The following is a 71,278-nucleotide window of genomic DNA, read 5'->3' as shown; positions in this document are numbered from 1 at the left end:
CCAGCGACCCCGCCTCTCCCCCACGCCCCCTCCGGGCGGGATAGTGAATGAATGAGCTGTGGTTCTGCAGCCAGGAATTCAGGGGTGAGGTGGCGGCTTTAATACTTGCCGTGTTCAGGCCGAAGTTTATAAAGCAGAGCTTAGACGCGGTCAGTACTGAGCACTGGTTTTGGTCGAATGTCACATGCTTGTTGCTATTTCTATTTTCAGCCTACTGAAAATCACACTCTTCTCCATCTTCCGCCCCTTCCGCAAACGTTGGACAGCGTGGAGTCAAGAACACAGGTCAGGCTGAATGGAACTCTTTCTCTCTCGTGAGAAAACAGCAAACATCGTGGTGACCCAAATAATTCGAACAGCCTGGGGCCCGTGTCCCGTTAACCACAGCATCAGGAGCCTCTGGCTGTGGCAGTTGGCGAGAAGCCGAGCGTTAGAAGCGAGGGCTCTGCATTGAGGACCTGAGCTCAGATTCTCGCTCTGCCTTTTACTTGGTATTTGAGTCCGTAACCCTCTTGCGCAAGCTTTTCCTCATTTGGGAAGCGGGAGGAGGGCAGTAATCCTACTTCCTCCACAGAATTGTTGTGAGAAAATCAAATGATCAGCTGGAACGATGCCTGCCTGGCCCCAAATCAGCGTTCAGTAAGCGTGGATTGCGATTAGTAGGGCCTTTTTGGTATGCGCTGCACTTCAAGGCTCATGCCTGCATTTAGTTGTAACTGAAACGTTCTTTCCACCTATTTTTCCTGAGCATCTTAACCACGGGTGAATGTTTTCTAATAACTTAACCATCTGGATCAATGTATCCGCTTATATTTTTTCTTTATGGTTCTTGGTAATTGTTTCTGTCTCCCGGGGTGCCTGGTAGATGTTGATCCAGTGCCAGACATCGTGGTTCAAAATGTCTAGAGGCTTTGGGATGAAATCTTCCTCCTCCGCCAGGGGGCTGGTCACCCCAATCCCGTCGGAGATGGAGCAACTGTAGGTGGATTGCAGGGTTTTTATTGTTTTTTATTTTATTTACTTATTTTAAAAATTGATTTCAGAGAAGAAGGGAGAGAGAAGAATAGAAACATCAATGATGAGAGAGGATCATTGATGGGCTGCCTCCTGCACGCCCCCTACTGGGAATGAAGCCCACAACCCAGGCATGTGCCCTGACCAGGAATCAAACTGTGACCTCCTGGTTCCTAGGTTGACCCTCAACCACTGAGCCACGCTGGCCGGGCTGATTGCAGGGCTTTTGTTTTTTCTTTATTTTTTTAGAGCAGCTTGAAGTTCACAGAAACAGTGAGCAGGAAGTACAGAGTCCCGTGTGCCCCCTGCCTCGCCCACCACATCCCCCCTCCTCTTCAACAGCCCCCCCACCCCCCGCACCAGAGGGGACTTTTGCTTTTAACCAAGAGCGACTGCACGTTGGCACCTCATCACCACAGTCCACGTGCACAGCAGGGCTCCCTCTGGGCTGCGCACTCAGCTGTGGTGCCATGACCCCCAGTGGGAGCATCTGGCAGACATGCCGCACCCCGTGGTCCCCCCCCCCCCCCCCCCACCAGTCCCAGCCACACGGACCTTACTGTCCCAGGGCCCTGCCTGTCCGCGGTGCACGCAGTCTTCTTGAGGCCGTTTCTGTCGGACACTCCCCGTTCCAAGGGGGTAGCCTTCCATTCCGACTAGATGCTTATGTTCCCCCCAAATTCACCCTTTGAAACCCTGCCCCCTGGCGTGAGGTATGCAGAGGTGGGGCCCCTGGGAGGTGCAGGGTCAGGAGAGCGGATCAGCGCTAGGATAACAGAGGCCCCCAGCTCCCTCCCCCTCCCATCAGGTGGGGACACAGCAGGGACACGGCCACCCAGGACCAGGGAGCACCCTCCCAGGCCCGGGCCTCACGCTGACCTTGGACTCCCAGCCTCCCAGGACAGCCTACGCCCCTCCCTCCAGGGGAGTCTGAGCCCCAAACTCCCAGCTCCCCCGTGCAGACCCCCTCCTCCCTCAGCCTCTAACACCCTGCTCAGCAGCCCCAGGACTGGGGAGAATGGGTCTGGGTGGGGGTGGGCGGCAGATGCAGGTTTGCATCCCCCTCCCTGGCGGCCCAGCCTCACAGATTCCACTTTTCCTCTCCAGCTCCTTAAACTGCCCGAATTCTGCTGCCTCTGCCCCCAGTGACCTCCTGCCCAGATCTGCAGCCTGGAGTCCGGGCTCCCGCCCAGGACTCGGATGGCCAGAGCCCCAGGGAGAAGTCCCTGCAGAGCCCCCGCCCCCCGCAGTGCTCCCCCCAGGCCTGTTGCTCAATCCCCTTCCAGCAGCCTCATGCTGTTTTGTGCACTTCATTCGGCTTCTCCAGGCGTCAGTGAGGGCCTGGCCTTCGCCTCCACCAAGACAGGTCCTGCCAGGCGCTCCGGACACGTGTTTCTCGTTTTCCTCGTTTGTTCTGCTGAGATGAGCAAATGGTGCCGTCAGCCAAGCGCCCACCTGCTGCCTCTCCACGGGCCCGGCTGTTTCCATGCATCAGCACCGTGAGCACACGGGCATCTGCCGTAAAAGCTTAGGAAGCCCTTAGAAGATTTAACATCACTATCTGCTCATACAATCTGCTTTACGTGATTTTCAACCAGCCAACCGAGGCATTGGGGAAATGTAATTTTATTTGTTTTTTACAATATATTTTATTGAATTCAGAGAGGAAGGAGAGGGGCAGGGAGAGGGAGAGGGAGATAGAAACATCAATGATGAGAGAGAATCATGGATCGGCTGCCTCCTGCACGCCCCACACTGGGGATGGAGCCCGCAACCTGGGCATGTGCCCTGACCGGGAATCGAACCGTGACCTCCTGGTTCATAGGTTGATGCTCAACCACTGAGCCACACCAGCCCGGCTGATTTTATTTTTTTATAACTCACCTTAACTTCAATCTTCAGCTCCCCTTTACTTAAGTGGCAGAAACTTAAGCTCAGCCAGTCTGGGGGTCTCCTGAGAGTTGTGTGTAAGCAACGAGGGGCTTACCCGGTGCGAAGCGTCAGGGTGGGGAGGGATCGAACGCTCAATGTTTCTTGTCTGTGATGCCCCCGCCGACGGGGCTTCGTGCTGTCGCCCACCCGGGGCCCAGCCTGGCATCTCCTGACCTTCATTCTTACCCTCAAGGTCACGTTAGACCCACCGTTCTCTCCATGTACCACATCCCCATTCTTGAATGCAAAGGAGGCTTTCAGGTGCTTCCTAGCCATCCCTGCGGTTGAAATGGTCCCACGCGCCGGGACACATTCTCTAGCCTATATAATAAAGAGGGAATATGCAAATTGACCGGCACTTCACCACAAAGATGGCTGCACCCACAGCAGAGGCCAAGTTCCCGTAACAAGCCTTAACTGCAATCAGCAGGGACCTGAGGCTGTGTCCCTCCCAACCCTCCCCCCTCTCCATGGGGCTTGACAGTGGACCTCAGCTTCCCCCCCACCTGGCAGGGCTTGATGGGGGGCCTCAGGCCATGCCCCCCACCCGGTGCCAGGCCAGGGGACCTGAGGTTTGCAACCCCGCCCAGCAGGACTTGACAAAGGTGGGACCAGCCGGGTCTGGATCTAGCCCAGTGATGGCGAACCTTTTGAGCTCGGCATGTCAGCATTTTGAAAAACCCTAACTTAACTCTGGTGCCGTGTCACATATAGAAATTTTTTGATCTTTGCAACCATAGTAAAACAAAGACTTATGTTTTTGATATTTATTTTATATATTTAAATGCCATTTAACAAAGAAAAATCAACCAAAACAATGAGTTTGCCTGTCACCTCTGACACGCATGTCATAGGTTCGCCATCACTGATCTAGCCCAATGGGGGTGGGGCTGTCCGGGTCAGGGTGTCGTGCAATTTCGAGGTGCACGTGGGTGGGTGGGTGGGGACTTGACTCTGGGTCCCATGGTGCACCCCAGACTCTGACAGGAGGAAGATTTTCATATACATTTTACTAATTTTCTTTCATCTCCGACACTTCTATTATAGAGAAAGGGCAATTAGCAATATTAAAATATTTCCTCTAATTAATCCCCTTTTAATGTGCACAAATTTCATGCACTGGGCCACTAGTTCTTCTCTGAAACGTTGCTGCCTCCCTGAGCTGAGCTCTAATTCTCCAGGGTCAGCCGTCCGGGTTCGGGGGGAGCAGATGTAGGCGTCAGTGCTTCTGCCCCGATATTCTGCTCATGCCGCAAGCCCTGTCAATGTTACTAAAGAAGTAAGATTCTGAAGCAAAATCCTGGCGTCGTTTGCTTCCTGTTGTCCCAGGCGTCCCCTGAAGCAGTGGTCGCAGGTTAGCCTCGCGAAAAGGGGAGGTGAAACGCTGGAGGGAAACACGAAGCAAAACACTGACAGTATTTCACAAAATGACCGTCTTCGTGTGAGCATCCATTCGAAACCCCTCGCTGACGGATTAGCCCCGCGTGTGTGCCAGGCAGCGTGCGAGGCCCCGACACTCACCCCAGGGGCCGTCCATCCTCCCCTCGCCGCCTCCGGAGCGACAGGGAGCACACGCAGAGGCGAGGCTGAGCTTCTGTTAAATAGGGCAGAGCGAACACGCCGGGTAGCCTCCCTCCCAAACTACATCCAAGTGGCAGCGAAGGGTTTTTTCAGGGGAAACAATAGGATACTCATGAGTAGAGGCGGTGGCAGCCCCAGAATGTTGGGAACTGGGAGGCGGGTGACCGGCAGCCAAACCGACTTCACAGCAGAACCAGCACGGGCACCGGGGGCTGCGGCAGGGCCGGGCGAGCCATGGTCTGGGAGATATTTAGAAACACCAGGGGCGGGTGGTGCAGTAGCCGCAGGCCTGTAAGGAGAGGAGAGGCCGACAAACGTTCGCTCCCAGGCGAGTGTGGCGGAGGCCTCCCCTGTGGGGAGCTGGCTAAAAGCAGAAGCAAGGAAACAGGAAACAGCGGAACAACCGGCCAGACGCCCGAGGGCAGCAGGATCTCAGTAATTAGTCCGTGTGCGACATGAGTTGGAAATCGCTGCCCTGCAGGCACGTGTGCCCATCTGTCCCAGCCACTTTTTAAATTGCTTTCTTTTAAAATATGAGCCAAGGGTTGCCAGCCGTTAATGAGAGAGCCTGTGCCAGGACAGACAGAGGCAAATCTAGCCAACAGTTGGCGGCTAGAAGGACCTACGGAGGGAGCAGAAGGAAACTTGCAGATAAACCCACCCTGGGGTCAGTGTCCTCACGCGTAAGAAGAGACCCACCTGGGAAAGGACGCGTGAAGGCTGCAGAGCGGAACATTCAGAGAGCCAGGTTACGTGCAACAGAGAGATCCCCAAGCCAGTGGGGAGATATCGGAGGAATTCTCCCAGAAAGCCAATAAAAAATAAAGGACCATGTTAGCGTGCAGGAGGCCCAACACCCTCATAAGCCGGAGCTCCAGAACCGGGGAAGGCAGGCAGAGAGGCACCGGATTTCTGAGGAATGGTTTCCCTGAGCAGCAGGAGCGCCTCTATCATGGAGAGCTCGCTCAGCGCCCTGCACATGCCTGCAGAGAGAAACTGCCCCAGGGCATGCGTGTGGCGTGTCAGAGCCTCGGGGATGAAGGTCCCGCACTCCCAGAGGTCAGGGCCTGAGCTCCAGGCCAGAGGCACCAGGCTTCTCACCCTGCAGCCCCACGGGAGCTGGAGGCCGCAGTCCCTTAGACGTTCAGATGGAGAATGATTTCAGACCTGGATCTCGGTTCTCTGTCACATTTCCTGACAAGTGTGAAAGCCGATCAAAGACACGCCCGACACACAATTAAAAATGCCCTCACCCCCTTTTCAGGAAAACACTGGAGAATGGGATCCACAAAATACGGAAATAAACCAAGAAAAAAGAGGACCCAGGAAATGGGACCTAAAACAGGAACGAGGCGAAGGGCGCCCCGGTGGGCGGACCAGTCGTTCCAGTCCGCCTGGGCCCGCAGGGCCAGAGGTGGGGCTGTCAGCGTTGCAGCTGGGCCCACCCCTGGCAAGTGGGATGAATCGGTCGCCCTATGACCAGGATGGCAGCGAGGGGACTCCCACGTGGAGAGCTGGCCGCAGATATAGAACAACTGGACCAGACAGGGAGAGAGAGTGTGCCGGAAGGGAGGCCTGGGAAATCCGTCCAGGGGAAAACACACACACAAGTCTGTGTGTGTGTGTGTGTTTCCTGGTGAGTTTTTGGGGGAGAGTTTCAAGACAAAGAGTTGTAGGCACACAGTTGATGAAACCAGTGAGGGTAGTGGAACAACAGGGGGAGCCAAGCCATAGAGGAGAGTGAGGTCAGAGCACAGTGACCCCACATGGCCCTTCGTGAGTGACTGTCCATGTGCTTGTCATGTGAGCACGGAGCATTGCTCCACACAGAAATGAGAGCAGCTGACATGGGGAGAGGGAGCCTGTGAAGAAAGCTCACAGGCCATTATCATGAGTCATTTCTCCCAAGGGATGGAGGCCATAGGTGCTATCCTAACGAGAAAAAAAAGAGGATGATGTTTGAAAACGTGGACGCCAATTCCAGAAAAAAAAAAAGTTTAAAATGTTGAGAAAGTCACCCAGCCAGTGGGGTTTAGTAGTTGAGTGTTGACCTGTGAACCAGGAGGTCACAGTTCCATTCCTGGTCAGGACACATGTCCGGATTTCGGGCTCGATCCCCAGTGTGGGGCGTGCAAGAGGTGGCCGATCAATGATTCTCTCTCATCATTGATTTTTTTTTTTCTCTCTCTCTCCCTTCCTCTGAAATCAATAAAAAATATTTTTTAAAAAGTTGAGAAAATCTACCTGGAGAATGGAAATTAATACCGGAACCAAGTAAGACAAGAGACTTTTTATTTATTTATTTTTTATAATTTAAATTTTTTATATTTATATTTAATTTTAAATATATTTTTATTGATTTTAGAGAGGAAGGGAGAGGGAGAGAGAGACAGAAACATCAATGATGAGAGAGAATCATTGATCAGCTGCCTCCTGCACGTCCCCTCCTGGGGATCGAGCCCACAACCCAGGCATGTGCTCTTGACCAGAATCGAACCCAGGACCCTTCAGTCCACAGGTGGATGCTCTATCCACTGAGCCAAACCAGCCAGGGCGACAAGAGACGTTTAAAATTGAAAACATGTTAGAAAAACTTGACTTTTAAAATTGTGAACAAGAACATCTTTGAAAGAATGATCTCTCTATATAAAAGCCCAGGGACTGTTATGGCGGAACCACCGGAACGACCGGTCGCTATGATGCGTACTGACCACGAGGGGGCAGACGCTCAATGCAGGAGCTGCCCCCTGGTGGTCAGTGCGCTCCCACAGGGGGAGTGCCGCTCAGCCAGAAGCTGGGCCCACAGCTTGCTAGCGCAGTGGCGGTGGTGGCAGCCTCTCCTGCCTCCACGGCAGCACTAAGGAGTAGCGAGCCAAGTGGTAGGGAGCAAGGGGTCCCAAATTTCGAGAGGGATGTCCAACTGCCGGTTTAGGCTAAACCGGCAGTCGGACATCCCCCGAGGGGTCTCAGATTACAAGATGGCACAGGCTGGGCTGAGGGACACCCCCCCCCCTCCACCCATGCACAAATTTCATGCATCGGGCCTCTAGTCCTGTATGCAAATCAACTGAATGGCGGGCCTAAGCTGGCAGGTGGACATCGTTCGAGGGATCCTGGACTGCGAGAGGGCTCAGGCCGGGCTGAGGGACCCTCCCCCAGTGCACGAATGTTGTGCACTGGGCATCTAGTATATTTTGAAAAGAAGTAATTACAGTCCTGGCCAGTGTGGCTCAGTTGGTTGGGGTGTCATCTGTTACCAAAGGGTCACAGGTTCAGTTCCCCGTCAGGGCACATACCTAGGTTGTGGGTTCAATCTCAATTGGGGGTTGTACAGGAGGCAGCTGATCGATGTTTCCCTCACATCAATGTTTCTCTTTCCCCCTACTCTCTTTAAAATCAATGAAAAAAAAAGATGAACTACAGTCAGCAGCTTGTATTTCAGCTTCATTTATATAATATTTTATCATCATAACCTTTTAATTTTAATGTAGTCAAATGTGTTAGTGATCTTAATATCCTCATTAATATAGCACCAAAACACAATGTAGAGTGAAAGAATTGCTAAAGAGCCTGAATAGTACATCACTAATTATATGAAATTTGAAACATACCACGCAATGCTGTATCTATTGCTTTTTATTAGATACATAAATAACTTATTAAGGAGGAATAATGATAATACTATTCTGTGTCTGAAACATTCTATCTATTTATTTTAAAATCTGTTTAATGAGGTATTAATTATAAGAAGACTTAATTGGTAACAAAATATCTTTTTCACTTTTCTCTAGTTTAAGATGTTCCTCAGTCAAAAGGAAAATCAACAGGCAGCCGCAAACACGAAGGGAAGGCTTGCCCAGAGGAAGGTGCGTGGTCCTGGGGACCCGTGGAAAGCCCCTGACAGAGGGCGGTGCGCCCGGAAAGGCAATGGCATCCCGGCGACACCCCGAGGGACCCTTGGCGGGGGCGGCTGCGGGCGGCCAGGGTGTGGAGCTGAATTTCCCCGAGAAAGGACTGCTGATGTGTGCTGGGGAAATATTGAACCCTACACACCGTGTCCCTCCCGTCTGGGCCTCAGTGTCTGTATTTAATTGGTAGCAGCTTGAATTCTGTACGTAAGAGGTTTCTCCCCACAGGATGCCTTGGCCTCGAGCCACAGCTTTCCCCTTTCTGCCTTCCCTGCGCGGTGGGAGCGCCTGCGGTTACCTGCTGTAGGGCCAAACCTCTGCCCCCTTGGTCCTCGGCCCCGTGCGCCCTGGCTCACAGCTGTGAGCCTTGTCAAGTTTTCCCCTTTCCTCTTCTTTCTATGCTCAACCCCTCCTCCGCCGCCCCGTGGGATTCCCGGACCCTGAGTCACGGAGCCCTCTGCCCTCTGCCCTGGACTCCTCGCCTGCTGCCTGGCCTCTCCCTGTGTGTGTGTGTGTGTGTGGAGGGGGGGGGGGGGGCAGGGGGCAGTTGAATGTGGTTCCCCCCCCAACAAGTCCAGATGGAGAGAGGGCGCTGCTTGTGCTAAGAATCAGAGGGTAATGATCGTGCTCAGGGGCCAAGTGGCACTTTCTGAAGTTCTTGGAAAATATTGGGAAATACTGTTTCACTTGTGTGATGTGAAAGCTCTTCTGGTTTGGTGTCCTGAATCCCCTGTTACACCTTCTAAAGGGTGTCCCCAAATTCACGCAAGAAGTAATTTTGATAGAAAACACAGGTTTATAATTAAAAATTGTGAATTTTTTATTGATTCATAAAGTATACAGTATAGGGTTATGTATGGAATAGCATATCAGGTAAATGGCCTCCACAGCTTTGCTGGCACATACGCACTCTTTTGTTGAAATTTTCCGTGACCGTTTTTGCATAAATGTGGCTGAATTTCGATGAGGCTCATTTTCATCTTGATGGCTTGGTTAATCGACAAAATTGTCGCATTTGGGGCTCAGAAAATCCACGAGTGATTGTTGAGAAACAAATGCATCCACAACGTGTCACTGTTTGGTGCAGATTTTGGGCTGGAGGCATCATCGGACTATTCTTCTTTGAAAATGCGGCTGCTCACGCAATAACAAAGCCATGGAGGCCACTTACCCGATATGCTATTTCATACATAACCCTATACTGTATACTTTATGAATCAATAAAAAATTTACAATTTTTAATTATAAACCTGTGTTTTCTATCAAAATTACTTCTTGCGCGAATTTTGGGACACCCTTTAAAAGGGAGTTATCCATCCTTCCAAGCGGGAAACCTAGCTTGGTTTTGGCAGCATGCACTATTTTTTTAAGTGTCTTTTTTAGATTGAGCTGAACATACAAATCTATTGATTATAAGCACAGAGTAACACAATCAGGTGTGAAGATAAGTTAGAGGGAGGAGGAATGAAGAGTCTGGTGGGAGAGGTGCTTGGCAGGTGGCCAGGCGGGGGCCTGTGCAAGGCAGGAGCCCGTTGTTAGAATTTGCCACCTTCCCCTTCCACGTGGTGGGCGGGGCTGCGAGGGAAACCGAGGGATCCAGGGACTGCAGGGACTGCAGGAGCCACGCATGGATCATGATGCTTAACCAGGATGGTGATGTGGGAGACAAAGTCACTCTGCAGCCCACACTCAAGGGATAAGGGGTTGTGCTCCACCTCCTGTGCCCCAGTGTGAGTTAATGTTGTGAAATGTGTGAGTCTGTGTCCAATTATAGTCATTCATCCTTTGCATATGGATGTCCAATGGTTAGAGCTGGTCTTGGCGCCCAAACGATGGGCAGGCTGGGCACGCCGGGTGCAGCTGGCTGTGGGTGTCCTGGCTGAGACCTGAGCAGTGGGGCGGGAGATGTGTGAGCCTGGGTCTGAGTGGAGGGGAAGTGGAGTGTCCTTTGCGATGGCCAGGCCCGCTGCAGGCTGGGTGACCCTGTGACACTGGAGCTGGAGCTGTGACTCCACGAGGAATCCTATCTAATAATAGACAAACATGGTAATTAACCGTACCTCCGACACGCTTCCCATTGGCTAATCAGGGTGATATGCAAATTAACTGCCAACCAAGATGGCGGCCGGCAGCCAGGCAGCTGAAGCGAACAGGAGGCTTGCTTGCTCCAGTGATGGAGGAAGCCAAGGTTCCCCACCTGCCACTGCCAGCCTCTGAGCTGCACTCTAAGAAACAATGTTGCAATTATAGGAGCTAAACAAACCCCAGAAACCTGCTTTCAGCCAGCTGGGCCTCAGAGCTGGAGCTGCAACAGTGTTTCAATTATAGAAGCCAAACAAACCCAGATACCTGCTTTCAGCAGCCGAGGTCTCAGAGCTGGAGCTGGTTCTCAGTTCCAGCGACAGCCATAGAAGGTAAATAAATCCCAGAATTAAAAAAAAGAAAAAAAGGAGAGGTTGGGAGCTTCAGTCGTCTGCTGGCCTGAAAACGGCCCTCAGCCCCTCACCCAGACTGGCCAGGCACCCCAGTGGGGACCCCCACCCTGAAGGGATGTGACCAGCTGCAGACAGCCATCATCCCCTCATCCAGGCTGGCCAGGCACCCAAGCGGGACCCCCACCCTGATCCGGGTCACCCTTCAGGGCAAACCAGCCTGCCCCCACCCATGCACCAGGCCTCTATCCTATATAGTAAAAGGGTAATATGCAAACTGACCCTAACAGCAGAAGGACTGGGAATGACTGGTCACTATGACACACACTGACCACCAGGGGGCAGACACTCAATGCAGGAGCTGCCCTCTGGTGGTCAGGGCACTCTCACATGGGAGGAGCTCTGCTCAGCCACAAGCCAGGCTGATGGCTGCCAGTACAGTGGTGGTGGTGGGAGCCTCTCTTGCCTCCTCAGCAGCGCTAAGGATGTCCGACTGCAGCTTAGGCCTGCTCCCCGCTGGCAAGTAGACATCCCCCGAGGGCTGCCTGGGCTGCCAGAGGGATGTCTGATTGACATCTTAGGCCCAATTCCCCGGGGAGAGGGTCTAAGCCAGCAGGTGGTCATCCCCTGAGGGGTCCCAGACTGCGAGAGGGCACAGGCCGGGCTGAGGGACCCCCTTCCCCGCCAAGTGCACAAATTTTTGTGCACCGGGCCTCTAGTCCTATATAATAAAAGCCTAATATGCTAAGTGTCTGGTCATCCGGTCGTCCATTCAACCAATCAAAGCGTAATATGCTAGTGATATGCTAAGGCCGCTCAACCACTCGCTATGATGTGCACTGACCACCATGGAGCAGACGCTCAATGCAGGAGCTGCCCCCTGGTGGTCAGCGCGCTTCCACAGGGGGAGTGCCACTCAGCCAGAAGCCAGGCTGACGTCTGGTGAGCGCAGTGGTGGTGGCGGAAGCCTCTCCCACCTCTGTGGCAGTGCTAAGAATGTCTGACTGTCAGCTCCTGTACTGCGAGAGGGTGCAGGCCGGGCTGAGGGACACCCCCCCCCATGGCCCCCCCCCCCCCCCCCCCCCCCGCCAGAGCACAAATTTTGTGCACTGGGCCTCTAGTCCTTAACATAAATTCCCAGGACTCCGCTGTCACCCACTGAGTCTGCAGGCTGGGTGCCCTCCTGGGCAGAGTCTTGCACCTTTTTTATTTTGTGTCCTCAGTGCCTGTTACAGGTCTGACGCAATAAAGCTGTTGAGTGACTGCAGAAGTGCCAGGTTATGAAGCAGTGCTCAGAGGACCATGCCTGGCCCCGGGGAGGAGTGGGCTGGGAGGCAGGGCTGGGAAGCTGGCCTGCGGCATGGCCCCTGGGTCACAGAGCCTGCTTTCTGGTGTCTGAGCGGGTGGGTGGGGCTGAATCCTCAGCATGGAAATGAGGGTGGGGTTGGTGGTGAGAGTGTTTGGACGGGGAAATTATCGGGGATGAGCAATTGAGGCCAGCCTTGCTGTTATTTCTAGGCATGAAACAAGCGAGCTCATCCAGTCCCCACCACCACCCGGAGCAGGAAAAGTCCAGGCCGCAGGCTGGCCAGACCATAAAGCAAACTTTATTCCCCCAGAATGAATCCTCTCCAGCATGAGGCCCTGTCTGCGCACGCGTGTCTGTCCCTCTGGTGCCATGCTTCCCACAAGGCTTCCTTTGGACCCGCTCGCGTATCTTCCTCAGCGTTCTCAGGATCAGTGGTCTGCAGGTAACAGCAGCCACTGTTCAAAATAAAAACCGCACACCAAGCCCAGTGGATGCGTTCACCCGTCGCTCTTCCACTTAAAACACTCAGGGGGCAGGGACACGGCCTCAGCGCCAGGTGGGCAGGGGAGGCAGCCACAGGCCAGACCCACCCGTCCGTCCCAGGGCTGAGGACTTCCGTGGCTCCTTCCACTCACAGCCCCGAGAATCTTCATCAGGCTCAGAACATTCCGCCCTGAAGAGCCCTGTGAGAATCTTTCTTCCTGATTATTTACCCAAGACCCACAGTCCGGCCGCCCGCTAGGGAGGATGACTCATGTTTCACTGGATAAATGCAAATATTTTGAACAGAAACAAGGGAAGGGCATCTAAAGCTAAAACCCGAGGAGCCTGCTTTTAGGTAATTTCTGGTGAGCACAGGGGTCCCCAGAAGTTGCCTCCTTGTAGTTCAGCACTGTTGGCGCAGGAGGAGGTTCTGAACTAAATCTGGACCCATTTCCGGGCCTAAGGGCTCTGTAGCCACTTAAATCTAACGAGCAGGTAGGACGCCGCTCCCTCCCGGGACTTGAAGGACACGCAGCAGGAGGCAGAGGCCGGGCGGTGAGAAGAGGCCCGGCGGGAACTGGGGAGGCGACCTGGGCGGGGTGCGAGCCGCCGGCCCACACGCTGCGCTGCTCGGCTTGCCTCCCTCCTCGCGGCTCCCCGGTCAGGGCCTCCTGGAACCTGTGCTCACACGCGCGAGCAAACGAGAACTTGCAGGCGAAGGGCCACACCAGTTCTCCATCCAAGATGACAAATCCCTTCCGTATCCCCCCAAGCAGAGTCTTGTCTCTGACCCGCAGCGTCCCCTGACCACAGGGCATCCGTCTCGTCGCCCCTAGTGGCCTTGCAGGCTTCTGTCCGGGGCGCGTGGCCACACCCTGTGCCTCCCCCGCACCGGAGCCTGAGTTGGCGCTGTCTCCCCAGCTCTGCCTTCTACCCCGGCCTCGCCTCCCACGGCAACCCCTGGCCTCTGTCTCATCTGTGCCCACATGGCATGTTGAGTTCATGGGGGACGACCATCAAGTTTAAATGATGTTACAGTCGTCGGCTGGTTCTGGAAAGGAAACGGGCCCCGCAGAGGTTTTGAAATTTCCCTCCTAAGCCACCGAAGGCTCTCCATTTAAGAGCGGGCTACTGGCACTTAGAAAAAGAAAAAAAGACTCATAACTTAAAAACAAGTTGGGAAGCGGCCCCCCAAGCTTCACGCTTTGTCTATTCCAAGGTCAAAGTGTCCCTGGCGCAGTGACCGGCTGTCCCTGCAGAGACACCCACGCGCCGCGCCGCCCGAGCAGCCGGCTGGGGCCCCGGTTCCGCGGCCGCGGAGGCCAGGGAGTCCGGGACGGCTCCCCACGCCCGTCCCGCCCTCGGGGAGCGGCGCCCCACCTGGGTGCCACCGCAGCCGCAGCCGCAGCCGCAGCCCCAGCCCCACCCGCTGCCTGGCCGCGCCGCACGCAGGCGCACGGAGGCCGGGGGCGGGCGGGCCGGGGCGGGGCACGGGGGGGCGGGGCGGGCCGGTCGGGCGTTTCCGTTGCCTGGAGCTGGAGCAGCGGTCCGAGCGCCCTGCTGGCATCCCGGACCGCCTCGCTGCGCGCCCGCACTCGCCGCTCTCCCGGAGGCTCTCTTTGGTGAGTGCGCGCCTGGCCCGGAGGGCCCTCCGAGGGGGCGAGGGGGGCACAGACGCAGGGAGGAGGGCGATCCCGGGCTTTGGGAGGGCGGGTCTGCCTCCGGGAACCAGCGCTGGCCCCTGTCTTGCAGGCCCACGTCCCTTGGTCTCTTCTCCGGACCTGAGCAGTCGCCATGGCGCAGGTAAGGCCGTGCGCCCCGCGCAGCGCCCCGTTCAGCCCCTCGGTCAGCCACGCCCGGGCGGCTCTAAGAACGTGTCTGAGCCGGGAAAGTTTAGGAGCAAAGAGGCTCTGCCCCGGGGAATGTGCCGGTCCTCGGTCCCCCCGCCGGTCCCTCGGGGCTCCCTCCCGCGTGTCCCGGACCTGCTCGGCCCCGCGGGCGCGGCCCAGGTGACGTGGCCCGGCTTTGCGCTCTGCCTCGTCGCGAGTGAACGTGGAGAAGGGGCCTCCCCCAAATCCGAAGAGCCGCTAAAATTAGAACCAGAGCAGGAACAGCCCGGCGCGGTCATGTGAGGGGAACACATTTTTTTCTTTTTTTCTGGCTTCCTTCGTTTTTTTTTTTTTCCGCCTAGTTTCCTGCATTTTAATGCCGTGGATGGGCGGCGGCTTTCTCCGCTGAGCAACTCGCGCGGCTTTCCCCAGTTGCTCAACCCAGTTTTACTAAAAGGAATGGTTCGTCGCAGGCACTGATTTTTTTTTTTTCTTTCATGCAAAACATGAAACAGAACAGCCGCTTAAGCAATGAACTCGCGGAACGAGTTCTGAATTGAATTTCGCTTGGGTCTGTTTCAGAACTGGATGACTTAATATTGGCTTTCGCTGTCTCCTTATCATTAATCAAAAATGTAGGAAAGAAAATGGTGTGATTTATAGAGCAGTCTTTAAACATGGACCATGTTACGCAGTCTTTTGTGGATAAAGCATCCAGTCCTTTGTGAATAAAACATCGCTGCCTGGCGGCTCCACCCAGAACTGATTTTACAGACCTTATCCTTCTAAATGGCTTGTCAGAGTCCAGGCCATTTTTTTAAACAAGGGTTTTCACTACTCAAACAATGCCCTTTCTCACGGAGAGTTCTTTTTTTTTTTATCAGATTAACTTATCAAAATTGAGTAAGGTTTCCCAGTCCTTTCCAAGAGAAAGTGGGGGGATTAAGATGGGTTGGTAACTATGAAATTCAGACAGCGCTCCATTCTTACTTCCTCTTTTGCTCTTAAGAAATCTCACAATGAACCGATTCTTAGGTTACTTCCAGTGGAAACTTTGGTTTAGGTTCTTCCCCCTGGAAGGGATCCTTTTATGTGGAATTAACTTTCCTGCGAATAATGTGTCCTATCTTGATACGCTGGCGTGGTGATGTAAGTGATGAGTGAGCAAGTTTCACAGAATCATTCTCTTTATCCTGGCTCATTTGGCTGTTTCTTGAATCTCTCCCGTACGTTTTCCCGGCGATGTCTGAAGTTTTTCAATCAATGCCTTTTAATCATGTAGACACTTGATCCAAGAGAGCATCAGGGAGGGAATTTTTTCCGGGGCGGACATTAATACCTTCGAAGAATGGAACTAGTGTCAGGGCCCTTATCCGTACAGAACAAGGGAGAATGCTGGTTTGTGTTATAAGATCATGTATGTGATTCCTATGCCACCATAACACCAGGCCTGTTTCCAATCAAAGCCACAGGTTTTAGTGATCAGGAAAGTTACAGCTGCTAAAGATACGGTGTTGAATTTGCACTGGCTTTGTCATTAGTTATCCTTGGAAGCCATTCCAGCAAAACATTTTGGTAAAATATCTAATATTGCGATGGACTTTTGGTTGTCTGTTCTTCCGTTATGGAGCTGACCTTCCTGTCTGCATGTCCTCTGGTCCCCGGGCACCTGGAGGGGCGTCCCTGTCAGGTTCAGACGGATTCCAGGGCGGATCCTCCTGTCGGCCTGTGGGTGTGGGGACCAGAGACCTCACTCCGTGGCCACCTGTAGACTCACGCAATCAGATTCCTGAGTCTCTTCCAAGTGCACATTTAGCAATTTAAAATGAATTATTAAAAATCCGTGCCTCCTATTGAAAAATTAATATGTAGCCTTCCACAGTGGCAGTTTTTTAAAACATTGGTTCAGAGAGGAAGGGAGAGGGAGAGAGAGATAGAAACATCAACAGTGAGAAAGAATCATGGATCAATCGGCTGCCTCCTGCACACCCCACACTAGGGATTGAGCCCGAAACCAGGCCATGTGCCCTGACCTGGAATTGAACCGTGACTCCCTGGTCCATAGGTTGACGCTCAAGCACTCTGGCACTCACAGCGGCACTTCTCCATGTTTATGAAGTATCTTCTGTACCAGTGTCTTCTCTTTCTACTTAACGGGGGAACCTCCTGACTTGCTCCCATGGGTTTTCCATCTCACTAGTTAGCTAGAGCCAACTTTTTCCACAGATAGTCTAAGTTACTTTAAATACATTCTGCACTCTTGGTTTTGGGGGAGAAAAAATCAAGATTTGGCTGTACTTCATAGATGAATGATCTATTTAACACATTTTCATTCAATTTAAGGCTTTTATCTTTAACTAGAGGCCTGGTGCACGAGTTTGTGCATGGGTGGGGTCTGGCCAGCCCGCCCCAATCAGGGCCGATTGGGCCGGCTGTGGAGAGGGGCCTCGGGCAGTTGGCAGGCCGGCTTTGCAACCCTGGTCAAACTCCCGGTAGAGGGGACAATTTGCATATTAGCCTTTTCTTATATAGGATTTTCTTTAAGGTGATGGAACTGAAAATATTATCCTGGGGCCGTCTGAGCTTAGTTTCATTTATAAGGTTGTTTATAAAGAGTGAACATATTCAGGGGCAGCAGGAATGTCATCGAGGCAAAATCAGGCTCCATAATTTTTCACTAGAAACTTCATGAACATCAGAGGAGTTACCTCCTGATGTGAAGGTTGGATTAGGAAAACTTGGGTTGGTTTGCAGGCCCTGAGCTGTAATTTACGGGGTAACTTACGAAGGCCTGGTGTAGGCGCAGGGGCAGGGGCAGTGTGAGCGGGGAAGCTGCGACCAGGCTCAGTCCAGAGGCGGTGCCGCATCTGGTACACCGTCCAGGCCCTGCACCCGAGGTCAGATCTCTCGGTGGCGAGGGACTTCCCCTCGGGTCAGGTCAGGGTTATCCGATACCCCTGGCCTGTGCTGCTTCCGGCTAGCCTCACTCAGGTCCCGGTTCCTTTGACTCTTGTCTTTGTTTTGGATCCTGTGGAAGAACTGGATCCAAAAGGGCTTGGCTGCGTTGCAAGCCCCTGAGTCCGCTGGCAGTCGGCCCTTCCTTCCCTCCTGGCAGCTCCTGCCCCGGAGACATGCCCAGTGGCGGGCGAGTTAGAGGTGGCAGTCGGCCGTGTCTTCTCTTAGTGACTGAGAAGTTTCACGTGGTAGAAATGTCACAGCATTTTTACACCATAGATCCATTCCTGCAGTAAATTCTATTTCTACTAGAGGCCCCGTGCACGACCTTTGTGCACTGAGGTGGGGGGCGGGGGTCCCTCAGCCTGGCCTATGCTCTCTCGCAGTCTGGGACCCCCAAGGGGTCCTTAGCGCTGCTTTGGAGGCAGGAAAGGCTCCCGCCATCTCCGCCTGCGCTCGCCAGCCGTGAGCCCGGCTTCTGGCTGAGCAGTGCTCCCCCTGTGGGTGCACACTGACCACCAGGGGGCAGCTCCTGCATGGAGCGTCTGCCTCCTGGTGGTCAGTGCGCGTCATAGCGACCGGTTGTTCCACTGGTCAATGTGCATTTTAGGGTTTCATTATATAGGATAGCCTGTATACTCTTCTAGAACTTTACAAACACAGCAGTTGATTTAAAAAAATAAATGAGGGCTCCTCAGACCTTTCTTTGCTTTACGTGGTTTTTGGACCCAGCCTTTCTGTGTCTTTAAATTCTGTGTAGAGAAGAGCAGCCCTTCCCTTGCTCTTTGGGTTAATTTTACCCCTTTTATTTTGGCATGCCTGGTCTTCGAAGGTAAAGAACTTTTTCATTTAGTGCAAACAAACCAAAAAAGCCAACAAGATGATAGAGCTGGAGGAGTGGGTAATTTTGAAGGTGAGCGTTTAGAGTGAATTATATGTTTGGCCAGGTATTGCCTGAGAGTAGGTGTAATTCCCTGTGAAGGCACTGTGGCAGGGGACGAGGGTGACTGAGGGTGCAGCATGGCGAGGGGACAGCACCCGGTGCAGGTGGAATTCTCCCGGGGGAGACGCGATGTGTGGCTCAGCGAGTGGGAGCAGTGGACGGAGGGAAGCCCTGTCTGAGTCACCCTGCCCAGCGCGGCCCCCTCCGTGTGGGCGGGGCGGGTGTGGGCAGGATGTCCACACGAGGGCTGTGGCCTCTGACTCACGTCTGTGACTCACGTCTGGTCCCTATGGGGCTTTGCTAGCGGGGACGGTGACTCTGGCCGTATGGAATGCAGCAAATCTTTCCCAATTTCTAGAAAGCTCTCCAGCCAGCACTTATTCCTTCTTCAGAGGCAGTGGCTGAGGTTCTGAGGACACTGCTCTCCCAGCTTTCGCCTGGTTTCCTTTATCTCAGGGGTCACAGTTCTCTTCTCTTTAAGGCAAATCTCTGCTGTCTCTGCCGTTCACCTCACCTCTGCTTTTCTGTCTGTTTGCAGCTCCTCCCTAGCCTGCAAACGGCGAGAAGTGTTTTTTAAGTGTGTTTTTAATGTTCTACTTGTTGATGAGAGGGAGGGAGGGAGAGAGAGAGGGGCATCGAGCTGTTCCACTTAATGATACATTTATTGGTTGCTTCTTGAATGTGCCCTGACGGGGATCTAACCTGCCACCTCCACTTCTCAGGATGACGCTCCAGCCAGCTGAGCTACCCGGCCAGGGCCCGGGTCTGTTCTTAAAAGCATGTTTTAATAAACCACCGTTTGTAAGGTGGGGGTTCCCAGAGATGTCTGCCCCCGCCCCCCGCTGCCAGGACCCAGCCTCCCAACCCAGGTCCCTGTCCCTCGGCCCCTCCTTTTCTTCCCCTGGTTTTGGACTCCCCTTGCCTCCTTCCCTCCGGAACACGTTTCCCTCCGGCCTCCGAGCCTGGGCCCTGGTGAGCCGGTGCAGGTGTTGGCGGCCGTCCGAGGGCAGGTGACCCCCCTGTCCTCTGGCTCTGGTTTCCGACCCCTTTCTCCTGTTTCTGCGCTTGGTGACCGCCTCCTCCCGGCTCCAGTTCCCACCCACGCACTGTCACTCACAGGCCTGCTGTGGGAAAAGGAAAGCAGCCGCCCGCCCGTTCCCCTGCCAACAAGGCGCCGGCCTCCTGCTTCCTTCTGCCGGCCCTGACCCCGACTGTCCGACCTGACCCCGTCTGTCCTACCTGACCCTGTCTGTCCGGCCCTGACCCTGTCTGTCCGACCTAACCCTGTCTGTCCGGCCCTGACCCCGTCTGTCCAACCTGACCCTGTCTGTCCGGCCCTGACCCCGTCTGTCCAACCTGACCCCGTCTGTCCTACCTGACCCTGTCTGTCCGGCCCTGACCCTGTCTGTCCGGCCCTGACCCCGTCTGTCCGACCTGACCCTGTCTGTCCAGCCCTGACCCTGTCTGTCTGGCCCTGACCCTGTCTGTCCGACCTGACCCTGTCTGTCCTACCTGACCCTGTCTGTCCGGCCCTGACCCCGTCTCTCCGGCCCTGACCTCGTCTGTCCGACCTGACCCCTTCTCTCCGGCCCTGACCTCGTCTGTCCGACCTGACCCTGTCTGTCCGGCCCTGACCTCGTCTGTCCGACCTGACCCTGTCTGTCCAGCCCTGACCCTGTCTGTCCGGCCCTGACCCTGTCTGTCCTACCTGACCCTGTCTGTCCGGCCCTGACCCCGTCTCTCCGGCCCTGACCTCGTCTGTCCGACCTGACCCCTTCTCTCCGGCCCTGACCCCGTCTGTCCGACCTGACCCCGTCTGTCCTACCTGACCCTGTCTGTCCGGCCCTGACCCTGTCTGTCCGACCTAACCCTGTCTGTCCGGCCCTGACCCCGTCTGTCCAACCTGACCCCGACTGTCCGGCCCTGACCCCGTCTGTCCTACCTGACCCTGTCTGTCCGGCCCTGACCCTGTCTGTCCGGCCCTGACCCTGTCTGTCCGGCCCTGACCCTGTCTGTCCGACCTGACCTTGTCTGTCCTACCTGACCCTGTCTGTCCGGCCCTGACCCCGTCTCTCCGGCCCTGACCTCGTCTGTCCGACCTGACCCCTTCTCTCCGGCCCTGACCTCGTCTGTCCGACCTGACCCTGTCTGTCCGGCCCTGACCTCGTCTGTCCGACCTGACCCTGTCTGTCCGGCCCTGACCCTGTCTGTCCGGCCCTGACCCTGTCTGTCCGACCTGACCTTGTCTGTCCTACCTGACCCTGTCTGTCCGGCCCTGACCCCGTCTCTCCGGCCCTGACCTCGTCTGTCCGACCTGACCCCTTCTCTCCGGCCCTGACCTCGTCTGTCCGACCTGACCCTGTCTGTCCGGCCCTGACCTCGTCTGTCCGACCTGACCCTGTCTGTCCGGCCCTGACCCTGTCTGTCCGGCCCTGACCTCGTCTGTCCGACCTGACCCTGTCTGTCCGGCCCTGACCTCGTCTGTCCTGCCCTGACCCTGTCTGTCCGGCCCTGACCCCGTCTATCCCCGTCTGTCCGGCCCTGACCCTGTCTGTCCGACCTGACCCCGTCTGTCCGGCCCTGACCTCTCTGTCTGACCTGACCCCGTCTGTCTGGCCCTGACCCCGTCTGTCCGGCCCTGACCCCATCTGTCCAGCCCTGACCCCGACTGTCCGACCTGACCCTGTCTGTCCGGCCCTGACCCCGTCTGTCCGGCCCTGACCCCGTCTCTCTGGCCCTGACCTCGTCTGTCTGGCCCTGACCCTGTCTGTCCGGCCCTGACCCCGTCCGTCCCCGTCTGTCCGACCTGACCCTGTCTGTCTGGCCCTGACCCCGTCTGTCCCCGTCTGTCCGGCCCTGACCCTGTCTGTCCGACCTGACCCCGTCTGTCCGGCCCTGACCTCTCTGTCTGACCTGACCCCGTCTGTCTGGCCCTGACCCCGTCTGTCCGGCCCTGACCCCATCTGTCCAGCCCTGACCCCGACTGTCTGACCTGACCCCGTCTGTCTGGCCCTGACCCCGTCTGTCCGGCCCTGACCCCATCTGTCCAGCCCTGACCCTGACTGTCTGACCTGACCCCGTCTGTCTGGCCCTGACCCCGTCTGTCCGGCCCTGACCCCATCTGTCCAGCCCTGACCCTGACTGTCTGACCCTGACCCTGTCTGTCCGGCCCTGACCCCGTCTGTCCAGCCCTGACCCCGTCTCTCTGGCCCTGACCTCGTCTGTCTGGCCCTGACCCTGTCTGTCCGGCCCTGACCCCGTCTATCCCCGTCTGTCCGGCCCTGACCCTGTCTGTCCGACCTGACCCCGTCTGTCCGGCCCTGACCTCTCTGTCTGACCTGACCCCGTCTGTCTGGCCCTGACCCCGTCTCTCCGGCCCGGACCCCGTCTGTCCGGCCCTGACCTCTCTGTCCGACCTGACCCCGTCTGTCTGGCCCTGACCCCGTCTGTCCAGCCCTGACCCCGTCTCTCTGGCCCTGACCCCATCTGTCCGGTCCTGACCCCGTCTGTCCGACTTGGCCCTGTCAGTCCGGCCCTGACCCCGTCTGTCCGACCCTGACACTGTCTGCCGGCCCTGACCCCGTCTGTCTGACCCTGACACTGTCTGCCGGCCCTGACCCCGTCTGTCTGACCCTGACACTGTCTGTCTGGCCCTGACCCCGTCTGTCCGACCCTGACCCTGTCTGCCTGTTCTTTTCTGCCTCAGCTGCTCCTGACCTGGAGTCTTGCACCTTTCTGTGCTGGTAGCTCTGCAGTCTTCCCAGGTTTGCAGGGCCCGTTTTGTGGTCTCCGCTGCTGCCCTGGTAACTGGGTGCAGAGTGGCTGCTCCTCCCGTGGCCCTGAGGGCTGGCCTGGAGCCCGGAGGAGGTCAGCATTCCTGAGCTGACCTTCCAGCGCCCCCCACGGGACCGCCCCTGGCTGTTGATACACCCGCCCTTCACCAGAGTCACATTCTTCCTGGGTTTATGCTTCTGACATGCTCCCTGCACTTCTCCACTTTCCCGAACCGCCTGGCGACGTCACAGGCCACTTTCAAGACACTTTGGGGAAGTTTTTCCCATTTCTTCCCACTCTTCCCACTCAGTCCCTCCCCGAGTGCTCGTGTCACCCCGGAGAACCCTCTGTGTGTGCCCTACACACGTCCGGCCTCCACTTACACAGCAGTCGTGCCCTCTCCGCTGTAGCGGTCCCGGCGTTTTCCTAGTGAGTGTACAGTGCCCGGCATGTGGGACGCATTCAGAAATGGTTGTTGCTCAGCAGGTGTGGCTCAGTGATTGAGCATTGACCTATGAACCAGGAGGTCAGGGTTCGATTCCCGGTCAGGGTACATGCCCTGGCTGTGGGCTTGGCCCCCAGTCTGGGCAAGCAGGAGGCAGCTGATCAATGATTCTCTCTCATCATTAATGTTTCTATCTCTCCCTCTTCCTTCCTCTCTGATATAAAGTATATATCCTATATAATAAAAGCCTAATATGCAAATAGACCAAACAGCAGAACGACCGGTCGCTATGACCCACACTAATCACCAGGGGGCAGATGCTCAATGCAGGAGCTGCCCCTGGTGGTCAATGCTCTCCACAGGGGGAGCACTGCTCAGCCAGAAGCCAGGCTCAGGGCTGGTGAGCACAGCGGTGGGGGCGGGAGCCTCTCCTGCCTCCGCTGCAGGTGGGTGGTAAGGAGGGAGGGGTCCCAGATTGCTAGAGCCCCGGACTGCGAGAGGGATGTCTGACTGTCAGCTTAGGCCATATCCCTGGAAGGATCAGGCCTAACCTGGCAGGTGGACATTCCCTGAGGGGTCCCGGACTGTGAGAGGGCACAGGCCGGGCTGAGGGACCCCCACCCCCACCCCTGAGTGAACGAATTTCGTGCACTGGGCCTCTAGTAATATATAAAAGAAAAATGGTTGTCGAATGAATGAATAAACGGACCGGCAAACTACACCAGCTGTGGGCCCCAGGTTCTCACACTGCGAGAACGCTTGTGTTTCCTCATTGTTAGGACGATGCCGGCGGTGGCGCCGCCGGCAGAGGGTTTGAAGCAGCCCCACTCAGCGGGCACGTGGCCCAAGAGGCAGCACTTTTCCTCCCAGTTTGGACAGGCCGTCTTCCCAACCTTCCCACCTTATCTCCCAAGCGGTGCTCCCTGTAACGATGTAGGACCGCCTGACGTTGCCTGTATCAGCCGCCCGGTCCTCATGGCTCAAGCCGTGGCACCAGGGGAGGGGGCCTGTGGCTCTTCGTGCATCTGCCGTGTTAGAGACAGGCGTGGGAGACTGCCTGGTGGGGGCACATTTCCCGGAGCGGGGTGGGGGGAGCGGAGAGCTTTGACTTAGCTTCCCGGCCTCCCAATGAGACCAGGGGGCATGGGGCTGCCCCTCCCCTTCCCTAGCTGGCCACACCCTTTCTTTAGCTCAGGGACAGGAAGGAGCTGCTGCCAGCTACAGGGCCCAGCAATCACGTGGGAAACAGCCCTTCCTCCTGGGCTGTGCTCTTTGGGCCCCAGGAGCACAGCCCTGAGGTCCTCTCAGGGTCTCTCAGGGTGACTCCTGTTCTGAGGACGGATGAGGGACCTTGCTTCTTTCCTTGAGTGAGAGGAGGGACAGGAGAGAGCTATCCTGACCCCGTTATGGTGGTGAGGAAGACTTTATTCACGACGATTGCAATGGGGAGAGAGTGGGTTCGAGTCTGAATACAGCAAAGACACTGGGGATGCAGTAGGGGAGGGGTCAGCGGGTGGAAATTACTGAAAGGGGACACCCAGGGCAGGGGGTCTTGCTAACCTGGCCCAGGAAGGTTCTTGCTGGAGGCAGCCCATGACTTACTCCTCAGAGGCGGGGCGTGAGGACAGGACCGATGTGGAGGGCGGGGCTCTCCCTCAGCTGACTCAGCAGGTCCCTGCTGCCTCTGGGAGGGATCAGGCCTCACCCTTAAAGGGCTCAGAGGAGCCTCATGAAGGGGGTCAAGGATCCGTGCGCGCTGCTCTTTCAGGGGGCATAGCTCAGGGCCCCGAGGAGAGCCGCCAGCTGGCCGTGGTGCTGTGTCCTGTGGACGCCTGTCCTGTGGCTGCTCTCGGCATCTGTTGTGGTTTGGCTGGTGGCAGGATGCTGCTGGCCAGTGCAGCAGTCGGAGGCTGGGGTGGGGCGTAGGTGACCGGGCTTGCATGCGTTCATAATCCAACACGCGTGACTGCACACCCGCCAGGATCCTCCCCTTCCCTTAGGGTCCCCCAGTTTCAGATGGAACCCTAACAGGAGTCTGGAGGGGCTTTGAAGACATTTGTGGGTGGAAGGAAATGCTGGCAGCCCCCTTTATCAGAGGTAAATGTTTGGCTCAGTATTGGGAGCCTTCTTCTGCTAAAGATCTAATGAAGTTGCGAGCATGAAATGTGTTGATGCTGTAAGTGCTGTGTGTGTGATCAAAGGGTGGGTAGCAGGAAATGTAGAGGGAATCTCCCACAATGCACTGTTGTCATTCAAAGATCGCCTTCTTCTGGCGCACACATTTCCAATACCTCCCAGGCGTTGCCAGGTTACCTTACAGTTACTAATAAGCAAACGGAAATAGGGCTACAGGCAAAGTCAAAGAACGAGAGCATAGCGCACCTGGGTTAGGGCTTCCCGCTAGAACGTGGGCTCCAAGGGCTCCTGGACCAGGGCCCTGAGGCTTCCCGCGAAGGAGGCCTGGGAGGAAGCCAGTCAGGAGGTGGGGGTGGGGGCGGGGGGTCCTCACAGAGGCCACGCCGGAGGGAAGAGGCCTCCCCGCCCCTCCAGCGGGTCTCCCACTAAGTCCCCGAGGTGCTGCAGGGGGCTGTAGCCTGTGCATTGAATGGTCTTGCTGATCCGCCCATTTCAATAGGGTGACAGCTTATCACGGGAGCTGATTTGCACCGGGATGTGATAGAGCCAGGCTCACTGTTGATGTGCGTGCTGTGTGTGTTGTGTGTGTGCTGTGTGTGCGTGTTATGTGCGTGCTGTGTGCGTGTGTTATGTGTGTGCTGTGTGTGCCTGTTATGTGCGTGCTGTGTGCGTGTGTTATGTGTGTGCTGTGTGTGCTGTGTATGCCTGTTATGTGCGTGCTGTGTGTGTGTGTTATGTCTGTGCTGTGTGTGTTGTGTGTGCATGTTATGTGTGTGCTGTGTGTGTGTGGTAGTCACACTGTGAATAACGCCCCTGTTCCCGCCTCAGGCTCTCAGAGGCACCGTGACCGACTTCCCCGGGTTTGACGAGCGGGCGGATGCGGAGACCCTCCGGAAGGCCATGAAGGGCCTGGGTGAGGCCCCCTTCCTTTTGTTCTAAAGAAACGGGATCCTTGTTTTTCCAAACAAAATGTCATCGATTCGCAGGAGGACTGATTTTGGGATATTTTGATCTGGAGAGAGAGGTGCACTGAGATGACGGAATCATCGCCTGACCACCCGGGGTTCAGTGTCCGGACTGAGCAGCCTGGGTCTGCAGCCGCCTGTCAGCTCTTCCTGTGGCGGGTGATGGCCAGGGGAGCAGACCTTCCCGGGGCCCCCTCTGCAGTCTCCGCTGTCCATGCCAGCACCACCCGCCTCACGCCTCCTCCACGCCCGTCTCCTCTGTCCCAGGCTCCTTCCCATCCGTTAGTAGCCTCTGTCCTCAAGGATTTCCACATACACTGCTCCCCGCCCCCAAGCCCTGCACCAGGTGTTCCCCTCCCCCAGACCCCTGCACCAGGTGCTCCCCTTCCCCAGGCCCTGCACCAGGTGTTCCCCTCCCCCAGACCCCTGCACCAGGTGCTCCCCATCCCCAGGCCCTGCACCAGGTGCTCCCCTTCCACAGGCCCTACACCAGGTGCTCCTCTTCCCCCAGGCCCTGCACCAGGTGCTCCCCTCCCCCAGGCCCTGCACCAAGTGCTCCCCATCCCCAGGCCCTCCACCAGGTGCTCCCCATCCCCAGGCCCCGTGTTAGGACCCACCTTTCTCAGACGTGGCTGCCCTTGGGGAGGGTTCCTGGTGGATCAGGGATTGTGGGGGGCTCTGGCCTGGCCAGGCTTCCGTGGTACCCCAGCCCGCTTGTCTGACTCCTCCCCTGGTCTCTGAGCCATGCTGTCCCTGCTGTTCACAAACGCCTGGTGTTCCCCCTGCTTCCCTTTCCTCTCATCCCAACAAAAGCCTGTCCTCCTTCCGCTTGGCCTTTCGTCCTTCAAGACTGACGGCTGCACCTTTTCCCAAACTCCGTCTACCTCCTATCACTTCGAGAACCTCCTTGGGGCCCCACTTAGCGCCTGGGCTGCCCCTGGGCCTTGTCACATTCTGCCTTAGCTCAGGGTTGTGTGTGCTTGTATTTTTTCCCTAAATAGTCTGTCACTTGAAACCGGGTCTCCATCTTTGTCCCTCTCGTTACTTGGAAACCCCACGGCTTCGTGCGTGGGAACAGCCCCTGTTTGCTGCGAGGACACCGGTGCCCTCAGTGTGAAAGCCAGGAGGGCTTCCCGCCTGCTTCCCGGAGCAGCAGTGACGGTGGGATGTGCTGGCAGTGCCACATCGGACATGTGGTCACGTTCAATCTAGCTTAATGCGTTTCCTAACACGGCATGTTGTGTGGGGTGAGGCCCCGAGGGCCCAGGCGGCAGAGGTGAGCGGCCGGTGGGTGTGCAGCCAGGCCTGACCGAGCGCCCCCCGCAGGCACCGACGAGGAGAGCATCCTGACCCTGCTGACGGCCCGCAGCAACGCGCAGCGCCAGGAGATCGTGGCTGCCTTCAAGACCCTGTTTGGCCGGGTAAGACGTGCCCCGTCGACTGCCGGCAGCTGCGAGTTTAAGATGCGTTTGAAATTTTGGCAGAAATCGTGTATTTAACGATTCCAGCTTTCCTCCTCCCCGACCCGCATTTGCTTAATTAGCAGCTGTCGGTGAACAGTGCTCACCCGCTTGTCCCGACACATTGCCCTTCCTGCTTGAGGCTGGACCCCGCCCTCCTGCGCCTCCCAGGGTGTCCCATGGGGTCCCGGCCTCCCCAGGGTGTCCCACGGGGTCCTGGCCTCCCCAGAGTGTCCCACGAAGTCCCGGCCTCCCCAGGGTTTCCCACGGGGTCCCGGCCTCCCCAGGGTGACCCACAGGGTCCCGGCCTCCCCAGGGTGTCCCACGGGGTCCCGGCCTCCCTAGGGTGTCCCAGGGGTCCCCGCCTCCCCAGGGTGACCCACGGGGTCCCGGCCTCCCCAGGGTGACCCACGGGGTCCCCGCCTCCCCAGGGTGACCCAGGTGTCCCGGCCTCTGTTTCCAGCTGTTGGCCTGGGCCGCGATGCATGTCGTCAGGACACAGGCACAGCCTCGACGGGGAGGGTGTTTTGACAATTCAAACGGAAATTAAATTTGTTACGAAATGAATGGGCGCCTCCATAAGAACTTGGGTGTCATTTCATCATTCTGCACATTTTCATTCGCCCTTTCATTTAGAAACAAATGCAAAGCAAAAAAAACCACAAAAGAAGCAGCAGCAGCAGGCACTTTGAATCCAGTTTCCAGCTGTCAGGAGGCTCAATGGAGGGGCTGGGCATGTGCTCTCCTTCTCACCCGCGAGCGCGTTTCCCAGGGTGCAGGCCCCGTCGGGCACAGCGCGTCCTCCGTGACACAGAGGAAGGAGAGGTGTTGGCGGAGGATGGGCCAGTTTTTACCCTTTGTCAACATACACTTATGATTTTTGGGGGGAAGTTTTTTTTTAAAGCTACACGTGTTTCTCAGAACAGTATTTTTAAAACAGATTTTTTTGTGTCCTTTTAAAGTTTTCATTTTTTTAATTCCTGAAGGAAGAGAAACATCTCTTGAACAGCGACCTTGACACGGAGGGAGGCCTTGCTTCCCCTCAAGCCCAGGCCGCGGCTTGGGCTTCGCTCCGAGCCTCTGCTGGGGAGCCCTTCAGAGCGAGGGCCGCCATTCCCAGCGGAGACGCGAAGAAGCGCAGCGTGTGCGCCTGGTAACGCGCCTGTGTTCTCTGCGCAGGACCTGCTGGACGACCTGAAGTCGGAGCTGACGGGGAAGTTCGAGAAGCTGATCGTGGCCCTGATGAAGCCCTCGTGGCTCTACGACGCCTACGAGCTGAAGCACGCCCTCAAGGTACAGGCGGCGCCCACGCGTCTCCCCATGTGGGTCTGTGCTCGTGACCGCCCCTCCTTCATCGTAAAAATACTCAGTTATTCCTGCGAGGGTTTCCTGGAGAACAGAACTGTGGGAGGCAATCAGGAGGAGAGGCGGGAGCAATTACAAGCGTGTCATTTAATCCTTCTTGTATAGTTTACTCAATAATAGTGGCCGTTTACATTATATATATATATATATATATATATATATATATATATATATAGATTTCAGAGAGGAAGGGGGAGGGAGGGAGAGAGAGAAACATCAACAATGAGAGAATCATTGATCGGCTGCCCCCTGCATGCCCCACACTGGGGATTGAGCCCACACCCCAGGCATGTGCCCTGACCATGAATGGAACCACGACCTACTGGTTCAACCACTGAGCCAAGCCAGCCGGGCGCTATTTAAATTTTTTAACATTTTTTACAGCCTTTTAGATCTCCTAAGCCTGTTTCTAATTTTGAGATGTGTCTTAAAAATGTTACAGGTTAGGTGTTTTATCTTATAAAATAGGAAGTTGGCGGGCTGGGGAAAATAGTATGGTTAATCATCAGAGGTTAAACCCTAAAGCTTCGGGGGATTTTCAGATCAGAAAGGTGTTGTCACACCCTTTCCTAGGAGTGTCCGGTGAACTCGTTACCCTTTCCTGGTAGCCGATAACTAACTGCACGTGTCCTCCACGGGGGCTGGAACTATTGTGTGAGTCTGACGACACTGAAACGGTGGTTGGACCTGCGGCCCTGCCCTGGAAACGTCATTCAGTAGCAGCTTTGAGTTTGGAGGAAAAGGAAACAGATTGAATAACAAAGAGATAATGTGGCCCAGGGATTCTTCGTGGGAGTGGAGGGCAGAGGGGTACCAAGATAGGGGCCTTGCTGGGCCTACTCCCTGCATTTTCCACAGCGATCCTTTGGGAGCAAGCACTATCTTAGGGCACCGGAGACAGGGTGTCTTGGTGGCGTGCTGTGAAGTGGTAGCAGCAGCTAAGGTTCTGCCAGAGCGTACATCCAGGTCTTCCAAGGGCTTGGTTTTGGGTAAAGAAACAGAGATATGAAGAGAATAATGCTTACACATACTACCTTTTAAACTTGAGGTAGGTTATAGCATTGCTTGTGTCTTCTAATTTATCAGTGTCGCTGTGACTTTTACCATCAGAAAAAGGAAAACTGATTACAATTATTTTTCTCTTTTTTAAAAAAAAATATATTTTATTGATTTTTTTTTTTTACAGAGAGGAAGGGAGAGGGATAGAGAGTTAGAAACATCGATGAGAGAGAAACATCGATCAGCTGCCTCCTTCACACTCCCTACTGGGGATGTGCCCGCAACCAAGGTACATGCCCTTGACTGGAATCGAACCTGGGACCCTTGAGTCTGCAGGCCGACGCTCTATCCACTGAGCCAAACCAGTTAGGGCTGATTACAATTATTTTTCAAAACTCCAGAAAGCAGGTCCCAATCCTTTTACTGATTCAGTTCCTGCTCACTGAGCCACACTGCCTGTTACCTCTGCTCGGACGTCCCCGTTCGCCCACAGAGAGCTGAGGTGGGGGCAGGGCTGATGTTTTGAGTAGATTGTTTAAGTATCAGTGCTTCTCCCTATAAATCCATGTTAAGAGTTACATTTGCACTATTTCAGCCTTTTTTATTTTTCCATGTTTCATTAAAATGCTTTACTTGTAAACTATTTAGAATTAAGCCGATAAAATTACAGGTTTGCATAATCTGCTGTCTCTGTATGCACACTTACAATGAACCTTGTTTTTCATTAGACAACAAGGGGTAAAATTGTCTTAATTTGCAGTTTCTCATTTCTGTAACTAACGGAACGCACAGGCAAAGGAGGGACTGTCATGTTGGGCACTCTTTGTATAATCCTGCAATTTGGGTAACGTCTGTTCTAGGAAGATCACTTTCCTTTTAGTCTGTTGACACGTTCTTTTTATTGAAAATTAATCTCCACAGGGAGCGGGGACGGATGAGAAAGTCCTGACGGAGATCATTGCTTCCAGGACCCCCGAGGAGCTCACGGCCATAAAGAAAGTCTACGAGGAAGGTACAGGCTTCCACCTGCGTTTCTCATCTCCATGTCCCTCCTCCATTTCTCTAGAACAGCGGTTCTCAACCTTCTGGCCCTTTCAATACAGTTCCTCATGTTGTGACCCAACCATAAAATTGTTTTCGTTGCTACTTCATCACTGTCACGTTGCTACTGTTATGAATCGTCATGTAAATATCTGATATGCAGGATGGTCTTAGGCGACCCCTGTGAAAGGGTCGTTCGACCGCCAGAGGGGTCGCGACCCACAGGTTGAGAACCGCTGCTCTAGAGCGAATGCAGGTCCGTGGTTGCGGGAGGCGGGCCACGCGTGACTGCTGGACGAATGGGTGAGGGAATAAGTGAGAAACCATTCGAGTTGCTTTTCTCCTCCCCGACCCCCTTACCCATAGCTAATGTAGTTATTTATGGGTAACTTTTAGTTTTATAAGGAGTTTTGGATGAAGATGGCATTCCCTTTTAGGTAGGATTCGCCTCTAGGGTAGGGATACACCAGTGGGTCTTTCTGTCATATTCACTTGAAGTTGTAAGCAGGCCCTGCCAGCGTAGCTCAGTGGTTAGAGGGTCAGCCTGTGCACCAGAGGGTGGAGGGTTAGATTCCTCGTCGAGGGCATTTACCTGGGTTGCGGGTTCACTCTCTGCCCCTGGTCGGGGTGCGTGCAGGAGGCAACCAGTCGATGTGTTTCTCTCCCATCAGTGTTTCCCTCTCCCTCCCTCCTTCCCTTCCACTCTCCGTAGAAGCAGTGTTAAAAAAAGATATGTCCTTGGGTGAGGATTAGCAAAAGGGAAAGTTGCAAAGGTTTTTTTCTTCCTTATAAAAGTTCAGTTTTCTGTTAGCAAAGTTGAGAATTATCCAAGGTAAAAAGACATTTCACCCGGCTGAGCGTCTGCGGCCAGGCCTGCCATTCTGCGACGGCTGTGTTTGAGGGCTGCACGCTGGCTCTCCTTTCTGGCGTGCCTTACTTTCCCTGTGAAAAAAAGTCCGTCGGTCTGAAGCATATTCTGTGAGTGGAACCAGGAAAATGAAAATAAGAGTAAAGGTAGTAGACAGTTTCCCCGTCAGATGTCCAGTACCAGACTCGCCCTGCCTGACGGCGGGACCAGCCGTCCAGATGGCGGCCAGCCCACAGGCCGCCACGCCCGCTGCTCTTAGCCAGGAGCCTTCGTTTGTTAATCTTAGGATCGTCCGCTGGGACCCAGCAAGTCAGAACAGTGTGGGGTTTACCCAGCTAAACAGCTACCTTCCCAAGTGCTGGTCTCTCTGTCGTAGGCCCCTCTCACTGACACCAGAGAGGGTTCCCGGACAGGACAGCCCCCTGCGCCAGGGGGAGAGGCTGTCCCCAACCTCCATCCTCGTCTTCTCCTATAAATGAACTAGAGGCCCGATGCACGAAATTCATGCGAGGGGCTCGGCCCTCGCGGCCGGGTCATTCCGCTGTTTGGCTTGTCCGGTCTAATGAGCATATGACGCTTTTATTATTATAGATTTATCCGAGGGACCTTGACTGCCTTGTGAAAAGCCAATTTATTAAAGCAATTAGAGCTGCATCTCGATTGAAAGAAGCAAAAGCAAAGCCGGCAAACCTAGGCATCTGGCTCATGAAGTGCAGACCGGCTCTCAGCTCATCTGAAGAGCGAGTTGGGTGGGGTCTGAGGCGTTATATACCCTCCTGTCCATAGGCTTCAACATTCCTCTGCGGACTGTGTTGGTGCAGAGTGATTCTCAAGGCCCCTTTCTTTTACTCTGTTGTGGCCTTCCCAGAACTCATGAGAAGCACCTGCAACTTTATCTTGCCCAGCCTGAGGCTGCGGGCCTCTCTGCTGAGGGAGTAAGACTGCCTCTTCCCCTCCCCTCTGCATTCTCTCATTCAGAAGGTTTTTCACCATTTGCTCTCATGTTTGTGGCTGGGAAGACAATGGCTTGCTAGTTACCAGCTGGCTGCACCGTCTGGCCTTGTTTTAACTCCCCTGCCTCAGTTTCCCTAGTCCTCCTGCCCTGGGGCCCTGTAACACTCCTTGCCTGCTTCTGCTGTGATGGCTGGACAGCCCCAACCGTCAGGCCGACGTGGGACGTGCATCTCAGATGCCTGTGGTCACCTGAGAGCCGTGTTCCATGTCACAGTCCGGTATCGCTTTCTGACACGGAAGAGTGAGCCAGTGCGCCCGGTGGCTGCCGGGTGCCTCGAGGGCACAGTGCCTGCGTGTGGTCCCTGCAGGGGCTCTGGGTCTGGCAGCGTGAGGGCTGTCACGAATGACAGGGAAGATGCACCAGGCCTGGTTTGTGCCCTCAGGGCATTTGCTGCCTACTGAGGGGTGAGGGACTTAGAGAAACGCAGTAATTACAGGACAGTAAACCTCAAACAGAAGCCAAATACCCACAGTCCATATGCAGGAATTCACTCAGAGAAGAGAGGCTTTGGGTGTTGGGAGGGTCTTCGTGGTGTAGTCAGGCGCTGAGCAGGGTTTTGAGACAGGGGTGGGGGTTGGGGGATGGGGGGCTTGGGTCAGGGGAGAAGGAAGGCAGTTTGGTTGCCCACCCACGGCCTGCAGTGCCACGGAGACCGGGCTGTGGAAAGTGTATGGAGGGGACAGAACCCGACCGCGTGGAGGAAACGCGTGTGTCCGGGTGGAGAGAACCTGAGCAGGCGAGTTAGGCCGTTACAGGGGATCCGCGTGGCGGGTCAGCAGGTCGGCCTTGGTGAAAGGCACAGCGCTTCCCGGGGGGCGAGGGGTGTTGAAGGACCAGGAGGCAGGCTCTGCATCAGTGGAGGATCAGGTGGCCGCGTGAGGGCGGGAGGTAAGCCAGGCAGGTCTGACGTCCAGGTGGGTGGCAGGTGGGGGGAATGAACCCTACAGGGAGACACGTGTGAAAGGTGTTGAGTGGAGGGAGCGAGGAAGGATTCTTCAGGGTTTGTATTTGGGTAGCTGATTGAAATAAACATACCACGCTCTTGGACTTTCCTAAATAGAAGCTTCAGGCTTGTAAGTGTTGGCTGCTCTCGGATAACGATGGAATATCTAAATGCCTTGGGCCGGGCCGCCTTCGTCCAGCGGCGCTGCGGGCTCCTGTGGTCCGGGCTCCCTGCCCTCGGCCGCGGTGGGAGAGCCGAAATGTGTGGCGGGCAGCGGCCTGGCTTAAGCTGCCACTGCGCGCCCTCAGCGTGAACTGTATTTGCTGCGGAGGAAAAGTACGCTTTTAGCGGAAGGATGGCCATTCCCCAGGAAAGAAAACGGAGACTGTCAGAGCCGCAGCTTCCGTCTGGTGTGCCACACGAATGTTTAAAGCATGCAGCCCCTGACTGTTGAGTCAGGGACCCCGACCTTTCCCCTTCGACCAGTGGTTCTCAACCTTCCTAATGCCTCGACCCTTTAATACAGCTCCTCGTGTTGTGGTGACCCCCAATTTCATTGTTACAAATTGAACATAATTAAAGCACAGTGATTAATCACAAAAACAATATGTAATCATATATGTGTTTTCCGGTGGTCTTAGGCGACCCGTGTGAAAGGGTCGTTCGGCCCCCAAAGGGGTCGCGACCCACAGGTTGAGAACCGCTGCCTTAGATTGTCAAATGAAAAAATGACAGCAGCCAACACAACAGTCGCCGTCCGGTGTGAACCAATCAAAATGATGCCTCATTCTGTGTGCGCGTCATTGGCAAAAAGTACCCTATGTGCTGGCGTGCCGCAGGAGCTCGGTGGTCCGTTTATGCCGCGGGATGGGAGAGGTTGCAGATCGCTGGTCCGGAGGGCGGGAGACCTAGGGGCCGTGCTGCACACCGTCTGGAAGGAGGAGGCAGTGAGTGTGGGCGCGCCTGCGCTGGGGGCCCTGTGCCCGCAGGCTCGCAGCGACGTTGGCCCCGGAGCGCTTGTGAGCGGCCGAGTCACGGTTTGGGCGAGGACCCAGTGCTTCTGGGGAACGGATTTTGCCTTTCGGTCCAGCCCCTCCCTCGGAGCCTTCGCCGTCACAGTCTAGGGCACTCAGAACAGAGCAGAGAACAGTTATGCTAATCAGATACTTCTTTTTTAAAGTTAAGATCGATTTTTAAAAGATGTTTTCATTGATTTCAGAGAGAGGAAGGGAGAGGGAAAGAGAGAGAGAAACACCAGTGATGAGGGAATCACTGATGGGCTGCCTCCTGCACGCCAATCCCAGTCGACGTCTCAGGCTTTTAGATGCCGTCTGCGTGCCAACAGCGATGAAATATTGAAATGCCTTGGAGGCACCTCTTCCCCGCAGTTGCGGCTGCAAGTTAGTAACAAGGGCTGCGGGCTCCCGTGGTCCTGGGGATGGAGCCGCCGCCCGGGCGTGTGCCCTGATGGGGAGTCGAACCTTGACCCCCCCCCCCCCCCGCTCATGGGTCCCGCCAGCTGGGCTGAGCAGCCCTTCTCCCCCTGTGTCTCCTCTGATGGCGAAGGGGGCGGGGTCTCTTCTAGCTGCCGGGAGCTGTGACTAAGTCTGACATTGTTCTGTTGCAGAATACGGCTCGAGCCTGGAAGACGACGTGGTGGGGGACACCTCGGGGTTCTACCAGAGGATGCTGGTGGTCCTGCTGCAGGTACCGGGTGGGCGCGGTGCAGCGTGATAGGAAATCCAAGCCAGACTGGCCTGACCCGTGAGGCGAGGCCACTCACGATTCTGTCAGTCATTTCTGCTCGGTGCTGGCTGTGTGGTGTCCGTCTTCTCCGGTCTGAGCGGAACGCCTCGTAGCTGACTGGCAGTTCTCTGGGGTGTCACTGTCCTCTTTCACTCATAGAATTTAAAACCAAGAGGATCGGGCGGGGCTTGGACCGCGCTGCGGGATAAGGGGAAACACTGATAGGATCTTAATAAAAAGTAGGTTATTCCCGAGAATAAAAAGCTTTCTGCGCACAGCCAGCAGGTGGCGCCGCTGTAACCCGGGGTGTCTGTTCCCTCTCGCAGGCGAATAGAGACCCCGACTCCGGGATCGACGAGGCGCAGGTTGAACAGGACGCCCAGGTGAGTGGCTCCGTGTGTGGCTGCCGCGTATGACATCCGAGTGAAGAGAGTCCGTGCTCATGGCGTTCTCCTGGCGTCTGTCTGGTCTCTCACAGCACAAGGCCCGTGTACATTTCCTTCACTTTTTTTTTTATTAATATATACTTTTTTTATTGATTTCAGAGAGAAAGGGAGAGGGAGAGAGAGATAGAAACATCAATGATGAGAGGCAATCACTGACTGACTGCCTCCTGGCTGCCCTCTACTGGGGATTTAGCCCACAACCCAGGCATGTGCCCTTGACTGGAATCGAACCTGGGACCCTTCAGTCCGCAGGCCGATGCTCTATCCACTGAGCCAAAGCAGTAGGGCTATTTCCTTCACTTTGATGTGGCCCACAAACCCTTTTACCCCAAAGCCGAAGTGAGGTGAAATAAATGACACATGAAGAGTAAGGAGCACGAGGTGCAGTTCTTCCGGGATCACGGAACACCCACAAATCGGAGAATCTGACAGAAAAACAACCCAGGTGTTCTTGATCCCACGGCCAAGGGGGCAGTAGGTCTGGGCAGAGAGGATAAGAGGAATGTATTTCAGTGATGAGTGGTGTTTAGTATACAGCAGGTGGCAAATAATTGTAGGATTGGGGGGTTGCCCCCCTCTGCCGGCTGCATCATTGTCACCGGTTTCAGTGCCGTCCCTCTGCAGAGCGCTCCCTCTCGGTGCATCTCAGCCTCGTCGCCCGGGGACCCCCCACTGCAGGTTCCTCTCAGGGCCCGGGGGCCGGGCACCGGCATTGCTTACAGGCTCCTGGTGCCCCTGGGGTCCTGGGCCACACCGAGGCCGTGCAGGTGTCCCCTCCCTGCCTGCAGGGGTGTGACCGCCCAGAACCGAAGGGGAACATCAGAACGTGCCCGAGGAAGTGTCCCCTCACCGGAGTCCAGGCCTCCGCCTGCTCAGTGGCCAGGCAGCACCGATGGCGATGCCCTCCGTTGGTTTCGCAGCGCGTAGTTACTCAGCTCCGCCTGTTGGAAACAGGGTCCTGCCAGCTCGATAGGAGGGAACACGCCCTCCTGTGCCTTGAGGGGAGGGCAGCCGACTGTTGTCACTTGGGGGGTGAGGGGTGGGTGAAGATTTCTCCGTGGAGAGGAAGCAGACAGCTCAGGGCCCTTCACAAGCCTGTGGCGCTTTTCCCTCCTGGTCCCTGGCCGAGAGCGCCCTGCCGTCTCAGGACTTGGTGAGCCAGTGAGTGGCTGGCACTGAGGGCGCTGGGATGGCCCGCTCTGGCTCACGGTCAGGTGTGAAGAGAAAACAGGAAGCTACTTTCTACCAGGTGAACCCAGAGCAGGAAAACAGAAAAGGCAGAGGACGCAGCCCCTGGTCCGGCCACTCCCTCCCAGCCTGTGAGTGGCCGCTCGGAACTCGGCCCACCCCCCGGGGCCCCGGAAAGGCCGGTCGGTCGCGGCCACACTGGGGACACTCACCTGGGGCCAGGGCTGCGTTTAGCTCTGACCCACCCGTCTTCCGTGGCAGTTCATCCTCGGGGCCCCAAGTAGCCCCAGACTCAGGTCGGAGGTCAGGATAGGAAACGTGAGGGTGGGAAAGCGTCCGACGATGCACCGGGCGGGTTCCGGTTCGGGGAGCGGAACCAGGTGTGATGCCAGCGAGAGGCAGGAGCGGGGACTGACCGGGCGGAACTCTTCGCAGACGCTGTTCCAGGCGGGAGAGCTGAAGTGGGGCACCGACGAGGAGAAGTTCATCACCATCTTCGGGACGAGGAGCGTGTCCCACCTGCGGAGGGGTGAGTGCGGGAGACGCGGTGCAGGGAGGCCCTCGGCTGCCGGCGAGCGCACCTGCGGGCGGGTCCACGTCTCATTGCTTCTTGGGGACCCCGGGGACTGACGTCATTCTCTCTGCGGCTGTTGTAGCTTTTTAAAAGCGAGAGTTCCTCGTCCACCTCTCGCTCTACGAGGGAGAGGCAGGCTCTGGGTTGTCGCGCTCGGTCACTGACCCCTGAGCTGTGGGCCCTGCAGGCATTCCCTCCGGGCAGTGGTCACCGCCCTCCTTCTCTGGATGGGTTGGCGCTCGGTTGCTTCTCCGGGTTTTAATAAGTTGTCCACAGTTTATTCGATTGGATAGCCCTCGTTACCCACGGCGCCAGGCGGGAATGAGGTCAGGGGCCGGTGGCGGGAAACCGTGCCGCCGTGGCCTCCGTTCTCTGCTCCGCTGTCCTCAGCGCTTGGCTTGCTCCCTCGCGCTCCGCCTCATGTCACAGGGTGGCTGCTGCAGCCCCAAACGTAGCGACCGTTTTCACAGCGGGAAGAAATTTAAGATGCAAACGGGCTTCTGTGACTTTTATAAGGAAAGGAAGGCGTCTCCGAATCTTCCGGATTTCCCCGTCGGTCCCATAGCTCAGGGCCGGGGGATCAGGGAACAAGACAGTTGTCAGCAGGTGTTTGGGGCACTCCGAGGCTCGGACACCATCGGGCGCCGTCAGGAAGGAGAGGGGGCTTTGCGTCCGGAAGGGCAGTGCCCGGTGAGAGGAGGGCCTTCTCTGCGGAGAGTGAGCCCCGGGTGTTGAGCTCATTTCTCTCTTCTCCAGTGTTTGACAAGTACATGACCATATCGGGGTTCCAGATCGAGGAGACCATTGACCGGGAGACTTCCGGGAACTTGGAGCAGCTGCTCCTGGCTGTCGGTAGGTAACTGTCCGGTGTACGTGACACGCGTGGTGTCGAGAGCCCCCGGAGCTCGTTCCGCTCAGGCTGTGTCTGAACATCAACACCGATTTCTTAGGAAAAGAAGAGCTTGTAGGACGCAAACGCCTACGTTTCCAACGGGATGCCTGCCCTGATGTTGGAAATACTTGATGATCTCGTTAGCTCCTGTGGGATCATAAAGGGAATTGTCTAAAAACCATTTTGAAAGCCCTGCTGTTCCCCGATCACCCCGGAGAGTGGGCACCATCTGGAGGCTGGTCCGCGTTATGGCTGCTGCCTGCGGGACCCCATGCTCTCCCAGCACCGTCCTCCCAGCTTCGCGGCGGCTGAGACGCGGCACCCGATGTAGGAAAAGTTTCTTAGATGAACCGGGAGCTGTGACCGTGGTTGTTTTCAGAGGAACGACTGGGAATTGCGTTTAGCTGCACATTCAGGATAATCTGGAAAAAGGGGGGGACCGAGTGGGTGCAGTTCCTTGCAGTATCTCATGCTTCCCAAATCCCGTGGGTTCGAGCGGTGCGTCCGCTGCACGTGAGCATTGTGACGTGTTTAGTTGCTCGTGGCTGGGCTTTTTCTAAGCATTGGAAAAGTTTACCCCGCCCCGTGGAGGGTGATTTTTGTATCGTGAGGGATTTTCATCTAAGCGTTCTGCAGCTCAGCAGCCTGGGGGCCGAGCGGCCGCCCCAGGAGATGGGGGGCAGGTGCCCTTTTCTGCCGCATGTTTACCTGGTTCCTCCAGAATCGGGCCCTGCCCCCGGGCACCCAGGTGTGCCGGGTGCAGATTGAACACCTTGGTTACCATGGCGGGGGACAGTCCGGGGTTTGCAAAGACCAGGGAGAAGAGAAATCTGTGTTACTGGCTTGCACAGGCTGGAAGGAGACCTCCAGGATGTTTGTAGACTTTCTCGGGGCTCATGAAGGTTGTGCCATAACAACCGATGCTACTGAAATTGCCAGAAGGGAGGGTGCTGGGAACAGTGGCCTCAGACCCACCCCCCAGCGCTGTGGCCCCTGCTGGGGAAGCAGGGCCTGAGGGAGTCCCCGTCTGGGGAAATACTTGCAGCTCAGCTCCCAGGGGGTCACTCTCTGTCTGGGGGAATAAACAGCTGTGGGCGCGAGGCGGCCTGGGACTTCTAATTAGTCCCTTTTAAAAAAATAAATACATTTTTATTGATTTCAGAGAGAAAGGGAGAGGGAGAGAGGGGTAGAAACATCAATGATGAGAGAGCATCATTGATCGGCTGCCTCCCGCACGCCCCACACTGAGAATCGAACCCGGGACCCTTCAGTCCGCAGGCCAACGCTCTGCCCACTGAGCCAAACCAGGCAGGGCCACTTGGTCCCTTTCTTACCAGATTAGCCTCTGACCTGATGTTCTCGCTTTCCTAGTGAAGTGCATCCGGAGCATCCCCGCCTACCTGGCCGAAACGCTCTACTACGCGATGAAGGCAAGTGCCCCCTCACTCGCTTCTCCCTGGTCCTTTCTCCCCCTGCGACCGAGATTGCGGTTTAGGCAATGGCCTTGGGGGCTTTTCCTTCTCCATAAAGCTCGTAGCTGCATGTCACTACGTGGCTTTCCTCTGCGGGCGCGCCCGGCTCGGGAGCGCGGGTCTGTAAACGCGGGCCTTGCTGTCCTTTCTCCAGGGCGCCGGCACCGACGACCACACCCTCATCAGGGTCATCGTGTCCCGGAGCGAGGTCGACCTGTTCAACATCAGGAAGGAGTTCCGGAAGAACTTCGCCACCTCGCTCTACTCCATGATTAAGGTGAGGGGCCTTGCTCAATGCTCCGTGTAGAAATCCACAGCCGGCCATGCGCACCCGTGGCGGGGAGAGCCGGGGAGCGAGAGGCTGTGTCGGCAGGAAACCCCGTGGCATCCCCGGTGTGACAGTCGGGTCGCCGCTTCGGGGAAAAGTCACAGTGCGATTCCCTGCCGGCTGGTTCTCTCTGTTCCCTGCGGCCGCTGTGGGGGTCGCTCACGGAGAGCCTTTGGGTTTCAGAGCGACACGTCCGGGGACTACAAGAAAACCCTCCTGCTGCTCTGCGGGGGCGAAGATGACTGAGGTGCCGCCGGGGACCCCGCCGTGCCCGCCCCGTGCCCGCCACCGCCCTCAGCACCGCTCGCCGCTCCGCAGCCCGAGCACCACTCGCTGCCTTACCCCTGCCCGACGCCCTTGTCCCCACGCCCATGTCCCCACGCGTGTCGCAGACACAGGGCTTCTCGCTCATCCTTCCTCTCTGACTCCCCTCAAGCCACTTCCTCACTCAGACCAAAGCTGCCTCCCGCGTGTCCCTGGAAGAGGTGGCCCGTGGGTGTCACAGCGCTCACCGTGCGGCCGGACTGGACGCCCAGCTGCAAGTTGGGAACCTGGAAGGCTCGTCGGCCGCTGGGCCACCGAGCGACACCTGGACATCGTGTGGGTGCCTTCAGAGGGTTAGCGCAATAAACATGTCCTCCCCCACCTGTGGGTGTGTGTGTGGGAAATGTAATGTGTTTGACAGTGGGGTGTGTGCAGCGGGCCTGGGGGTGAGACATCCACATGCAGCCGGCGGGCTGCACGTCCCCTGCAGCGGGAGCGGAGCTGGCGGCCAGGTCCACGGGCAGCGCGTCCCTGTGGCACCATTTCTGCGAGGCTTACGATGCTTCGTAGAAACGCTAAAACTTCACCTAAACATTCAGAGAGCTAGTTTTCTTCTGTCATTCACTCATGTTTGCTATTTTCTTTTTTTTCTAGTCTATTTATTTACTTAAACAATTTCAATCACACCTGACATTCAATATTAGTTTCAAGTGTACAGCATAGTGGTTAGACTTTTGTTTATTTTTAAAAAATATACTTTTATTGATTTCAGAGAGGAAGGGAGAGAGAGAAAACATCAATGATGAGAGAGAATCATGGATTGGCTGCCTCCTGCACGCCCCCTACTGGGGATTGAGCCTGCAACCCAGACATGTGCCCTTGACTGGGATTGAACCCGAGATCAGTCCGCAGGCCAGTGCTCTATCCACTGAGCAAAACCAGCCAGGGCAGGCAGCAGCGTTTAAAGGATGAAGTGTACCTCTTCGAGGGGAAGGCTGGGAAATGGGCTGTGCCCTCTGAGCTGAGCTTCTTTGTGTGCATTTCGCTGAACCTGTGACCTCCCATTGGCCGCTAGAGCCAGGCTGTCACAATGTGTCCTCTGCTGGCGGCCACCAAAGCCAGGGCCCAGACGTGTGCACAGGCTCCTCTCAGTCACAGAGACACAGGCACCGTGGGCGGGGAGGCGGGGCAGCGAGGCGATGGCACCCCCAGCCCCCCTGGTCCCTGCAAAGGCCTGCAGGCAGCCCCTCCATATTTAGTTTAATTAGCAGCCTGGCCCCCAGGCTGCAGCTATCAAGATAAGCCGGTAGCCCTTTCCCAGGAAGACTGGGGTGCATCTCCATGTGTGCGGCCTCTGCTGTGCCCTGGGGGACGGGGTGGGGAAGAACTGTCCTTGCCTGAAACGGTCCAGTCCCGTGGGGCCAGGAGCACAGCCTGGTGGCACCTGAGCTGGTGAAGGAGGGGTTCCCTGGGCAGCAGGTGCAGAAATTCTGCCGCACAGGTGCACGAGCTGCCGGAGTGCAGGCCTGATCGCCTGCAGGAGGCGGAGGCAGAGGGCGGAGGGGCGCCCCCTCCGTCCCCAGATGGCGCCCCCGGGGTCCCATGTAAGCGTCCCAAGTAAGCCAGGAGGCCGCTCTCCTGGAGAGACACCACGAGGACTGGCTCCGTCCCTGTCTGTGCAGTGTCCCCACGGTGGCTCTTGCCAGGAACTGCTGGTTTGGTGTGTCCCATGGGCCCCGGGAACCAAGCTGCACTGGCCTCCACAGCCAGGGGACCGGGAGGGCCCTGGGCAGCAGCCACCCAACGGGGCACCAGGTGAGTGGCAGGCTCCCTCCCGGAGAGGGGCGCTCAGGTGTGGTGGGGAGAGCATAGCGTGGAGACCGCGTGGTGGGGAGACCATGTGGCGGGAGAGCGTGTCCGTGCTGCCTCCTCCAAGTCCTCCTCGAGGGGGCAGCCCCCCAGGTGTGTTTGGCTGCTGCTCTGAAGATTCGGGACACCGGGTGCCCCTCCACTGTGGGGTGGTGTCGGCCAGGAACGCTCTCCATCTTCCAGTTCCCTGGGACCCGTGAACATGAGCCCGCGCCCCCAGAGCAGGCAAAGAACAGGTGTCTCCGGGTCCCCAAAGTCAGGGCGGCAGAGGGTGCACAGCTAGCTCCTTTCTGGAGGCCCAGCGGCTCAGTGTGGCCTCCACCTTGCAGGAGGTTTCAGGAGGCCGGGACTGTGTTCACGAGAAGCTGCCCTCGCGCTGGCTCGTTAGGATAAGCAGGCAAGTCCAGCTGGTGTAGCTCAGTGGTGGGGCCTCGACCTATGAACCAGGCGACCATGGTTTGATTCCCAGTCAGGACACATGCCCAGGTTGTGGGCTTCATCCCCAGTGTGTGTGTGTGTGTGTGTGTGTGTGTGTGTGGCGGGGGGTGCAGGAAACAGCCAATCAATGTGTTCTCTCATCTATGCTTATATCTCTCGCTCCCTCTCCCCGCCTCTCTGAAATCAATTAAGCAAAAAAAGATAAACATACAAGCCCTAGCTGGTTCGGTTCAGTGGATAGAGTATCGGCCTGCAGACTGAAGGGTCGTGGGTTCGATTCCTGGTCAAGGGCGTGTGCCCGGCTCCATCCCTGGCCCCAGTTGGGGTGCGTGTGGGAGGCAACCAATCGATGTCTCGCGCATTGATGTTTCGCTCTTTCTCTCCCTCTCACCCCCTCTCCTTTCCTTCCTCCCCTCCACTCTCTTAAAAAATATCCTTGGGGGAGGATTAAAACAAACAAACAAAAAGATGAGCGTGGAAGCCTCTCTCCCAGCAGTGGGGGCGCTTTTCAGGGGCTGCCTCTGTGCTGGGCCCCCCGGTCGGGGAGTCTGTGCCGGCCCTTTAGGCTGTTTCTCAGTTCGCCAGAGCCTTGGGGGCCTCGTGGACGCCAGCCCTGCTGGTTTTGAAAGCTAGATATTATGGGGCTTGTATCTCAGGTGTCGGTTTTACAAGTTGGGGTGCCAGGTGTGGGGTTCAGGCCCTTCACTCCTCAGGGAGACGCTGAGGCACCACTGCGCTGGGGGAGTTGATGGTGAGGTGTCTTTCCCGCCGAGTCAGTGTGGGGAGTGTCTCGCTGGCCTGGGGTGCAGTTTATTTCAGAAGAAAGTGTCCTGCACTCGCTGTGTGTCCGTGCGGCCGGGGAAGGAGGTGAGTTCAAGGTCCTTGTGCGTCTCCGTCTGGAACCGGACTCTGCGTTTCTCCTTTTCCTACTGATAAGGTGAATGACATCAGTTGATTTTCTTTAAATTTTTTTTTTAAAAAAAAAAATACATTTTTATTGATTTTAGAGAGAGAGAGCCGAAGGGAGAGGGAGAGAAACATCAATGAGAGAATCATTGATCGGCTGCCTCTTGCACGCCCCCTCCTAGGGACCAAGCCCACAACCCGGGCATGTGCCCAGAACGGGAATCAAACCGTGACCTCCGGGTGCATGGGTGGACGCTCAACCACTGAGCCACGCCGGCCAGGCTACGTCCGTTGATTTTCAAATGCAGCACAATGTTGAATTCCCAGGATAGTTGCACTTTGTCATGATGTGGTATCATTTCTGTGTGTCGCTGGATATGACTTCTGATATATTTTTGAAAACTATTGTTTCTATGTTCGTGAGGGATATTGGTCTGTCGTTGTTATTTTTTTTCCTGAAATATTTTGCTCAGTTCTGGCATCAGAGTAACGCTGGCTGCATAAAATGAATTGACCCCATAACAGTATTTCTTCTTCTATCTTGTGCATGAGTCTCTATCAACTTGGCATGAGAATTTCCTTGTTTGGTTGATTTGCTCATGAAATCAGTCATGAGCTTTTGTTTTAGTGTGTGTGTGGGGGCTCCTTAAACTATAAATTAACACACACACACACACACTGGGTGCTCCCCAAAACCACACTTCTTTTTCATTTTTCCCCCCAAAACCACAATTTAACAGTTTATAGCTCAATTGATGTTTCTTTATTTTCAGATTTAACCCATGGGAATTAATAATTATTCAAAGTGTATATACATCTTTGGGACATTACATACACACTTTAAAACATATAGATATCAGGTATACATTAATTGATCACGGACTTCTGGGCTTAAAATAACACAAATTGTTATCTCGGCGTTCTGGAGGTCAGAGTCCAAAGCCCGCTTCGGGGCTGGAGTGAAGATGGGGGCAGGGCGGCTCCTCTGGAGGCACAGGGAGAAGCCGAGTCCTGTCTGTCCCCAGTGGGTGAAGGCTCTGCACCCGCAGCTCCTGGCCCCTCCTCCCCACCCAGCTGGCCCGAGGGTCACACCAGTTCCCCTTCCGGCCTCCCCTCTCTTCTGCCGGGCCCGCTCCCTCTTAAGGACCCTGCTGATGGCCACCTGCATAAGCCAGGTACCCTCTGCATGTGAGGGTCACATGTGCAAACTCCCTTTTGCCATGTGGACATCTTTTGTGGCGGGGGGGTGGGGGGGGTGGGGGGTGGGCTGAGGCATTTTTCTGCCTACGCCAGGTGGTGTCGAGAAAAGGCCTTTGTGGTACACGCAGCATTTTCTCCTTGTTGGGGTGGGAGTGATGCCCTCCATCCGAGGTGTCAGGGGAACTCCCAAACCGTGTGCCTCTAGCTAGTTAATTTGGCGGGAATGGGGAAAAACCATCCCATCGCTTGATTTTGTGCTTGTACCTAATGGTAATGATACTGGCCTCCCGTCAAGGGACGGCAGTGCCTCTCGTGCCCAGGAGGTGGTGCTGTTGGCATAAACTTACATCCATGACATTCAAATGTGCTGCCCCTGTGTTTACATGGAAACTTGAAACATTTTCAGCACCACTGGGGACTAGATTCCTACACCATCTTCCTCAGGGCACTGCGCCCCCCCCTCCCCCCCACCGCCCCCGACAGAAAGAAAATCTCTGCTTTAATCCCCGGCTTGGTCACTCACCTGTGACCCTGGTTAGGATAGTCAGTCGTGGTCTGAAAGCCCTGGCTTGTTTCCCCGGGATGTTTTATTTATTTTTATTTTTATTTTTTGTTGTTGTTAATTTCTTATTATCATTAACTAAGATGTCTTTATTTTCTTTTGGGTGTGATGAATCACTATGCTTTAATCATGTTCAATTTGTAACAATGAAATTGGGGGTCACCACAACATGGGGAACTGTATTGAAGGGTCACGGCATTAAGAAGGTTGAGAACCACTGGCCTAAGGTCTATTTCTACCTCCCAGGGGGTCTTGGGCTGAATGTTTGAGAGCATCTCCAGGAAGGCCTGCGGGGATGGCGCCTCCACATTCTGGAAGGTGTTCTGGACTCTGCTGTACAGGATGAAGTAGTTCGTATCCAGACAGATGACCCCGATGTGGTTCTCATCGAACAGGATGAAGACTCCAGGGAAGCGCCCGGGGTCGGTGAAGCCAGGTGAGGTAGCAGTAACAGCATCCACGCCATAGAAACACATCCTGCAGGTTTCGGGGTAGTTCTGGTCCATTGAGCGCACGCCCGCAGGCAGGACAAACGGGACAGGCTGCTCCTCCGAAGCTGCAGCCCCGGACTCCCCGACGCTGGGCTGGGCAGGGCTCTGCCAGCCATGGCCCTCGCTTTCCTCAGTCCCGTCTTCTTGCTGCTGCTGCTGCTGCTGCTCCCAGATCACCTGCTGGTCAATCTCCTGGACCACGCGGGAGAGCTCGAAGAAGCTGCGGAAGAACGCGCCATCTGGCAGCTGGATGCGGCTCCTGAGGTGGATCTGTAACGGTCCGGATGAAATCTCCCGTGATGTTCGTGACCCTGGCATGCTTCCCATGGAAGCTGAGCATGGCAATCGTTAGGCTGTGGGCATTGTATTTGCCTTGGAAGAGACCTGGCCTGATGAGGTCGTCCGGGTGGCTCGGCGGGAGGTAGAGGCGGCGGTAGGTCAGGCAGTCACATGGCTGTCTGACCTCCTGCACCAGCACCCGCCCCCATGTGTCCCAGGGCCGCGTTGGTGAATCCTTCCGGTGGTCTGTCTTGATGCTGAACCTGTCCTTCTGAATCTGCACGTGGAGGTGGTGGGGCCTGCTGTGGTGGCCTTCCATGCACTCCACCGCGGCTGATTTCCTCTCCGTCAGGCGAATTCTGAAAGATGGCTCGAATTGCATTGGGCCATCCCCATGGGGGTTAAGGGAAGGCCTGCACGTCCAACCAGTGATGCATAAGTGCCGGAAGCCAGTCCATCCTTGCTGCTTGACAGTCGCTGCAGGGAAGAAACATCTGCACAGCGTATGGTTCAAGGGACCTGGCGTATATGGCATACTGTTCTTAATATGTTTGCTCCCCTTCTTGGCGCTATGTGTCTTAACCAAGATCACCTCTCTGAGAAAGGTTGTTTCCCCAGGTAGGAATTTTTCCCTGAAGTTAGGGAGGGAATAAAACCCCTTAATTAAGTGCCAGGCGGGTAGTTAATCACTTTAACTAAGAACTATCACGCTTAAGCTACATAATCTTTACTCCCTGGAATGGAGATAAGAAACGCCCTAACCTTTGGAATAGAAATTGACAGGATTAAAATCAACTGGTCTAAATACAGATGTAACAGGACAACAGGACACAGAACCTAGAGACAGAACCTAGCGAGAGAACCTGGCTGAAGTACCTAGAGACAGAACCTAGAGACAGAACCTAGCGAGAGAACATGGCAAAAGATCCTGGACAGAACCTGGCTACAGAACTTGGCTGGAGAACCTGGCTGAAGAACCTAGTGATAGAACCTGGCTAGAACCTGGAGGGAGAACCTCGCTATGCTGATCAACTGAATGCTGTCTCCCGTGTCATTCCTTCTTCGCCGACTCCGTCCACACCTTTGGGGTCCCCTGGACCTGTTGAGGTTGGACCCCAACACATAAGCCATCCACCAGGACATTCAGCAGTCTTCTATAGCCATGATCTAGCTGCCACAAACCCAAAATTTGTCAGTATGGGTGGAACAGCTTCGTATAGACTTCTCGATAAGACGTACCGATCATCTCCAGATTCTGCAAGTTTTCACAAACGCCAAACTCCTCCTGGCAGCGCCGTCTCCAGATGCTGTCGATGTGCAGGATGTGGTGGAATCTGGTGCAGGCCAGGGCCAGGCTGGGCAGATCGGTGCCGGGGAGCGAGGCGAAGATCTGCACCAGCAGCTCCACCGGCAGGTCCTGCAGTGAGCAGCGCGGGGACCAGCGGGGCAGGCATGGGACTCGCGATTCCTCCACTCCCTGCACAGCACCGCGCTGCCACATCTGCCTCCACGTGCTTTTCTGCTGGGGCCAGCTTGCTGTGGGCCGCTGCCTTCTCAGCTGGGCCCTGGCGCTGCTGACGACACCGCTTGGCATTGGCTGCCATCTCAGCTGGGTGGTGGTGCTTTTGATGACACCGACATCCCCGCGAAGAGCCCACGCGGCAGAGGCAAGCACACTCCTCCATGCCTCCACACTTAACAGCCACCAAAGTCCCAGGTTGTTTTATATTCGAATCAATTCCCACTTGCCCTCCTGCTCCCCACCCTTCAGTGGAGCATGGAGCACGCGGCCAAGTCCTGGGGTATGTCTACATTATTCATCTTTTAAAACCTGGTAGCAATTAGACAGCAGCCAGAGGTGCCCATAGGGAAAAATCCCCCCCACGCAGAATGGATTTGCCTCCTGGGTTTTGATATTTGAAATGAAGGAATGTTTAAAAAAATTTAACTTCATTTTCTCCCCGTTATCTTCCTGTGGTTCTCAACCTTCCTAATGTCGTGACCCTTTAATACAGCTCCTCATGTTGTGGTGACCCCCAACCATAAAATTATTTTCGTTGCTACTTCATAACTGTAATTTTGCTACTGTTATGAATTGTCATGTAAATATCTGACATGCAGTATGTATTTAGGCGACCTCTGTGAAAGGGTCGTTCGACCCCCAAAGGGGTCGCAACCCACAGGTTGAGAACTGCTGTTACAGATGTCTAAAGCTACTTCCATCCTGAATCCCACAGGCACGGTGCCCACCCAAACTCCCTGTTTCTGGTAGTGGCTCTACTATCCTAACACTCATCAGTTTCAAAGCTTTGGGATTGTTTTCATAGCCTCCCTCCCTTTGTCCTTCCTGTTAAGTTAATGACCAAGTCCAGACCGTCGTTCCTCATTATATCTGTCCCACCTGCCCCTCCTTCCCATTCCTGCTGTGAGCCTGTGTCCAGAATGACCTTATTTGGACTACAACGAATGACTTCATTTTATTAAAGAAAAGTTTCTTATTTTTATCAAAGCAATAATGACACCAGTGTAAAACATCAAATAGCATGAAAGTGTAAGGAATAGAAGCCCTATCCCCTCACTTCCCCATGCCCATGGGGGTGGGTGTCACAAGCCTTAACATTGTTATCACTAGAGGCCCAGTGCATGAAATTTGTGCGGGGGGGGTGGGGGTGGGGGGAGGGTCTTCAGCCTGGCCTGCACCCTTTCCAATCTAGGACATCCCTCTCGCAATCTGGGATTGCTGGCTCCTAACCACTTGCCTGCCTGCCTGATCACCCCTAACCCCTCTGCCTGCCTGATTGCCCCTAACCCCTCTGCCTGCCTGTCTGATCGCCCCTAACCCCTCTGCCTGCCTGATCGCCCCTAACCACTTCTGCCTGCCAGCCTGATCACCCCTAACTGCCTCTGCCTGCCTGCCTGATTGCCCCTAACTGCCCTCCCCTGCTGGCCTGATCACCCCTAACTGCTCTCCCCTGCCAGCCTGATCGCCCCTAATTGCTCCCCTGCCGACCTGATCACCCCCTAACTGCCTCTGCCTTGGCCCCTGCCACTGTGGCTTTGTCCAGAAAGATGACTGGAAGACGTCTATCTGGTCTAATTAGCATATTACCCTTTTATTAGTATAGATTTTCCACGTCATTGTGTTCCAGGCCAATCCACCCCCATTTCTGAGTGATGTGTGTGTCTATATGGACCATTCCCTCCCTCGTTCAGTTCAGGTTTTCCCGTTGGTTTCCTGTTGCAGTGGATGGTGAGTAAGCCCCTTTCCCACTCACCTCTCACCACCAGGCCTCTCAGCACACTTGTCGCCCTTCTTAGCTCCTCTCACATTACATGTTGATTTCTTCTTCCAACAGCTATGGAAACAGGTCACTGCAGCTTTGCCTTTTTAAATTTTTTTAAAATATATTTTTATTGATTTCAGAGAGGAAGGGGGAGAGAGAGAGAGAAACATCAATGATGAGAGAGAATCATTGATTGGCTGCTTTCTGCACGCCCCCTACTGGGGATGGAGCCTGCAACCCGGGCATGGGCCCTGACTGGGAATCTGAACCAGTGACCTCTGGGTTTGTGGGTTGATGCTCGACCAGTGAGCCACGCCAGCCCGGCTCTTGCTTTGTGCTTTTGATCATCCTGCTTAGAGCTTTCTCTCCTCCAGCAGAATGTCAGGCCTCCAGGAGCCGCTCGGAGCCCTGCACACGCTCCCGTGCCCGCTCACCCAGAACAGTCTTGTGCAGGAGGCACCCATACTGTTTTGGTTATTGAATTACTTTGAATTTTTATAAACAAAAAGCCCAAGAATATGTACCGAAGAAGACATAATAAGAAGAAATGTTTGGGTGGTGTGAAGTAATAGATTTATGTGCTTTCTTAATAAATAAAATTCTTTATCTTTCTACTGAAGATAATGAACACATTTATGAACAAGAACTGTGTGTGGCAGACGGAAACCAAGAGTCCACAGGAGCCACAGGCCATGGCACCCTCATTTCTCTTTGTTTAAAAATGACCACAGCCAAGCCGGCGTTGACGGTTAGAGCCACACGGAGCTTTAGAGACCAGAGTCGCTTCACCTTCTCAGACTCAGGGCGTAGCTGCCCCAGGATCGCCTGCTGGTGGGAAGCGTTCTTCTCTGCTGAGGAGGATTTACTGTCTGATGGGGGGTCCCCCGCTGGTGAGCATGTCCGGACTGACCCAACCCCACCTTTGGGGCTGGGCTGGGCTGGGCTGGGCTGGATTACCCACCTGAAGACTAAGCTCATTAAGGTGCCAGCCAGAGGGAGTTGGGGAGTGAGGAAGAGAAGAGACGGAGAGAGGGGGGAGGAGAGGGAAAGGGGAGGGGATAGTGACTCAACACCAATGAACTTGTGTACCTGCCAGTTTAGAACAAGAGGACTCCCTTAGCGCGGCCAAGCATTGTGTCATCTCTGAAGCACAAGCTTGTGTTTCCAGCACTTATTGGGTGGAAATGTCAGGGGTCGGGGGGGTGAAGAGCGGGGCCCTCAGGTGGGGAGCCTGGAGGAGGGCTGGCCTCAGGTCGATGGGCCTGAGGGGGAGGGTCTGCCGGGGGCCCAGGACAGCGGGGAGGCGCAGGAGGTTCTGCACCCCTTGCTGCTGGGGTGCTGCCTTGGGGAGACACCTGCCGTCAGAGGTGCCCGTGCTCAGAGGTGTCCGTGTTCAGAGGTGCCCGTGCTCAGAGGTGCCCGTGTTCAGAGGTGCCCGTGTTCAGAGGTGCCCATGCTCAGAGGTGCCTGAGCTCAGAGGTGCCCATGCTCAGAGGTGCCCGTGCTCAGAGGTGCCCGCGGTCAGAGGTGCCCGCGCTCAGAGGTGCCCACGGTCAGAGGTGCCCGGGCTCAGAGGTGCCCGTGCTCAGAGGTGCCCCTGGTCAGAGGTCTGAGGGTCAGCTCAGTGGGCCCTCATCCCAAGTTCTAATGCTACGAGTTCCCTCCTCTGTCCTTTGTTCTCCAGTCCCCCTCTCAGCTGCTTCCTCGCGTGCCAGCTTCTAACACCATATTCTTTAATTTGTTTTTATAGTTTAAAAAATCCTTTTACCTACTTTAATTCTTCATATGCAACCCTCACTGTTGAAATAACATGCGATTTTTGTCCCCTAACAAAGATCCATATATCAGTGTATAAAACACAACACTGTGTTCACTGCTTTTAAGCAGAATTTTAGAAAAAGTTCTGAAGCCTTAATTGACGTCCTTGAGAATTTATATTACAAGCCACCGTGATTCTCTGTATGTGCGTCTTCCCTTTGCTGCCCATTATCACCTGGTTTCCAAGCAAAAGAGAGTTTTAATTATTAACAGTGTAGGTTGAAGGTCTTTCCGTCCCACCTCTGAGACTTTGCAAATGGAAGCATTCAAATGGAACAGAATTAAAGTGGGGCACACGCTGGCTTAGATCGAGCCAGAAGCACACTCTTCCTACAGGTTGCTGAACTTTGTTTTCATTTTTCATCTTCCAGAGCAAATAGAACAACAGGCTAACTGCTTCTGAGAAGTCAGGCTGCCTGAACACTGTTGTTCGAAACTCAGGAACTAGGTCTTTTTACCTCTGCTTCACCTTGACCAGCGCCGGGAAAGCGGAACAAGAGGACCGAAGTGTGAGCATGACCCGAGACCAGCCCCGCAAGACGGTGGTCATGGAGGTCCACTCCCAGGTCACCCCGTGCCACCCCTGTGGCAGGAGGACACTCTGAGCTCCTGTCACCGGTGGCTGAGGCTTCAGACACCCTCATCCTGCTGTAGGGGTGGCGGTCGCAGAGCCTTCCTCTGGAAGGCCAGGGAGGGCAGGAGTGGACCCCAACGGCTGACTGTGCTTGGAGAGCACTTCTTTGGCTTCCACTCTGTTCCCGCTGTCCTATCGCCTGCCTGTCTTTATTCTGGAGCCCCTGTACCTCAGGCCTGCTCACCGCTCTGGCTCCTGGAGCAGAGACAAGCCACAGATGCTGCTTCATGAACCTGGCAGAACAGGGACCCAAGCTTGGGGAGCAGTTAAGGTCAGAACAGGGACCCACATATGGGGAGCAGTTAACATCAGCTCGGCTCTGCCAGTTTCTGACTCGGGTTTTAAAGTGATAGGTGAGGCCTGGCTGGCATGGCTCAATGGTTGAGTGTCGGCCCATGAACAGGAGGTCATGGTTTGATTCCTGGGCAGAGCATATTCTGGAGTTGCAGGCTCGATCCCCAGCAGAGGCTGTGCAGGAGGCAGTTAATCAATGATTCTCATCATGGATATTTTCATCCCTCTCTTCCTCTCTCTGAAATCAATAAAAACACTTAAAAAATTAAAAACAATGATAGCTGACAGTTGGATATCTGATAGGCAGAAGATGCGTCAATTTCTGCTCCTGCCTGCCTTCCTCCTGCCTTGCTGCAGGTCCCTTGAAGAGTTTTGTCTGTTCAAGCAGATTCAGGACTTGGAGAGCAGCATCAGGAAAATTGAGGGAAAGCATTGGACAACATGAAGAAACCACAGCAACTGGAAGATTTTGAAAACAGTCACCTATGCAGAGATTACAGAAGGTGTTGGGGTTAGGCTACAAGAGGTTCTAGAGCAGGGGTGGGCAAACTTTTTGACTCGAGGGCCACAATGGGTTCTTAAACTGGACCGGAGGGCCGGAACAAAAGCATGGATGGAGTGTTTGTGTGAACTAACATAAATTCAAAGTAAACATCATTACATAAAAGGGTACAGTCTTTTTTTTTTTTAGTTTTATTCATTTCAAATGGGCCGGATCCAGCCCACGGGCTGTAGTTTGCCCACAGCTGTTCTAGAGCAATGTGGATATTGTGGAACATGTGTGGATATTCTGGAGCACCTGTGGAGGCACTGGAGGATGTGTAGAGGCTCTGGAATACATGTGGATGTTCTGGAGGATGCATTGAGGTTCAGGAGCATGTGTGCATGTACTGGAGCATGAGCTGGAATACATGTGGATATTCGAGAGGACATGTGCAGGTTCTGGAGCATATGTGGATGTTCTGGAGCATGTGTGGATATTCTAAAGCATGTGTGGATATTCTGGAGAATGTGTGTAGGTGCTGGAGCATGTGTCGATGTTCTGGAGCATGTGTGAATATTCTGGAGCACACGTGGATGTTCTGGAGCACACGTGGATGTTCTGGAGCATGTGTGGATGCTCTGAAGAACATTGGGATATTCTGGATCATGTGTGGATATTCTGGAGAATGTGTGGATGTTCTGGTTCACATGCGGATATTCTGGATAATGAGTAGATATTCTGGAGCACGTGTGGATGATCTGGAGCATTTGTGGATGTTCTGGAGCATGTGTGCCTACTCTGGAGCCTGTTTGGATATTCTGGATCACATGCGGATATTCTGGAGCACACATGTATGTTCTGGGTATTGTGTGGATATTCTGGAGCATGTGTGAACTTTCTGGAGCACACGTGTATGTTCTGGATCTTGTGTGGATATTCTGGAACATGTGTGGACTTTCTGGAGCATATGTGGATATTCTGGAGCATGTGTAGATGTTATGGAGCACATGTGGGTATTCTGGATAATATGTTGGTATTCTGGATCATGTCTGGATGTTCTGGAGTACATGTGGATATTCAGGAACATGCATAAAAGATCTGGAGCACATGAGGATATTCTGGATCACATGTGGATGTTCTGGAGCATGAGTGGATGTTCTGAAGCACGTGTGTATATTCTGGAGCACGTTTGCATATTCTAGAGCAAGTTTGAATATTCTGGATAACATGTGGATATTCTGGAGAACACATGTATGTTTTGGCTCATGTGTGGATATTCTGGAGCATTTGAGGATATTCTGAAGGGCATGCAGATAATCTGGAGCAACTGAGGTTATTCTGGAGCAGTGGATGTTTTGGAGCACATGTGTATGTTATGGATCATGAGTAGATATTCTGGAGCATGTTTGGATATTCTGAATCAAATGTGGATATTCTGGAGGACACGTGTATGTTCTGGATCATGTGTGGATGTTCTGGAGCAAAAGTGTATATTCTGGGTCTTGTGTGGATATTCTGAAGCTGGCATAGAAGATCTGGAGCACATGAGGATATACTGGATCACATGTGGATATTCTGGATCATGTGTGGATGTTCTGGAGCTCATGTGGATATTCTGGAGCACACGAGGATATTTTGGATCACATGTGGATATTCTGGAGCACAGGTGGATGTTCTGGAGCATGTGTGAAAGTTCTGGAGCATGTGTGCATATTCTGGACCTATTTGGATAACATGGAGCAGATGCGGACATTCTGGATCATGTGTGGATATGCTGGAGCATGTTTGGATATTCCAGAGCATGTGTGGGTATTCAGGATATTGTGTGGACTTTCTAGAGCATATTCGGATATTCTGGAGCATGTTTGGATGTTCTGGAGCAATGCAAATATTCTGGATCACGTGTGGGTATTGTAGTTCATGTGTGGATATTCTGGACCATGCATAGAAGATCTGGAGCACACGTGCATTTTCTGGAGCATGTTTGATATTCTGGAACATGTGTGGATATTCTAGAGCTCAAGTGGATATTCTGGAGCATGCATGGAAGATCTGGATCACATGTGGATATTGTGGAGCACAGGTAGAAGTTCTGGAGCACAGGTAGAAGTTCTGGAGCATGTGTGGATGTTCTGGAGCATGTGTGTATATTCTGGATAACGTGTGCATATTCTGGAGTATGTTTGGATATTCTGGATCACATGTAGATATTCTGGAGCACACGTGTGTGTTCTGGATCATGTGTGGAATTCTGGAGCATTTGTGGATATTCTGAAGCATGTGTGGATGTTCTGGAGCTCACGTGCATGTTTTGGATCTTGTGTGGATTTTCTGGAGAATGTGTGAACTTTCTGGATCATATGTGGATATTCTGGAGCATGAGTGGATGTTCCGGAGAACATGTGGATACTCTGGAGCACAGGTGGATGTTCTGGAGCACATCTGAGTGTTCTGGAGTATGTGTGGAATTTCTGGATCATATGTGGATATTCTGGATCATGTGTGCATATTCTGGATCATGTGTGGATATTCTGGAACTCATGTGAATATTCTGGAACATGCATACTAGTAGATCTGGAGCTCATTGGATATTATGGAGCACATGAGGATATTCTGGATCACATGTGGATATCCTAGAGCACAGGTGGATGTACTGTAGCATGTGTGGATATTCTGGAGCACGTGTGGATGATCTGGATCACATGCGGATATTCTGGATCATGAGTAGATAGTCTGGAGCACTTGTGTATATTCTGGAGCATGTGTGGAAGTTCTGGAGCATGCGTGCATATTCTGGAGCCTGTTTGGATATTCTGGATCATGTGTGGATATTCTGGAGCACATTTGGATATTCTGGAGCTTTATAGATGATCTGGAGCACATGTGGATATTCTGGAGCACACGAGGATATTCTGGATCACATGTGGATATTCTGGAGGACAGGTGGATGTTCTGGAGCATGTGTGGATATTTGGCAGCATGTGTGGATATTCTGGATCACATGCAGATATTCTGGAGCACTTGTGTATATTCTGGATCATGTGTGGATATTCTGGAGCATGTGCGGATATTCTGTAGCATATGTTAATATTCTGGAGCATATTTGGATGTTCTGGATCACATGCGGATATTCTGGATCAGGAGTAGATATTCTGGAGCACTTGTGTATATTCTAGAGCATGTGTGGAAGTTCTGGAGCATGTGTGAATATTCTGGAGCCTGTTTGGATATTCTGGATCACATGTGGATATTCTGGAGCACTTGTGGATATTCTGGAGCACACGAGGATATTCTGGATCATGTGCGGATGTTCTGGAGCACTTGTGGATATTCTGGATCATGAGTAGATATTCTGGATCACATGTGGATATTCTGGATCATGAGTAGATATTCTGGACACAGGTGGATGTTCTGGAGCATGTGTGTATATTCTGGAGAACGTGTGCATGTTCTGGTGTATGTTTGGATATTCTGGATCACATGTGGATATTCTGGAGAACACATGTATGTTCTGGATCATGTGTGGATATTCTGGAGCATTTGTGGATATTCTGAAGCATGTGTGGATGTTCTGGAGCACACGTGTATGTTCTGGATCTTGTGTGGATATTTTGGAGCATGTGTGGATATTCAGTAGCATGTATGGATATTGTGGAGAACTGCAGATATTCTGGAGTATGTGTGGCTATTCCGGATCATGTGTGGATGTTCTGGAGCACATGTGCATATTCTGGAGCTGGCATAGAAGATCTGGAGCACATGTGGGTATTCTTGAGCACACGAGGATATTCTGGATCACATGTGGATATTCTGGAGCACAGGTGGATGTTCTGGACCATGTGTGGATATTTGGGAGCATGTGTGGATGTTCTGGATCACATGCGGATATTCTGGGTCATGAGTAGATATTGTGGAGCACGTGTGGTTATTCTGGAGCATGTGTGGATGTTCTGGAGCACATGTGGATATTCTGTAGGACATGAGGATATTCAGGATCACATATGGATATTCTGGAGCAACGTGGATATTCAGGATCACATGCAGATATTCTGGAGCACTCATGTATGTTCTAGATCTTGTGTGGATATTCTGGAGCATGTGCGGATATTCTGGAGCACTTGTTGATATTGTTGAGCACAGGTGGATGTTCTGGAGCATGTGTGGATGTTCTGGAGTGCACCTGAGTGTTCTGGAGTATGTGTGGAATTTCTGGAGCATATGTGGATATTCTGGATCATGTGTGCATATTCTGGATCATGTGTGAATGTTCTAGAGCTCATGTGAATATTCTGGAACATGCATAGTAGATCTGGAGCTCATGTGGATACTCTGGAGCACATGAGGATATTCTGGATCACATGTGGATATCCTAGAGCACAGGTGGATGTACTGTAGCATGTGTGGATATTCTGGAGCATGTGTGGATGTTCTGGAGCCCATGTGGATAATCTGGAGCTTGCATAGTAGATCTGGAGCCCATATGGGTATTCTGTAGGACATGAGGATATTCTGGATCACATGTGGATATTCTGGAGCAAGGTGGATATTCAGGATCACATGCGGATATTCTGGAGCACTCATGTATGTTCTGGATCTTGTGTGGATATTCTGGAGCATGTGTGGATATTCTGGAGCACGTGTTGATATTCTGGAGCACAGGTGGATGTTCTGGAGCATGTGTGGATGTTCTGGAGCATGTGTGTATATTCTCGAGAGTGTGTGCATGTTCTGGTGTATGTTTGGATATTCTGGATCACATGTGTTTATTCTGGAGCATGTGTGTGGATATTCTTTATCACATGTGGATATTCTGGAGGACAGGTGGATGTTCTGGAGCATGTGTGGATATTCGGCAGCATGTGTGGATGTTCTGGATCACATGCGGATATTCTGGGTAATGAGTAGATATTCTGGAGCATGTGTGGATGTTCTGGAGCATGTGTGCATATTTTGGAGCCTGTTTGGATATTCTGGATCACATGCGGATATTCTGGAGCACTTGTGTATGTTCTGGATCATGTGTGGACATTCTGGAGAATGTGTGGATGTTCTGGATCATATGCGGATGTTCTGGATCATGAGTAGATATTCTGGAGCACTTGTGAATATTCTGGAGCATGTGTTGATTTTCTGGAGCTTGTTTAGAATTCTAGAGCATATGTTGATATTCTGGAGCATGTGTGGAAGATCTGGAGCATGTGCGCATATTCTGGAGCCTGTTTGGATATTCTGGATCACATGCGGATATTCTGGAGCACTCGTTTAAGTTCTGGATCATGTGTGCATACTCGGGAGCATGTGTGGATATTCTGGAGCACGTGTGGAATTTCTGGAGCTTGTATGGATGTTCTGGAGAATGTGTGGATATTGTGTAGCATGCATAGAAGATCTGGAGTACATGGGGATATTCTGGATCACTTGTGGATATTCTGGATCACATGGGGATATTCTGTAGCACTTGAGGATATTCTGGATTACGTGTGGATATTCTGGAGCACAGCTGAATATTCTGGAGCATGTGTTGATGCTCTGGAGCACATTGGGAAATTCTGGATCATGTGTGGATGTTTTGGAGCACATGTGGATATTTTGGAGCACACGAGGATATTCTGGATCACAAGTAGATATTCTGTAGCACAGGTGGATGTTCTGGAGCATATGTGGATGTTCTGGATAACATGTAGATATTGTGGAGCACAAGTGTATGTTCTGGATCGTTGTGTGGGTTTTCTGGAATATATGTGGACATTCTTGAGCATATGAGAATAATCTAGAGCATGTGTGGATATTCTGGATCACATGCGAGTATTCTGGATCATGTGTTGATATTCTGGAGCAGGTGTGGATGTTCTGGAGCACGTGTGTATATTCTGGAGCACGTGTGCATATTCTGGAGTATGATTGGATATTCTGGATCACATGTGGATGTTTGGGAACACCCGTGTATTTTCTGGATCATGAGTGGATATTCTGGATCATATTTGGATATTCTAGATCATGTGTGGATGTTCTGGAGCTCATGTGGATATTCTGGAGCATGCATGGAAGATCTGGAGCATGCATGGAAGATCTGGAGCACATGTGGATATTCTGGAGCAAACGAGGATATTCTGGATCACATGTGGATATTCTGGAGCACAGGTGGATGTTCTGGAGCATGTGTGGATATTCGGGAGTATGTGTGGATGTTCTGGTCACATGCGGATATTCTGGATCATGAGTAGATATTCTGGAGCACAGGTGGATGTTCTGGAGCATGTGTGGATGTTCTGGAGCTCAAGTGCATGTTTTGGATCTTGTGTGGATTTTCTGGAGAATGTGTGAACTTTCTGGATCATATGTGGATATTCTGGAGCATGAGTGGATGTTCTGGAGAACATGCGGATATTCTGGATCATGTGTGGTTATTCTGGATCATGTGTGGATGTTCTGGAGAACATGTGGATATTCTGGAGCTGGCATAGATGATCTGAAGCACATGTGGATATTCTTGAGCACACGAGGATATTCTGGATCACCTGTGGATACTCTGGAGCACAGGTGGATGTTCTGGAGCACGTGTGGATGTTCTGGAGCACATCTGAGTGTTCTGGAGTATGTGTGGAATTTCTGGAGCTCATGTGAATATTCTGGAACATGCATAGTAGTAGATCTGGAGCTCATGTGGATACTCTGGAGCACATGAGGATATTCTGGATAACATGTGGATATCCTAGAGCACAGGTGGATGTACTGTAGCATGTGTGGATATTCTGGAGCACGTGTAGATGATCTGGATCACATGCGGATATTCTGGGTCATGAGTAGATAGTCTGGAGCACTTGTGTATATTCTGGAGCATGTGTGGAAGTTCTGGAACATGCGTGCATATTTGGAGCCTGTTTGGATATTCTGGATCACAGTGGATATTCTGGAGCACACATGTATGTTCTGGATCATGTGTGGATATGCTGGAGCATTTGTGGATATTCTGAAGCATGTGTGACCTTTCTGGAGCATGTGTAGATATTTAGTAGCATGTGTGGATGTCCTGGAGAACTGCAGATATTCTGGAGTATGTGTGGGTATTCCGGATCATGTGTGGATGTTCTGGAGCACATTTGGATATTCTGGAGCTTGCATAGATGATCTGGAGCACATGTGGATATTCTGGAGCACACGAGAATATTTTGGATCATATGTGGATATTCTGGAGGACACATGGATGTTCTGGAGCATGTGTGGATATTTGGCAGCATGTGTGGATATTCTGGATCACATGCAGATATTCTGGATAATGAGTAGATATTCTGGAGCATGTGTGGATGATCTGGAGCATTTATGGATGTTCTGGAGCATGTGTGCATATTCTGGAGCCTATTTGGATATTCTGGATCACATGTGAATATTCTGGAGCACTTGTGTATGTTCTGGATCATGTGTGGATATTCTGGAGCATGTGCGGATATTCTGTACCATATGTTAATATTCTGGAGCACATTTCGATATTCTGGATCACATGCAGATATTCTGGATCATGAGTAGATATTCTGGAGCACTTGTGTATATTCTAGAGCATTGTGGAAGTTCTGGAGCATGTGTGAATATTCTGGAGCCTGTTTGGATATTCTGGATCACATGTGGATATTCTGGAGCACACATGTATATTCTGGATCATGTGCAGATGTTCTGGAGGACTTGTGGATATTCTGGAGCTTGCAAAGAAGATCTGGAGCACATGTGCATATTCTGGAGCACACGAGGATATTCTGGATCACATGTGGATATTCTGGATCATGAGTAGATATTCTGGATCACAGGTGGATGTTCTTGAGCGTGTGTGGATGTTCTGGAGCATGTGTGCATATTCTGGAGCCTGTTTGGATATTCGGGATCACATGTGAATATTCTGGAGCACTTGTGTATGTTCTGGATCATGTGTGGATATTCTGGAGCATGTGCGGATATTCTGTACCATATGTTAATATTCTGGAGCACATTTCGATATTCTGGATCACATGCAGATATTCTGGATCATGAGTAGATATTCTGGAGCACTTGTGTATATTCTAGAGCATTGTGGAAGTTCTGGAGCCTGTTTGGATATTCTGGATCACATGTAAATATTCTGGAGCACACATGTATATTCTGGATCATGTGCAGATGTTCTGGAGCACTTGTGGATATTCTGGAGCTTGCATAGAAGATCTGGAGCACATGTGCATATTCTGGAGCACACGAGGATATTCTGGATCACATGTGGATATTCTGGATCATGAGTAGATATTCTGGATCACAGGTGGATGTTCTTGAGCATGTGTGGATGTTCTGGAGCATTTGTGTATATTCTGGAGAATGTGTGCATCTTCTGGAGTATGTTTGGATATTTTGGATCACATGTGGATATTCTGGAGCACACATGTATGTTCTGGATCATGCGTGGATTATCTGGAGCATTTGTGAATATTCTGAAGCATGTGTGGATGTTCTGGAGCACACGTGTATGTTCTGGATCTTGTGTGGATATTCTGGAGCATGTATGGATATTCTGGAGAACTGCAGATATTCTGGAGTATGTGTGGGTATTCGGGATCATGTGTGGATGTTCTGGAGCATGTGTGAATATTCTGGAGCCTATTTGGATATTCTGGATCACATGTGGATATTCTGGAGCACACATGTATATTCTGGATCATGTGCGGATATTCTGGAGCACTTGTGGATATTCTGGAGCTTGCAAAGACGATCTGGAGCTCATGTGGATATTCTGGAGCACACGAGGATATTCTGGATCACATGTGGATATTCTGGAGCACACATGTATGTTCTGGATCACGTGTGGATATTCTGGAGCATTTGTGGATATTCTGAAGCATGTGTGGATGTTCTGGAGCACACGTGTATGTTCTGGATCTTGTGTGGATATTCTGGAGCATGTATGAATATTCTGGAGAATTGCAGATATTCTGGAGTATGTGTGGATATTTGGGATCATGTGTGGATGTTCTGGAGCACATGTGCATATCCTGGAGCTGGCATAGAAGATATGGAGCACATGTGGATATTCTTGAGCACACGAGTATATTCTGGATCACATGTGGATATTCTGGAACACAGGTGGATGTTCTGGATCATATGTGGATATTTGGGAGCATGTGTGGATGTTCTGGATCACATGCAGATATTCTGGGACATGAGTAGATATTGTGGAGCACGTGTGGTTATTCTGGAGCATGTGTGGATGTTCTGGAGCATGTGTGAATATTCTGGAGCCTTTTTAGATATTCTGGATTACATGCGGATATTCTGGAGCACTTGTGTATGTTCTGGATCATGTGTGGATATTCTGGAGCACAGGTGGAAGTTGTGGATCACATGTGGATATTCTGGATCATGAGTAGATATCCTGGAGCACTTGTGTATATTCTGGAGCATGTGTGGAAGTTCTGGAGGATGTGTGCATATTCTGGAGCCTGTTTGGATAATCTGGATCACATGTGGAAATTCTGGAGCACACATGTATGTTCTGGATCATGTGTGGATGTTCTGGAGCACATGTGGATATTCTGGAGCACATGAGGATATTTTGGATCACATGTGGATAATCTAGAGCACAGGTGGATGTTCTGGATCTTGTGTGGATGTTCTGTAGCAGTTGTGGATATTCTGAAACATGTGTGAATGTTCTGGATCACATGTGGATAATCTAGAGCACAGGTGGATGTTCTGGATCATGTGTGGATATTCTGGAGCATTTGTGGATATTCTGGAGTAAGTGTGGATGTTCTGGAGCACGTGTGTATATTCTGGAGCTCGTGTGCATATTCTGGAGTATGATAGGATATTCTGGATCACATGTGGATGTTTTGGAACACTCGTGTATTTTCTGGATGAGGAGTGGATATTCTGGATCATATTTGGATATTCTGGATCATGTGTGGATATTTTGGAGCTCATGTGGATATTCTGGAGCATGCATGGAAGATCTGGAGCATGCATGGAAGATCTGGAGCACATGTGGATATTCTGGAGCTGGCATAGATGATCTGAAGCACATGTGGATATTCTTGAGCACACGAGGATATTCTGGATCACCTGTGGATACTCTGGAGCACAGGTGGATGTTCTGGAGCACGTGTGGATGTTCTGGAGCATATCTGAGTGTTCTGGAGTATGTGTGGAATTTCTGGAGCTCATGTGAATATTCTGGAACATGCATAGTAGTAGATCTGGAGCTCATGTGGATACTCTGGAGCACATGAGGATATTCTGGATAACATGTGGATATCCTAGAGCACAGGTGGATGTACTGTAGCATGTGTGGATATTCTGGAGCATGTGTGGATGTTATGGAGCACATGTGGGTATTCTGGATAATGTGTTGGTATTCTGGATCATGTCTGGATGTTCTGGAGTACATGTGGATATTCAGGAGCATGCATAAAAGATCTGGAGCACATGTGAATATTCTGGAGCACACGAGGATATTCTGGATCACATGTGGATGTTCTGGAGCGTGAGTGGATGTTCTGGAGCACGTGTGTATATTCTGGAGCACGTTTGCATATTCTAGAACAAGTTTGAATATTCTGGATAACGTGGATATTCTGGAGAACACGTGTATGTTTTGGCTCATATGTGGATATTCTGGAGCATTTGTGGATATTCTGGAGGACATGCGGATAATCTGGAGCAACTGAGGTTATTCTGGAGCAGTGGATGTTTTGGAGCACATGTGTATGTTATGGATCATGAGTAGATATTCTGGAGCATGTGTGGTTGTTCTGGAGCATGTGAGAATATTCTGGAGCATGTTTGGATATTCTGAATCAAATGTGGATATTCTGGAGGACACGTGTATGTTCTGGATCATGTGTGGATGTTCTGGAGCAAATGTGTATATTCTGGATCTTGTGTGGATATTCTGGAGCACATGTGGATATTCTGGAGCATGCATAGAAGATCTGGAGCACATGTGGATATTCTGGAGCACATAAGGATATTCTGGAACACAGGTGGAGGTTCTGGAGCATGTGAGGATATTCTGGAGAACGTGTGTATATCCTGGAGCATGCGTGCATATTATGGAGTATGTTTGGATATTCTGGATCACATGTGGAAGTTCTGGATCATGTGTGTATATTCTGGATCATGTGTGGATATTCTGGAGCACATGGGGATATTCTGGATCATGTGTAGATATACTGGAACAGGTGTGGATGTTCTAGAGCACGTGTGTATATTCTGGAGCACGTGTGCATATTCTGGTGCATGTTTGGATATTATGGATCACATGTGGATATTCTGGAGAACACGTGTATGTTCTGGATCATGTGTGGATATTCTGGAGCATTTTTGGATATTCTGAAGCATGTGTGGATGTTCTGGGGCACACGTGTATGTTCTGGATCATGTGTGGATATTCTGGAGCATATGTGGATGTTCTGGAGCATGTGTGTATATTCTGGAGTATGTTTGGATATTCTAGATCATGTGTATTCATTCTGGAGCATGTGTGGATATTTTGGATCATGTGTGGATATTCTGGATCATGTGTGGATATTCTGGAGCATGTGTGGATGTTATGGATCACACGAGGATATTCTGGACCATGAGTAGATATTCTGGAGCACTTGTGGATGTTGTGGAGCATGTTTGTAAATCTGGAGCATGAGTGTATATTCTTGGGCAAGTTTGGATATGCTGGATCACATGTGGATATTCTGGAGAACACATGTAAATTCTGGATCATGTGTGTACATTCTGGAGCATATGTGGATATTCTGGAGCACATGCAGATAATATGGAGCAAGTGTGGTTATTCTGGAGCAGTGGATGTTTTGGAGCAAACGTGTATGTTCTGAATCATGAGTAGATATTCTGGAGCATTTGTGGTTGTTCTGGAGCATGTGTGCATATTCTGAAGCATGTTTGGATATTCTGGATCACAAGTGGATATTCTGGAGCACACGTGTATGTTCTGGATCATGTGTGAATATTCTGGAGCATTTGTGGATATTTTGGAACATGTGTGGACTTCCTGGAGCATATTTGGATATTCTGGAGCACATGCGGGTATTCTGGATAATTTGTGAATTTTCTGGAGCACATGCGGATATTCTGGAGCATGCATAGAATATCTGGAGCACATGTGGATATTTTGGAGCACACGAGGATATTCTGGATCACATGTGGATATTATGGAGCACAGGTCGATGTTCTGGAGCATGTTTGGATTTATGGAGCACGTGTGCATATTCTGGAGTATGTTTGGATATTCTGGATCACATGTGGATGTTTTGGAGCACTCGTGTATTTTCTGGAGCATGTGAGAATATTCTATACCATGTGTGGATATTCTGGAGCATGTGTGGATGTTCTGGATCACTTGCAGATATTTGGGATAATGAGTAGATATTCTGGAGCAGGTGTGGATGTTCTAGAGAACGTGTGCATATTCTGGAGCAAGTTTGGATATTCTGGATCACATGTGGACAATCTGGAGCACACATGTATGTTCTGGATCATGTGTGGACATTCTGGAGTATTTGTGAATATTCTGGAGCATGTGTGGATGTTCTGGATCTTGTGTGGATATTCTGGAGGATGTGTGGATGTTCTGGAGCACACGTGTATGTTCTGGATCTTGTGTGGATATTCTGAAGCATGTTTGGATGTTCTGGAGCACACTTGTATGTTCTGGATCCTGTGTGGATATTCTGGAGCATGTGTGAACTTTCTGGAGCATGTGTGGATATTCTAGAGAACTGCAGATATTCTGGAGTATGTGTGGCTATTCTGGATCATGTGTGGATTTTCTGGAGTACATGTGCATATTCTGGAGTTGTCATAGAAGATCTGGAGCACATGTGGATATTCTTGAGCACACGAGGATATTCTGGATCACATGTGGATATTCTGGAGCACAGGTGGATGTTCTTGACCATGTGTGGATATTTGGGAGCATGTGTGGATGTTCTGGATCACATGTGGATATTCTGGGTCATGAGTAGATATTGTGGAGCACGTGTGGTTATTCTGGAGCATGTGTGGATGTTCTGGAGCACATGTGGATATTCTGGAGCTTGCATAGTAGATCTGGAGCCCATGTGGGTATCCTGTAGGACATGAGGATATTCTGGATCACATGTGGATATTCTGGAGCAACGTGGATATTCAGGATCACATGTGGATATTCTGGAGCACTCGTGTGTTTTCTGGATCTTGTGTGGATATTCTGGAGCATGTGCGGATATTCTGGATCATGTGCTGATATTGTGGAGCACAGGTGGATGTTCTGGAGCATGTGTGGATGTTCTGGAGCATGTGTGTATATTCTGGAGAACGTGTTGATATTCTGGAGCACAGGTGGATGTTCTGGAGCAACGTGGATATTCAGGATCACATGTGGATATTCTGGAGCACTCGTGTGTTTTCTGGATCTTGTGTGGATATTCTGGAGCATGTGCGGATATTCTGGATCATGTGCTGATATTGTGGAGCACAGGTGGATGTTCTGGATCTTGTGTGGATATTCTGGAGCATGTGTGGATATTCTGGAGCACGTGTTGATATTCTGGAGCACAGGTGGATGTTCTGGAGCATGTGTGGATGTTCTGGAGCATGTGTGTATATTCTCGAGAGTGTGTGCATGTTCTGGTGTATGTTTGGATATTCTGGATCACATGTGTTTATTCTGGAGCATGTGTGTGGATATTCTTTATCACATGTGGATATTCTGGAGGACAGGTGGATGTTCTGGAGCATGTGTGGATATTCGGCAGCATGTGTGGATGTTCTGGATCACATGCGGATATTCTGGATAATGAGTAGATATTCTGGAGCATGTGTGGATGTTCTGGAGCATGTGTGCATATTTTGGAGCCTGTTTGGATATTCTGGATCACATGCGGATATTCTGGAGCACTTGTGTATGTTCTGGATCATGTGTGGACATTCTGGAGAATGTGTGGATGTTCTGGATCATATGCGGATGTTCTGGATCATGAGTAGATATTCTGGAGCACTTGTGAATATTCTGGAGCATGTGTTGATTTTCTGGAGCTTGTTTAGAATTCTAGAGCATATGTTGATATTCTGGAGCATGTGTGGAAGATCTGGAGCATGTGCGCATATTCTGGAGCCTGTTTGGATATTCTGGATCACATGCGGATATTCTGGAGCACTCGTTTAAGTTCTGGATCATGTGTGCATACTCGGGAGCATGTGTGGATATTCTGGAGCACGTGTGGAATTTCTGGAGCTTGTATGGATGTTCTGGAGAATGTGTGGATATTGTGTAGCATGCATAGAAGATCTGGAGTACATGGGGATATTCTGGATCACTTGTGGATATTCTGGATCACATGGGGATATTCTGTAGCACTTGAGGATATTCTGGATTACGTGTGGATATTCTGGAGCACAGCTGAATATTCTGGAGCATGTGTTGATGCTCTGGAGCACATTGGGAAATTCTGGATCATGTGTGGATGTTTTGGAGCACATGTGGATATTTTGGAGCACACGAGGATATTCTGGATCACAAGTAGATATTCTGTAGCACAGGTGGATGTTCTGGAGCATATGTGGATGTTCTGGATAACATGTAGATATTGTGGAGCACAAGCGTATGTTCTGGATCGTTGTGTGGGTTTTCTGGAATATATGTGGACATTCTTGAGCATATGAGAATAATCTAGAGCATGTGTGGATATTCTGGATCACATGCGAGTATTCTGGATCATGTGTTGATATTCTGGAGCAGGTGTGGATGTTCTGGAGCACGTGTGTATATTCTGGAGCACGTGTGCATATTCTGGAGTATGATTGGATATTCTGGATCACATGTGGATGTTTGGGAACACCCGTGTATTTTCTGGATCATGAGTGGATATTCTGGATCATATTTGGATATTCTAGATCATGTGTGGATGTTCTGGAGCTCATGTGGATATTCTGGAGCATGCATGGAAGATCTGGAGCATGCATGGAAGATCTGGAGCACATGTGGATATTCTGGAGCAAACGAGGATATTCTGGATCACATGTGGATATTCTGGAGCACAGGTGGATGTTCTGGAGCATGTGTGGATATTCGGGAGTATGTGTGGATGTTCTGGTCACATGCGGATATTCTGGATCATGAGTAGATATTCTGGAGCACAGGTGGATGTTCTGGAGCATGTGTGGATGTTCTGGAGCTCAAGTGCATGTTTTGGATCTTGTGTGGATTTTCTGGAGAATGTGTGAACTTTCTGGATCATATGTGGATATTCTGGAGCATGAGTGGATGTTCTGGAGAACATGCGGATATTCTGGATCATGTGTGGTTATTCTGGATCATGTGTGGATGTTCTGGAGAACATGTGGATATTCTGGAGCTGGCATAGATGATCTGAAGCACATGTGGATATTCTTGAGCACACGAGGATATTCTGGATCACCTGTGGATACTCTGGAGCACAGGTGGATGTTCTGGAGCACGTGTGGATGTTCTGGAGCACATCTGAGTGTTCTGGAGTATGTGTGGAATTTCTGGAGCTCATGTGAATATTCTGGAACATGCATAGCAGTAGATCTGGAGCTCATGTGGATACTCTGGAGCACATGAGGATATTCTGGATAACATGTGGATATCCTAGAGCACAGGTGGATGTACTGTAGCATGTGTGGATATTCTGGAGCACGTGTAGATGATCTGGATCACATGCGGATATTCTGGGTCATGAGTAGATAGTCTGGAGCACTTGTGTATATTCTGGAGCATGTGTGGAAGTTCTGGAACATGCGTGCATATTTGGAGCCTGTTTGGATATTCTGGATCACAGTGGATATTCTGGAGCACACATGTATGTTCTGGATCATGTGTGGATATGCTGGAGCATTTGTGGATATTCTGAAGCATGTGTGACCTTTCTGGAGCATGTGTAGATATTTAGTAGCATGTGTGGATGTCCTGGAGAACTGCAGATATTCTGGAGTATGTGTGGGTATTCCGGATCATGTGTGGATGTTCTGGAGCACATTTGGATATTCTGGAGCTTGCATAGATGATCTGGAGCACATGTGGATATTCTGGAGCACACGAGAATATTTTGGATCATATGTGGATATTCTGGAGGACACATGGATGTTCTGGAGCATGTGTGGATATTTGGCAGCATGTGTGGATATTCTGGATCACATGCAGATATTCTGGATAATGAGTAGATATTCTGGAGCATGTGTGGATGATCTGGAGCATTTATGGATGTTCTGGAGCATGTGTGCATATTCTGGAGCCTATTTGGATATTCTGGATCACATGTGAATATTCTGGAGCACTTGTGTATGTTCTGGATCATGTGTGGATATTCTGGAGCATGTGCGGATATTCTGTACCATATGTTAATATTCTGGAGCACATTTCGATATTCTGGATCACATGCAGATATTCTGGATCATGAGTAGATATTCTGGAGCACTTGTGTATATTCTAGAGCATTGTGGAAGTTCTGGAGCATGTGTGAATATTCTGGAGCCTGTTTGGATATTCTGGATCACATGTGGATATTCTGGAGCACACATGTATATTCTGGATCATGTGCAGATGTTCTGGAGGACTTGTGGATATTCTGGAGCTTGCAAAGAAGATCTGGAGCACATGTGCATATTCTGGAGCACACGAGGATATTCTGGATCACATGTGGATATTCTGGATCATGAGTAGATATTCTGGATCACAGGTGGATGTTCTTGAGCGTGTGTGGATGTTCTGGAGCATGTGTGCATATTCTGGAGCCTGTTTGGATATTCGGGATCACATGTGAATATTCTGGAGCACTTGTGTATGTTCTGGATCATGTGTGGATATTCTGGAGCATGTGCGGATATTCTGTACCATATGTTAATATTCTGGAGCACATTTCGATATTCTGGATCACATGCAGATATTCTGGATCATGAGTAGATATTCTGGAGCACTTGTGTATATTCTAGAGCATTGTGGAAGTTCTGGAGCCTGTTTGGATATTCTGGATCACATGTAAATATTCTGGAGCACACATGTATATTCTGGATCATGTGCAGATGTTCTGGAGCACTTGTGGATATTCTGGAGCTTGCATAGAAGATCTGGAGCACATGTGCATATTCTGGAGCACACGAGGATATTCTGGATCACATGTGGATATTCTGGATCATGAGTAGATATTCTGGATCACAGGTGGATGTTCTTGAGCATGTGTGGATGTTCTGGAGCATTTGTGTATATTCTGGAGAATGTGTGCATCTTCTGGAGTATGTTTGGATATTTTGGATCACATGTGGATATTCTGGAGCACACATGTATGTTCTGGATCATGCGTGGATTATCTGGAGCATTTGTGAATATTCTGAAGCATGTGTGGATGTTCTGGAGCACACGTGTATGTTCTGGATCTTGTGTGGATATTCTGGAGCATGTATGGATATTCTGGAGAACTGCAGATATTCTGGAGTATGTGTGGGTATTCGGGATCATGTGTGGATGTTCTGGAGCATGTGTGAATATTCTGGAGCCTATTTGGATATTCTGGATCACATGTGGATATTCTGGAGCACACATGTATATTCTGGATCATGTGCGGATATTCTGGAGCACTTGTGGATATTCTGGAGCTTGCAAAGACGATCTGGAGCTCATGTGGATATTCTGGAGCACACGAGGATATTCTGGATCACATGTGGATATTCTGGAGCATGTGTGGATGTTCTGGAGCACACGTGTATGTTCTGGATCTTGTGTGGATATTCTGGAGCATGTATGAATATTCTGGAGAATTGCAGATATTCTGGAGTATGTGTGGATATTTGGGATCATGTGTGGATGTTCTGGAGCACATGTGCATATCCTGGAGCTGGCATAGAAGATATGGAGCACATGTGGATATTCTTGAGCACACGAGTATATTCTGGATCACATGTGGATATTCTGGAACACAGGTGGATGTTCTGGATCATATGTGGATATTTGGGAGCATGTGTGGATGTTCTGGATCACATGCAGATATTCTGGGACATGAGTAGATATTGTGGAGCACGTGTGGTTATTCTGGAGCATGTGTGGATGTTCTGGAGCATGTGTGAATATTCTGGAGCCTTTTTAGATATTCTGGATTACATGCGGATATTCTGGAGCACTTGTGTATGTTCTGGATCATGTGTGGATATTCTGGAGCACAGGTGGAAGTTGTGGATCACATGTGGATATTCTGGATCATGAGTAGATATCCTGGAGCACTTGTGTATATTCTGGAGCATGTGTGGAAGTTCTGGAGGATGTGTGCATATTCTGGAGCCTGTTTGGATAATCTGGATCACATGTGGAAATTCTGGAGCACACATGTATGTTCTGGATCATGTGTGGATGTTCTGGAGCACATGTGGATATTCTGGAGCACATGAGGATATTTTGGATCACATGTGGATAATCTAGAGCACAGGTGGATGTTCTGGATCTTGTGTGGATGTTCTGTAGCAGTTGTGGATATTCTGAAACATGTGTGAATGTTCTGGATCACATGTGGATAATCTAGAGCACAGGTGGATGTTCTGGATCATGTGTGGATATTCTGGAGCATTTGTGGATATTCTGGAGTAAGTGTGGATGTTCTGGAGCACGTGTGTATATTCTGGAGCTCGTGTGCATATTCTGGAGTATGATAGGATATTCTGGATCACATGTGGATGTTTTGGAACACTCGTGTATTTT

At 52.2% G+C, this 71,278-nt stretch overlaps 1 protein-coding gene and 1 pseudogene across 1 annotated transcript; one reads left to right on the top strand and one right to left on the bottom strand.

The window, feature by feature from the left end:
• Positions 1 to 14,191: 14,191 nt before the first annotated feature.
• On the top strand, positions 14,192 to 40,688 carry ANXA5 (annexin A5). The gene is made up of 13 exons (XM_070416906.1): positions 14,192 to 14,281; positions 14,412 to 14,462; positions 25,570 to 25,654; positions 27,033 to 27,127; positions 28,346 to 28,459; positions 30,452 to 30,542; positions 35,025 to 35,104; positions 35,470 to 35,526; positions 37,213 to 37,306; positions 38,108 to 38,203; positions 39,615 to 39,673; positions 39,870 to 39,992; positions 40,227 to 40,688. Exons 2-13 carry the CDS (start codon positions 14,454 to 14,456, stop codon positions 40,287 to 40,289), a joined length of 966 nt encoding a protein of 321 aa, XP_070273007.1. The 5' UTR covers positions 14,192 to 14,281; positions 14,412 to 14,453; the 3' UTR covers positions 40,290 to 40,688.
• On the bottom strand, positions 40,475 to 47,656 carry LOC139011550 (F-box only protein 31 pseudogene; annotated as a pseudogene).
• Positions 47,657 to 71,278: the final 23,622 nt, after the last annotated feature.

Source organism: Myotis yumanensis, unplaced genomic scaffold, assembly GCF_028538775.1.
Source record: "Myotis yumanensis isolate MYYU_CA2020_CCGP unplaced genomic scaffold, mMyoYum1.0.hap1 SCAF_5, whole genome shotgun sequence".
Lineage (NCBI taxonomy): Eukaryota > Metazoa > Chordata > Mammalia > Chiroptera > Vespertilionidae > Myotis > Myotis yumanensis.
Note: the sequence above shows the minus strand (reverse complement) of the source record. Positions and strands in the feature narration are given on the sequence as shown.

Coding starts and splice junctions, on each gene's coding strand:
- ANXA5 (XM_070416906.1), top strand. Junction 39,674..39,869: donor CGCTCTACTACGCGATGAAG/GCAAGTGCCCCC, acceptor TCCTTTCTCCAG/GGCGCCGGCACCGACGACCA. Junction 39,993..40,226: donor CGCTCTACTCCATGATTAAG/GTGAGGGGCCTT, acceptor TTTGGGTTTCAG/AGCGACACGTCCGGGGACTA.